Source organism: Sebastes fasciatus, chromosome 6, assembly GCF_043250625.1.
Source record: "Sebastes fasciatus isolate fSebFas1 chromosome 6, fSebFas1.pri, whole genome shotgun sequence".
Lineage (NCBI taxonomy): Eukaryota > Metazoa > Chordata > Actinopteri > Perciformes > Sebastidae > Sebastes > Sebastes fasciatus.
In genome coordinates, this window is record NC_133800.1 from 9635006 (window position 1) to 9693343 (window position 58338).

At 41.2% G+C, this 58338-nt stretch overlaps 2 protein-coding genes across 3 annotated transcripts; one reads left to right on the forward strand and one right to left on the reverse strand.

The window, feature by feature from the left end:
• Positions 1-7495: 7495 nt before the first annotated feature.
• Positions 7496-38522, reverse strand: mamdc2a (MAM domain containing 2a). Of its 2 annotated transcripts, XM_074637530.1 has the most exons (14): positions 38263-38522; positions 37107-37241; positions 23831-24081; positions 20008-20092; positions 19762-19899; positions 16293-16549; positions 12771-12864; positions 12398-12544; positions 11538-11803; positions 11268-11364; positions 9872-10018; positions 9311-9573; positions 8334-8418; positions 7496-8126 (listed from the first exon to the last, which is right to left on the reverse strand). In XM_074637530.1, the coding sequence occupies exons 1-14, from the start codon at positions 38288-38290 to the stop codon at positions 8065-8067; spliced, it is 2055 nt and encodes a 684-aa protein (XP_074493631.1). In that variant the 5' UTR covers positions 38291-38522; the 3' UTR covers positions 7496-8064. The 2 variants fall into 2 exon arrangements, with proteins under 2 accessions (XP_074493631.1, XP_074493632.1); XM_074637531.1 differs by lacking the exons at positions 7496-8126; positions 8334-8418 and having other exon boundaries at positions 9401-9573; positions 9876-10018.
• Positions 38523-47452: 8930 nt separating this feature from the next.
• Positions 47453-57093, forward strand: ptar1 (protein prenyltransferase alpha subunit repeat containing 1). The gene is made up of 7 exons (XM_074637532.1): positions 47453-47577; positions 50474-50643; positions 50833-50899; positions 51175-51279; positions 52473-52716; positions 55006-55379; positions 55990-57093. The coding sequence occupies exons 1-7, from the start codon at positions 47492-47494 to the stop codon at positions 56375-56377; spliced, it is 1434 nt and encodes a 477-aa protein (XP_074493633.1). The 5' UTR covers positions 47453-47491; the 3' UTR covers positions 56378-57093.
• Positions 57094-58338: the final 1245 nt, after the last annotated feature.

Consider the following 58338-nt stretch of genomic DNA (forward strand, 5'->3'; position numbering starts at 1 on the left):
GAACAGAGGAGGCAAGTGCATCCTGACTCATGGCCTTGTCCCATTTTCTGGTGTAAATCAGTTCAACAAACACCTAATACTAACCGGCTCAACATAGATAATAAATGAAGGTACAGTAACGCTATATATTAAGGTCCTTGCACTAAGCCTTAGTTAATAGGTAATAAAGCCCATATAAGTCCTATTAAGATGCTTATTGACATTAACATGTGGTAATAAAACTATTTTAGTGGTAATAATAGCATTATAAACATGTTTATATTAGATTATATTATTTATTATATTATTATTATTATTTTAAGACATTTATAAGCACTAATAGGAAATTTGTTAATAGTTTTCCGACTGTTTAAGAACCTTAATAAAAGCCTTGGGTTTCTTATAATTGTTTATAACAGCATTGCAAACACATTTATTGAGTTTAAAGCTGCAGATGGTAACTTGGAGCAAATATGATAAAAAGTTATATTTTATAAAACGGTTACTATATCGTGACAGTATAGTGCATGAGACAGGTAATTTATTTAAAAAAAAAAAAATCTGGTTCCTCTTCCTCCTCCTAGTGCTCATAATGGCATTTGCAAGATTTCACCGCGCCCGAACAAAATCAACCAATCAGAGCCAAGCAGTCTTGGGGCAGCTGTCAATTCGCGAACTCCAATCAAACGGGTCAAACTAGGCAGCGCTGATCAAATCTGAATCAAGATTCTGTTACTGTAATGCCTCAAATGTTTTCAGAAACATATTTTAGTGAACTGTTTAGCTGATCAGCAAACTTTGCGTTGCTGCCCCGTTACATAGGCTAGACCCAGCGCACCGCCAGCACCGCTGTGACTCCTGGCGCTGGGGTTTGTTTCTGGCTAGATCTGAGTTGCTGCCGCCGCTGACTAGACATCCGTCTCCTGGAGCTGCAGAGTGCCGACCGCTCTCCACCCGGTGAGGTGGTTCTCCTGACCGCGGGGAGGACGAGATGAAGGTTGGAGTCATTTTCTCGTTTCTGCCACTTGGGATTTAATCCAATAAACAAAGTATCAAAGCGTACATAGACCGTACAGCCCCAGTTAGTGTCACAGTAAACACACAGATGTATAACGTAAACTTTTTTTTTTTTTTTTTTAATGACTGATGACTATGAATTTAGATTGAATGGACCCAGTAGTAGAGGTGAAATGTTGTCCCCATTTCTTTGGAGCAGGTGACTCGCTGTTACACGTTGCACCTTTAAGATGATGAAAGACACGCCTATTCAGGAAATTAACTTCATTACTTTTCACCACTGTTGTCATCCCTGAGTTTAGCCTCAACCTATTTCTTTGGAATCTGGCAGATTGAGATCATGAGCTCATGTTTCTAATTTGAATAATCTTGAGATATTAATAAACTATGTGAAGCTTTAAAATGCAACTTAATGTAATTTGTGTCTCACAGCTCCTTTGAAGTTTCTTTTAATCAGTGTAACAAGGTGTGTGTATGTATAGTTTATCTGCTCAGGGGACACGTTAAAAATGGTTCATTTTACTCCGTTATAACATCGACTACATAGAATAATGTCATATACTCTTTTATTGTCTCAATATAGTTTTCAGACAGCCTGTTGCTCACCAGAAACCGCTTCCTCCTCATCCTCCAAGGCCTTCCATGTTTCTAATCTCTTCATAAAGTTGGGAGCTATTGGTGATTTGAGGAGTGGCAGCTCTCGAGACAAATTCTCAGCGAGCTCCAGATGAAGGGTTATTGACCGAACCCCGTACGCCTTGAGCCATGGAGAGGTTGACCCCTCCATCCTGTCAATGATTAACCTCCAGGGATTGTCGGCCAAATCGCCGGGTGCAATCAATGGCTTCACAACTGTCACACACTGACCACTTCCACTAATGACGACGAGCTAATTAGTTGTCTTCTCACTGCAAGGGCATCAACTCTTCAATAATTTATTTAGCCTTTTTTATTCTGAGGAGTATAATGACTGTGTCCTGTGGTTCAGAGGGCATCGTCTGGGATCCTCTGTTCCTGTCTACCTGTCACCCTGCTATTGTTTCCGCTCCTCTCTCTGTGTTCCAGCAAACAGGACAGCGCAATAATAAATAAATAAATAAAACACTCATGAACATGATTGCTTCTGCATTTTAAAATGTTTCAGGCTTCAATAATGTTGATTCATTCAACCTTTTTGGTTGAGAAAAATGTCAAAGAAAGTATTAAGAGAGCAACATGCACTATACACCGCAGACACACTCACAGCATCATCATTCAGCAGCTACACATGTGATGTAATTCTTACAAGTAATGCTGGCAAGGAAACGGGCAGGAAAACCTTGGAAGGGATTCACCGAAGAGGTGGAACGTCCTGTGATAAGTCTCATCGTCCATCAAACTTTTATTTTTCTTTTCTTATATTTTCTTTTCTTTTCTTTTTTTATTATTATTATTATTATTATTATTATTATTATTATTATTATTATTATTATTATTATTTATTTATTTATTTATACTTTATTGCAATGTTTCTTTTATCATCTTCCAGGCAATTGTTTACTTCATTTGTATACAATTTAAGTTTAATTTAATTAATTTTTTATATATTTATATATATATACATATAAGATAAAAAAAAACTAAGAGAAACACAACTCAACTAAACCGCAAAACAAAATAAATAAATAGATAAATAAATAAATAAATGAAAAATGTATTCAATTTTTTTATGTGATCTCTGTTTGTAAAGGTTCATTTTCCATGTCAAAAATGTGTTCTATTGTTGGTAGCCATGAATTTAGTTTTGGTGTTAAGTAAAACAGAAATGTGAAATATAATTAGAAATCAACATATATCATTAGAAGATTGGAAAGACTCAAGTAGAAACTTTAAGACATCCCAAAATACTGGAGGAGATTTGCCTGGAAAGTGAGCATGAGATGTTTTATCATGCCTTATAAGTATGGCAAATGTTAGCCTTTAGCAAGGACTAGAGGATGTGGGGAACAAGTAGAAAACTATACACACATTCTTTACATGTCCAATATTTATACCCTTTTGGGAAGGGGTTGAGAAAACCCTAAAGTATATTTTTGACTTAAAAGAACCTCTGAAACTGGAAAATATTTAGGGTATTAACGCGGCTACATTTGAAATGCGCATTGTGGTACACTTAAAGCTCATCATTTTCAGTAATGAAGAAAATGAAGAAAATCTTGAATAATAATGATATAATCCGCCTCCGAGCACTCGCTCCAGCCTCGGTTTGGGTCTCATTCACATGAACGGAGGAAGGGAAATAACTCTGGATTCAGCTATTAGTGCATTTTACAACTTTTAGGAGCTAATGATAAGGGCTATTAGAGTGTTCATACTGGGAAGTTGATTCACCACAAAACAATTATCCACTGCGTTACAGACGTCTCTTTCCAAATGTAAGTCTTTGGGAAAAAGTCTATTTGGGCCCAATGGCTAGTACTGCCGTTTGGCCACTACGAAAATTGGCATCAACGACCGGCGTTCTTCCTGTGGGCTTGGCTAAGGAAGGGGTTATGCCAAGGATGCCTCCAGTTTGTCGTCAAGCCATGATTTCAGGCCCGGAAGAGGCTACATTTAGAAATATGCAACATGTACCCACAACACTGGGGAAACAATGGCCTTAAAACTAGATTTTGACACAGTGACCCTCTTCAAGACAGGGCCCCAAGGTCACATAATAAAGCAGGACCCACTTTAAGGCCCTCATCATGTCCGTTTAGTGGTGCATATTCTCAGATGTATTTTCGATTAAATCAGCACAGTAAACGTGGAACTTTTGGGGCCTCCATGGTCTGGGGGCCCTGGGTCAGTTGCCCTCTTTTCTCTGGTTGGTGATCCAGCCATGATTAGCATCTGTAGCTGTACACTCTTCCACCTTAAATTCTGATCAGGACAAAAACAGGATAATAACTATAATACTATGGCACAATACAGACTGAGGGCTGTGAGTCCACTGAGGTTAATTGTGTGGCTCTCAGATCAGAGGAATATATATTCAACCAACAGAGGGTGCTCTTACCTAACAGACAGAAGATGGGGATTCAGTTCCATTACACCTTTAAATGTGGGCGAATCAGTGATCTAGTTAAACAGAGAGAATAGTAGACGGACCTCTGGGTTGTCTGTTTCAAGGTCAGTGTTTGGAACTGTCCTTCATGTGCAGCTCCTGTATATTCTATATTATATTTTGCTCCTTGCATATGTACTGTATGTGTGGCTATTAATCAAACACCTTGCATGTGAAAAAAAAACTTTTTGCTGATGAAATCTTCACTTCACAGCTGAGTTGTGGTTGAACCTATAGTGTCACAGTCCGTCTCTCTGTTCCTCCCTACCGTATTCCTTAATGACATTTCACCTTGACATGACTTACAATTTTTATCTTGAATGTATAGGCAGCACCCAATTCAACTGCTATAATCGTGACATGTTTACAAGTGCTAACAGCTGTTAAAGTCAAATTATTATATCAATAAGAACAATCTCTTGCATTCAGCACCATTTTGTTGTATTTCATGTTGTTATGTTATGTTGTCATAGTCAGGACTGTGTGATGTATGTATGTATAAATACTGACATGGCACATCAGTCCCAGTTAACAATTTAGAATTATTTGCTGATATTTTCTTTTTTCCTTTTTAAATATAGATTTTTGTGATAAAATACGACAGACATGTATGACAAATGTATTCCCACAACTTTATTGAATATCAAACAGTACAAAATCGCTGCAGTACCGCCATGGAAAATTATTCTGTTTATGCTGTTTGCCTTTTCCTTACATGAGGTATACTGTATATCCTGCAAGTAACCTACAGACCTGATGAAAAAGAAGACATGAATGGCAGATAGCAGAAAATAAAAGGCTTAAAGATATGATCTTGTCTGACTGCAGTAACAAGTTCATCATGTATTACATGATAGCGTGATCCATAAGATGCTACTTGGGGAAGGAAGATGGATTTAATCCAAATATAGAAAAAAAGCACACACAAGCAAAACCTGGTTTATTGGTTTGGAAAAAAACTCATTTGGAAGAGGAACTGGAGGTGAACATCAAAAGTATTTATAGCAATGGCGTTCCAAGATCCAAGCAGTTACCTTGGTGAGTAATACATTGTTAAATAATGACTCAAACTATGAGACAACAAATGTTGTATAGTAAACCGAAATGATTCTGTAAGGGAAACAGGTGTGATCTGTTTACTGGTGCCTAACATGGTGGTTCCAGTATCTCAGAAACAATCATGAAGGACTATAATGCACTATTGTGTTTAGGGTGAATAGAATGGTGAGAGAAGCAAGTAGAAAAGCTGACAGGAAAAAAACCTAGTTCCAGACTTCTGAGTCACTGCCCACGTCTCCCCATACAGCCTGGTTAACAGCCTAAACAGGAAGACCAAGGTACATTAACAGCTCAACAGTGGCGTAGCCTACAGAAGGCCTGGACATCCGAATGCACAGCAGAACACTGAAAAGTCTGCAGGTCAGCATGTATCAAACCTCTAAGGTTCCCAGCACCTTATAGAATCCATGCCTTGAAAAGATACTGATAAACAGATGACGGAGGATTTACCAAAAAATATCCGTGAACACCTAAATTGTGACTTAAGACTGAAGCTGGACACAAATCCTTTGTCACAGTGGAACTAACATAAAAAAAATCTTGCATGAAATCTGATGAAAAAATAACCTACACAACCTTATTAGTTATATTCTGAGATGAGATATGTGAGAAATATCAGCACAGTACTGGCTTTCAAACTTGAAGCTTGTCCATGGCGAAGCGCTAAGTGTCCCTAACAAAAGTCCCTTTCCCTGACATCCCATCTCCCTCAATCCATGTGTGAATTCAAACATCGGATACTATAAACAAATATGTACAGAACAGAAGTATACAAACAATAGTGCAATAGTGGAAGCCCAAATAAAAGGATCATTATTGCCTATTCTTAATGTTTTCATGGTGGTGGTGTTGTGTGGATGTGTGCTTTGTTTCCTCCCAGATGGAACAGCAGACAAGGCCCAGCGTCACTATGCACCAAAGTGGCCAAATATTTGTTTCGCCCGTTCTTTTCTTCCATACAGATTTCCATTTCTGAGCCTTAAAGCCCAGTTAGGCTGAGCTGGACCTCCCTGAGCAGAAAAAGTCATCTGATTGTTAAGTCAGTTTCATCTCCCCCTCTTTGGGATGGAATCAACTATTTAGCGTCCAGTTTTTTAAATAACGAGCGCTGTACCATACAGGATGAGGTTGGCAATGTTCTATTTGTGAATAAGAGCCGGATATCTCTTCTTCCTCTGTGCCATAGAGCTCCATTGTTGTCTAAACTATTAAAAACACATCAATGAGTCGCACTCCGTCACTGGGTGACGTGTTCCTTTATTACCATGAACACACACTGTATTTTATTCTTTGTTCTCAGTCCCACATACACTGTCCTGCTGTCCCAAATACTTATAGAGCACTAAATGTGTATTAATCCGCCGTTGAAAATAGTCCCCAACAAATTCGCTATTTCCTCCTGTTTTAGTTTAGTTAAAAACTACAGTGACCAACTGCTTTAGGAAATTACTGAACCTTTTTAAAAAAAATGAAATTATATATCTGTGAGGTTTATTTTACAGGGTAGGGTAGCAGCAAATTATTGAAAGACGGACCAACACATTGTTGGTTTTGGTCTATTCATGGGACTGTTTGACAACAAGAAGAATATAGCACATTACAGTTATATCCTTTAATACAAATTAAATTGAAGTGGGATTGTAACAAAACCCCTTGTAGCTATAGTATGTTATACAACGCTCACAATTAAGCAACTGTAGTATTTGTTCACTGTACGCCGTTTTCAGGTGTAGTTTTGTGCCTCAAACTGTCATGTATAAAATCACTTGAGTGACATCACTTAAAGGTACCCAGTGGAGTCTGCTATGGAGAAATTTCTTTTTCTACGTTTTGTTTGATTTGCATCATTTGCAGATGCCTTCCTGCCAATGGATCCACATTATCCCACTGATCAACAGGTGGCAGTAACACACCAATAAGCACAGCAGTGTGCCAACAAAAGATGAGTAGCTCAGCTTGGGCTTGGAGACGAAGCATTTATAATCAAAGCCTGCATTACAAACTGGGGGGCCTGGAGTTTAAAAGATGTCGCTGTTTACCAGACAGGAAGGGTTTAATGAAAATATACCACTGAGCTGAATTATGGGCACTGTGGGAGTTTGACTCATACTGGACTATGACCATTCTTTTTTTTTAGTCACTTGCAAGCCTTTCAACTTTATGGAATCGCAATATGAAATCACTGGATTACTTTACTTGACTTTAAGTTGTGTCTTATATAGGGCTCTATGTTCACACTGTCAGAATCTGTGTCTTGAGCCCATCTGTATCAAAAATGCCCTTTATTATCCAGGTATCTTGCTAATGGTGTCAAATGTAATGTAGTATGTCACCCCAACGAAAGGACCAAAGAAAGCTACATGTCAGGTTAGTTTTTTAAGCGAGTGTCCTGGCTCATTAGTTTCAACTCAAAAGCAGCTGGGAAAAGACTTCATGGATGTGTTGGTTTATTATATAACAAAAAATGAAAATGGCAGAGCAGTAGTGCTTTGTAACTGAAATAGCTATTTTCATTGACCTACGGCAAATATTTGTGCGACTTTTCGTGCATAGTGTCAACAGGCCTTTACACTGGATTGTGGTTATGTATTTGAGTGTCATGAGATGAGGTGCGATGTTGTGAGATGTAATGTTGTCACAAGGAGAAATCACCAGCACTCGTCAGTGTGTAATCCAATTCCATTATCTTGAACTGTGATCAGAGAAACACTAAGAACTAAAGCACAAACATTGAAATTTGCTGGACTGGGACGTGAAGAAAGACAGCAGAACAGTGTGGTGGAGGTCCTTGCTGCAACATAAGCATTACTCTACAACTTTGTAAATTGTCTTAGTGGATTGTTCACATTCACACTTCTGAAAGCCACCCAGCCCAACTCTGAAAAGACTACCAAGCATTTATACAGAAAGACGTCCCGCCAGCCTCAGTTCTCAATCTCATTGAAATACTCTGAGAAGCCTGAGTATGGAGTGATGTCACCGGGATCTGAAGGAGGACAAGACAACACAGAGATTATAGTTCCTCTCATAAAACAATGCATATATCATTGCTTAAACACTGACATTGTATCAATATCTGTTTCTTGTGTAGTAATATGTCTGCATTAATTTGACTTAGAGGTGACAGTGAGACACAAGTAGAGACACAACACCAGCTGTTTAGAGTGAAATAGGTCTGTTGTATTATACTAACCTTCACATGGTCCCCTTTTAAAATGGATGTCATCAATAGCGATATCACTTCGTAGTGTTGGGCCTCGGATGGCTTCAAATATAATCTGAAGGAAACACAAACACATGTGAAACTGAGTGTGATGTCCACTAACAACCCAGTCGCCAGAAAAAAATGTTGGCATGGTATGTTTCGGCAAACCAAGGATACGTTGAATGTTGACATTGACACATATATATATATATATATATATATTTATATATATTTATATATCTGTAGTAACTTCATCATGCAGGTCACATGTGAAAACATTTTAGAAGGGCTTGGGAAAATAGCATTTTGATACTAAAAAATACGTGCTTCAACCAAAATTTGGGAAGCTACAGAATGATATAAAAACATTAAAATTAATAATAATAATGGACCCGCCCTTTAACTGAGAGTTTTTTTTCTTAATCACAATTAATAATCAGTACAAAGAATTATAAAGGGGTCAAGTGTGAAGACAGATAATCTGCTGCACGAGTGAATCTAACAAAAGATTAGATAGATTCATATATCATTACAGAGGTTAATTTAACGATAAATCTTGATATAGCATATCATCAATAGAGCTGACGTTTTTGAGAAACTATATTGCCCAGCTGTTGCCTTGAGAGCAGACACATACATTTTGATCCGCCATAAAGGTACAAATTAGTTTCTGATAGCTCAAAGTGCTAAATTTGTACCATTATACCAGCCTTGTTTAAACATGTATTATCATTATTTGGGGTACTTAATAACTTCGAAGATACAAACAGAAGGGATATAAAAATAATTTTGAAAGAAATGAGACCATAATGTGCTCTGTACTCTGCCACCTTGTTGTACTATGCAGTCTGAATTAGATTCATTTGATGATGAGTAGAGACAAGGGAAACATTTGTTGGTGTTTTCTCACTATCTGTCTTAAGAGCCAGCAGTTTGTGACTCCTATAATCTACACACTGACGTACCTGGTGCCGCACATCACAGTGGTAGTCCACCATCGCCCTCATCCAGCTGACGCTCTGCTCACCGCGGCGTCTCCACAGCAACGTGTCCTGCTCTCTGCTGCCGCCTTGGCGCAGGAGCACGCTCAGTATGCCGGTGCCGGATCCGTACATGTGGTAGTAGAAGATCAGACACTGAGGGGACGAGGAGCCCCGCAGGTCAGAGGTCAGCAGTCGAGCTTTGTGACCCGGACGCATCAGCGACGCCTCGATGTACATGAAGTAACCTGGAGGAAGCACATGAACAACTCAGTCTCATCTCAGTGGAGACTTGTTAGTACAGCTGTCAAAATACAACACACAAAGAAGAGCAGAATACTGTGTAGAACAAAGCATGCAACAACAACTCCAATATTCAGAATTTAAGCAGAATTATATGAATAGATGATTGTCAAATTCTGCATTCCAACAGTGGGATGATGCATTAATCCTTTCACATCACACACAGGGATCCATGCAGACACCATGTGGGGGGGTATGACCTCTGAATGAATGAATAAAGCAATGAATGAGGAAATGACTCACCCACCCCAGTAGTGTGGTCTCCCCTGGGTCCTGTATAGGAGGTTGGGGTGTGTCCTCGGACTCGCAGCCAGTCGGCTTTGTCTTCTTTCTTATCCTGGATGTAGCCACAGACTCCACTTTCAAAGTTACACTGGCCTGGGAGGGAGCCTGTGGAGCAAACACACACACACACACAGTCAGCACATAAGGCGAGCAAAGACCCTCGAGGCTCGATTTACTGACAGCTCAGCGCAATGTGTGCTGCGGTTTTCATTCATGGAAACACCAGGAACATCCTGCGAGTTAAGGAGTGTTCGTGTGTGGGTTCAGCCCATAGACTATACAGATGGATGACGCGTCTCCCACTGTACAAAAGTGAAGCCAGATTATCCCGGATAGAGAGCTGCCATCTTGAGATTTTGACGCCATTTGGAGCCAGAGTCTGTATAGTAGTGATCGGGGTCAGTGTATCTTTTGGTCATTCGATTTTCCTTTCACAAACGGATATTAAAAAACAAAAAATAAGTGGTTATTTGATTTTTGTTTTAAAATACAAAAATGAATATTGAAATACGAGGTGTTTTTCTTTATCGGGGTCAAAAAGGGGATGAACTAAACGTAAAAAACGGGTTGATTTTCATTTTCTATTTCTAAAAACAAAAAATAAAATCACTAAAAGACAGAAACGAAAAAAACGCCAGTTTTTTCATATTCTACGACCGGAAGTTACCATCTACAAAGTAAGAGCGCGTATGAGGATGGTGATGTGTATGAGAGGGGGAAAAGACATGACTGCAGAAAAACTGAAGTCATGTCTCCTTCCCTGAGACACACTCTTTTATTGTTTCAAAAAACAAAGTTAAACCCAAAGTATCACCGTACTTTTTTTTCTCATACACAGTAGCGTCCTCATACGCGCTCTTATTTTGTAAATGGCAACTTCAGGTTGCAGAATATGAAAAAACAGGCTTTTTTTTTCGTTTCTGTCTTCTAGTGATTTTATTTTTTGTTTTTAGAAATAGAAAATGAAAATCAACCCATTTTTTAAGTTTAGTTCATCCCTTTTTGACCCTGATAAAGAAAAACACCTTGTATTTCGATCAAAAAAATCAAATAACCACTAATTTTTTGTTTTTCAATATCCGTTTGTGAAAGGAAAACCTAATGACCAAAAGATACACTGACCGATCGGGGGCTGGTGACACATGTTCTATTACACAGACTCGTGTCGGTTATGGAATGTTAAAGTTACATCTCTCTCGTACCTATTCCTGAGCCTCCGGCTGTGGGACTACTTCACTCAGAGCAGCTGTCAATCACAACTGTCAGTTTAACGTTTTTGGAACTTTAAAGAGGCTCCTGGCTTATGTCTGACATCATCAATAGTTGTCAGTGTATGTCTCAGTGAGTCTTTTACCTGCTGTGACTTGACAGTCCCCGAGGCTGACAGTGATGTCGTCGATGGCTGCCAGGCCACATTCCCAGAAGTTCTTACATATGCTGACAAACACTACCTGGGAAACAGAGAAAAAGACTGAATACTGCTACCAACCATTTATCCAGTTATCATTCTCATCCATCCATCCATCCATCCATCCATCTGTCTTTCCATTCTTCCATTCAGGCCTTCTATCGGTCATTCAAAAGCATCACTTTCCACATGCGTCACCCATCTACTGCTTCATACCTTGGACAGCATGGGCTTCATGTAGGTGATCTCCACCTGGGTCCATACAGCCCTGGTGGTGTCATGCAGGCTCCACACCTTCTCCTGGGCCACGTTGTTCTCGTCATAAATGTAAAGAACCAGAGCATTGTCTGCTTTCCTAAATCCATGAAGCAGGTAGTAGAACCTCAGGCAGTATTTGTGGTTCCCTGGTAAAAAGGGACCATGAAGCCGACCCACATAGCCGGGCCTCGAAGAGAAATGAGTGTTTGCCAGAAGGAAACAGCCTGAGAAAGAGAAGACAAAGAGCATTATTAAGAACAAAGCTGGTAGTGTTCAACGACAATGTGTTTAACTACAATGGTACACGGTGCAAAGTAAAGCTGTACTAAGAGTGGAACAATTTCACAAAATTCACATTTCAGTACAACACTGTGATGTTACATATGATGTAATGTATGCTGTCCCCGATTTGGGGGCGAGTTCCTGGAGTTGAATTAGGACACTGCTCAGGAGATGATACCAAATCCAAGTTCCAGCTACTTTCGACGACAGTGCTGAGCAGATGTGTCGTCACATCCTGACATCCCGCACATTCTCACCGCACAGCCTTCCTTTATAAATACCAGTATATGTGTGAGGAAAAGATGTACGCATGTATTTTGTGTGTGAAAACTCTACAAAGTGGTTTGTTGTGCTGGATGTTGCTTTGGGCCACCCGGCGTGGGCCATCAAAGCAAATATATCAACTCCACTTCTTCCATGATTGTGTGTCCCACAACTGCTCAACCCACTCTCCAACCAAATAGACCATAAAAATGACATATTGGTGTATCATCATGTAATAGGTGTTGGAGTCTGTGGTGCAGTGTGTGACTTACCTGATCCCGTGGTATGGTCTCCTATCCTGTAGGCATTAGGCTTCACTGAAACTCTGCTCCACTCTTTAGTCTCCGTTCTCTCATGATAGTACAGACACAGCCCATTCTCAAAGTCACAGTTGGCTATGGAGGGGTCAACGGTTGGCTCTGGAACACAAAATGCAGCATCTCCAATGTGAACGGAGCCTTGACAACAGAGGTCAGTGATGTGAATAGTGTGTATCCTTCAAGTAACATAGAAACCAGGGGTTCGGCTTAGGATGTTATTGCAGAGAATAAGAGTGTTTTCTGATCATCGCTGCATCACTGCTGTATTTGAAAAATGATTTTGCAGTTAAATGACCATTGATCATTTAAAGATCCCTAAAGTTACCTGTGTCAGTGTGGCAGAACTCAGGAGAAAAGGAGATGTCATCTATGGCCACGTACCCACCTCTGGCACTGTTAAAAGCCACCTCAAACACCACCTGGTAATACACACAGACATAAGCAGCAACCATTAACAGATGGGAAACCAGCAATGTATGACTTAGACTCTAAGTCATACATTGCTCATTACCCATCATACATTGCTCATTACTCATCTACCCATATAAGTCTTAAACCTGAGAACATGCTCTGTGAATTGTCATAAAGAAATGTTGTGAACGCATGACATATACTGATAGAGAAGACAGCTATAGAAGCCAGACAGTGACATCAGTGTAGGGTAAATTGAGGAACATGTGTTAGTCAACAGAGTGCTGCTTGATGGAAAAGCTCTGTACGACTCTTGGCTCGACTGGACAGATGAACTGACCCAGTTAGTAATGTTACGCAAGCTTCTTTCCACAGCGACAGCAGCAGGCTGTGGGAGTCTTTCTGGCTGAAAGCACAAGGAAAGGAAACCGTGGAGTCATAGAGAAGAATATACATTTGACAGTGCAGTGGAAAGTCACAGAGGAGCGAGTGTATGTGAGTGTGTCTGTCCACTCAGCTGCACACAACATAATGAGACCGTAAAGTACTGTATTCTTTTTTCTTTCATGATATTTGGAAAAATAGGATCTTTCTGTAGCATGAAATTAAAAAAAAACAAATTGGACTATTAACATAAACATTTGAAATAAGTTCATTACAAAGAAAGAGAGTAAAAACCAGCTCATTCACAGTTACAGCTTAAAGCTGCTGAAATGAGAGAGGGCTTCCAGCAAAGGGGTTACCCTACAACTAGGGTTGAATAATTAATCTTTTTTTGTTATATCAAAATTGTGATTTGACAAAGTGCAAATCATTTTTAAAAGGGTCTAAACTGTCGGAGGTGAAAGATTTAGCCGCAATCATGGCGTTCTCATCTCTAATGACAACTGTCATCAGCAACTTTACTCATCTATAGTTAATGTTAGTCCTAACCATAACCATAACCGCTAACTTCATCCAGGATTAACAAATCAATCCTCAAACTGCTTTCAAACCAAACTAGCTGGATGAGAATAAACAGGATTATTTTAGCCTGATAACGGCATTTTAGCCTGAAGTAGTTAATAGTAGATAATAGTTCCTCCTGCCAGATAATAGTTCCTCCTGCCAAGATTAAGGGAGAATTAGTTGAGCGGGTCTCAAGTTATAAATACCTTGGAGTTGAAATCAATGACCACTTAAAATTCAGTGTATGTCCACAAAGTAAGTCTAATAAACTACAACAGAGGCCGTTCTTTCTTAGGTAATTGTATTCTTCAAATGTTTTACAATACTGTTCTGCAGAGCGTTCTGTCTTTCGGTCTGATTTGCACCTTTGGTAATATGCTTGCTCAAGATCATGTCAAACTGCAGCGCCTGATCAAGACAGCAAGCAGGATCATTGGGATCGATCAGGTGTCTGCAGCACAGCTGTATAGGGACCTTATTCTAAAAAAAGCAGATTAGATCCTCAACGATCCTACTCATCCTCTCCATCAGAAACTCAAAAGGAGTAGCAAATCAAATAGCAGATTCCTGCAGAAAAAAATTAGAACAACGAGGTATAGCAAATCTTTTGTGCCGACGGCAATTAGACTCCTAAACGAGAGGTAAATAGGCTGTAGCCCATCCTATACTGTATACTGTTTTGGACGGTGTTTCTCTGTATACTAAGACTTTCGGATTGCACTTTGTATAGAGTTTATATTTTATATTGTGGAGGGTGTATTTTTTTGTACTGGCGGTATTGTATCGGATGTTCTGCTAGTGTGTGTGTGTGTGTGTGTGTGTGTGTGTGTGTGTGTGTGTGTGTGTGTGCTGGAGGGGGGGAGTGTGCATGGGACTGCGCTGTGCGCAGGATCCTGGGAAGTGTGTGAGGTTTTTATATGTTGTTTTTATGAGACGTGTATATGACCACATAAATTTCCCCTCGTGGGATAATAAAGTTGACCTTTGACCTTTGAGTTGGGCCACATTTGAAGGACTCTAGTCCACCGGGTTCAATTCCAGCCTTTGGATATTTGATGCATGTCATACCACTCACTCTCCCCTCACTCCACTCTGCCTCTATTCTGTCAAATAAAGGTGTAAAAAACAAATCTTAAAAAAAAAGAAGAGCAATAGGGCTGCCACCCTGTGGGATAGGCATTAACCCTAACCCGGGTGCATTTGCTGGGCGGAAGGCAAAGGCGGGGACCTGGGCCTGCTGACCCCAAGCATCGCTGACAGGAACTTCATCTCTGGCGGAGAAAGAACCAGAGCTAGTGTGGGAGGTCGAGCGAGACTAGTCTCTCCTTTTCTGGACTTACCCAGGGTGAGAGGCACCGGGTGGGTGTGGGGATACTCATGAAGTATCGGTATTGGTTGTGCCCTGGCGGAGGAGGCTGCCTGACAGATCTGGTAAACCCAAACGTGTAGTGAGGTGTGAACTGGGAACATCTGGCTGAGGCCCCTGTTCACGAGGTCTTTAACTCTCACTTCCGGAAGATTTCTCATGCACTCCGGGGGAAGGTGGGGACGTGGAATCCAAGTGGGCCATGTTGGAGTGCCTCCATTGTGGAGGCGGCTGCTAGGAGTTGTGGCAACACCAGCGGTGAAGGAGGCCGTCAAGCTGAAGAAGTAGGCATTTTGGGCTTGGTTGGCCCAGCAGCAGACAAGAACTGGGAGGCCAGAAGGGCTGTGGCTTCTGTGGTCACTAAAGCAAAATCTTGGGTGTGGGAGGGGTCTAGTGAAGTAATGGAGAAGGATTTTCAGTGGGCCTCAAGGAAGGAAACACAGTTTTTCATGGTGGAAAAACATGGAACCTGGTCTCTAAACCCTGTTAGGGTCATCAGTTGGTCTCAGTCTGCACTTGCATAATACATCGGCATCTACACCAGACTGTGCAGGACCAGGGAAAGGAGACTCATTAGTGACTCGCAATAGTGGAGTTTTTCAGCTGCTGCAATCAGACAAATTCCTCCACAATCAAAACAGTTCGATTAGCAACTTGAGATGTGAGACTGGAGTTAGAGTTGAGAGACGACGTGTACGACCGGATTGTTGCACAAGTAGCCAGTTTAAAAGCTCATTCTAAACCAATAAAAAGCAAAATCATCGTCAAACGATAGCCAATGGGTTCCCAGATTGCATTTCGGTCCATGTGTTCTCTCCACACGGATTGTTTACCTGCATTCAACCAAAGTCTGCTTGAATGTGATCGGTCAATACTACTCGGACTACAAACGGAAAACCGGAATGCTTCCGATGCCAAAGTCTTGTCCCTTTGCCTTCAAATGATGCATATAACTGACAGAACTAATCTAAAAAGCTTCAAAAATAAAACTCAATTTGCAGTAAGATGGAATTAACCTTTAAAAAAACCCATACAGCCATTTTCCACAGCAGACCACAGTTGCTGTTTTTTATAATTATAGGTCTAGTCGCTAGCGTCGTGAATAGTAGCTCCAGTACTGACCTCCAGGGGGTGTGGGGCCTTGATATCAACGTAGACCAGACTCCAGCCAGCGGTAGCATACACCCCTGGCCTCCAGATCTCCTCATAGTGGCCCAGTTGGTCTCTGGTGAAAAGTGAAAAGATGTTTCCCCTCTCCTGGTCTCGGTGGTAGTAGAAGGACAGGCAGCCGGCCATGGGCACCGTGGTCATGGGTGAGGTCAGCTTGGCTACTTCCTGGAAGTGCTTGGCGTACACAGAGTCCACATACATGTAGTGGCCTGGAGCAGTGGAAGATATAGATGAGTTGAAGGTACACAGTTATGGGCTCATTTATTGGTTTTACGAGTAACCATAAGACATTTACTAGTGGATTTTTACGCAGAATCACGTATAATGATTTATTCATACCCACCTCCATCAGTGCTTGGAAATGAAACAGATGTTTTTTCTTGACAGACTACAATGAGCATTGACTATGTCATTGCTTTTAAACATATAAAGCAGAGATGGATAACCACGAGGTCCAAACAATAGTATATAATAGTTCATTTCATTGGCCAGCACACCGTCCTGATTACAGATTCTGTCTCCAGAACCATTAATCCATGTAAACTGGCTGTCAAACTACAGAGCCTTTATATGCAGCTGGATCCAGGATGTTTTAAACTGATAGACCATGAACTGTTATCTACACAGATTGTGTCATGATTTAGAATTGTAATGGGATTTTGCCTGGTTCAAGTTCAAGTTGATTTACACCACAACACTATAAAATTCATTGAAGACAACACTTCGTTTTCTAAGAAATTAAAATTAAGCATCTTACAGAGAAGTCCTAAATGTCGACACAAACCACATACTACAGAAAAAAACTTTAAAACCCACAATTCCAGGATCACAACAATGCTGCAGTGCTGGAAAATGTGGATAAACTTAAGATATGACATTGTATGCAAAACTTTTTGTTCTTTTATCTTAATTTTGTCCATGATGCAAACCTGTTTCACTGCACAAACTTGTCGAATGTTGATAAGCGCCACCTTTTCATGTTTGTGACATTTGATTGTTAGCACAACTGATGAACCCAAATTGCTGGATAAGGCTACAGTGCCTGTTCTGCTCCATTTGTGGGCAGTGGCAACCACTTTATATAGAAAACATAAGGACAGCAAACAGCAAAACTGGCACCATTTTTTAAGTATTTGTTGCATTAGTGATATTTAAATATTGCCGTTACAATCTGAACTGGAACCAGACAATGCTGCATGTGACAACGCTGCACGTGCGTTGCTTCTCAAGCTCCTGCCGAAATAAAGACATGCAGGTGCGCTGTTATGATGTAACCATGAGTCTAAAGTATGGCGTCAAAATTGTTCCTATGCTTCCTCATATCATGAGCAAAATGAACACTGTGACTGCCGGTCTGTCAGATGCAGCGGTCAGACCACAGTACTGCACAATAATAACCGGTTGGGAGCTGCAGACGTAAACAGCTAACCACACTAGTGACAAATGTGAGCTGTATATTTAGCCATATTTTGGCAGAAATATGTGTTTGGAGAGTTCGGAACATACTAATCATAGAAACAGACAGAGGAGAAGTGATTTGTGCTGCAGTAATGTTTTAAAATGTTTCTATGGACAACTTGATACTTCTTTTTTGCAGTAAAACTGGGCTGCTCTTGGAATCCATTGGAAGTTATGGATGCAGGTTATGAATGTTACTATATACTGTATATATATACACACACACCAACTGCGCTGGTGCAATAAACCTGCACATGCACAGTTCTGGACGTGCATTTGCACTCATGAATTCAGACCATAGACTGTATGTAAAGATGGACGACATGACAGTTCCCTTAAAGCAGTGGTCTCAAACTCAATTTACCTGGGGGCCGCTGGAGGCAGAGTCTGGGTGAGGCTGGGCCGCATCAGGTATTCCACAAAAAAAGCTTTGTTAAAAAAAAAACAATCTTCTCAAACGTCATTATTAACAGTTCTTTAACTTGAATGGGTTCTTCTGAACATGGCCTATTGCGTCTCCCACTTTTCCTGAAATTGTCTGTGCTCGTCACCAACCTTTCTCTTCACTGCAGGCTTTGAAAAAGACATGATTGGGGCTGTGTGACAAGATATATATTCATTCCACTTGGTGTCACTCCGCAATAAAGTTGTGCCTGCTGTGTTTGTGTTGCTCTGCAATTACACCACCAAACCGCTAGTTGGCGGCGGCGTCTCTATGAGTTTCCTCTTCTTCTTGTACTACAAACAGAAACTGAGGGAGTTGGAGCTCATAACTGTTGAACCACAGAACTTTTACTGATATTACTGCAACGCCGAAAAGAGAACATATATCTGAGTGGATTTGTGTGAACAAACATTGAAAAGATGGAGGCAGCGAGAAGTAGAACTTGGTCCTGGCCGCTCAGCATCGCTGAGAGACTGGACCAATCACAGCTGTTGCGGTCTGCGTCGCCGCGACGTGTAGTTACATTTCTGGAGAGGTGCACGTCAGGCTACGGCGTCGATTACACGCAGAAGTATAAATCAAGCTTTAATCAAGCTTATGCGATGTTACACGGGCGCTGCCATAGTTGTTGTGAAATGTTTCTCTGCTTGCATCAAGCCCGGCCGATTGCCCGTCCCCGGGAGCCATATACCCCGCTGTGATTGGTAGGTTCGTTCAGCTCGGGCTCGCGCGCTTCCACGGCAAACTGCCATTCACATAAATCTCGCGGGCCGAGGGCGCCTGGGTTAGCTCAGTTGGTAGCGCGGGCGCCCATGTAACAAGACTTGGTCCTGACCGCGGCGGCCCGGGTTCGAATCCGGCCTGTGGCCCTTTCCGCATCCACTCTCTCTCTGCCCCCTTTCCAAGACTCTATCCACTGTCCTGTCAATAAAAATTAAAAAATGCCCCCCAAAAAAAAAACTTTATAAAAACAAAAAAAAAAAAAAATTTGCGGCCGCACTAACATTAAACTTTCATATCAAGGTGGGGGCCACAAAATATCGTCTTGCGGGCCGCAATTGGCCCGCGGGCCGCGAGTTTGAGACCCCTGCCTTAAAGTGAAGCCAAAACATCTGGATTGCCCCCCTGGTGGCTGGCTGCAGTATAGGTCATAAAGCCCGCCCCCTCCCTGTTGGCCGGATGGGACATGGGCCAAATTAAAATGTCAAAGTACACATACACATACACTCGCAATTGGTTTGGGCAGGTGGCCTCAATACCGCGGCTCCACCCCCCCGATCACTACTGCGTTAAAATCTTAAGATGCCAGCTCACATATCTGAGGTATTTTGGTTTCACTTCTGTTCAATGGGAGGAAGTGGAGATGCGTCGTCCATCTATACAGTCTATGGTTCAGACAGGCTGTATGGATGCACTATGTATGTATTTATAGGCGTGTGTGTGTGTGTGTGTGTGTGTGTGTGTGTGTGTGTGTGTGTGTGTGTGTGTGTGTGTGTGTGTGTGTGTGTGTGCATATACCTCTCTGGTTATCGCTGGGGTGGTGTACAAGCAGGTTAGACTCAGTCTCTCTAGCCACACTCCCCCCAACGTACCAGTTGACATTTGGGTTCCAGCTGTTGCTGTAGCCGCACAGGTGATGCTCCTCAAAATTACACTCTGGTAACAGAAACAGCAAAGACAACCATTATTCTTTACTCAATCTTGCATATTTTGTATGAATAAATACAGTTTCACATCAGGTATCACTTGATATGAAACACTGACCTATACAGTAACCAGGAACTATGTGAATTTCAAAGATGGCCACGCTGTTCCCCGAGCCACGTTCAGGTCGACCCTCCAGCAAAAGCTGTAGGGGGAAAAAATAACTTTTTGTTGTTGTTTGAGGTGGGGCTGATTTGAACTACTTTATGTACTGTTGGGCAGTTAAACTATAACTGCATCAAATATTTTTTTAAACTCATATCTTTTGTATATAAAATCTTAGTAACCACATATAGCTAAACGTATCCTCTGAATTGCTGAAATGCATTAAAGGACCTCATCTCCGGCAATGAGCTTTCCATGTTGGCCCCCCATGGGCCATCTTTCCATTTATGGACGGTCTGGTGGCGGAGAGGGCCGAGATAGGACATCACAGCTTTCTAGCTGCTGCATCGCAGCTTGTGGCTCATCCTCTCCCACAGTTTTACGAGTGACGACACAATTGCATATTAACAGAACGGATGGACTGGACGCTGAGACTGGGATGTTCTCGCCAGTTTTGCAGCGTTCCTTCCTCCTCCGCTCATGGGGGTCAAGGAGATAGATTACCTCTAAGCAGAGATCCAGACCCTGTTACAGAAACAGACTGTGTCTGTCATCCCCATTCACAACAGACAGAGGGGGTTTTTACTCAGCATACTTCCTAGTTCCCAAGAAGATGGGAGATTTCAGACCCATTTTTTCGCATCCTAAACCGATGCATTGCCAGCAAGACGTTCCGTATGCTGACCATCAAACGGATACTGGAACCGGTTCAGCCGGGAGACTGATTCACCACCATCGACTCAAAGGACGCATACTTTCATGTCGAGTTGGCACCGAAACACAGGAAATACTTGCATTTCGCCTTCCAGGAGATAGCCTACGAGTAAAACAGACTATTCGCTGGCCCCCGCACCTTCAGCAAATGTGAGGACACGGCATTGCAGCCGCTATGCGACTGTGGCATGAGGGTCTTCTTTTATCCTGACGACCTCATTGTCATGGCCAAGCCCAGGGAATGGGCGAATGGCCGGTGGTGCCGCTGGGGCTGCTGCATATGCAACGGCATAGGTGGTTGGCCAGCCTACGCTTGGATGCCAAGAAGCACAAGCAGCGCTCGGTTACCATTCCCCTCCTTGGTAGAAAATGTTCTACACTACTGGAGGTCCCACCGACACCTGTTTCAGGGAACACCACTCGAACGAGTGACCTCCTACGTCACACTGTTCACGGACGCATCCCTGACAAGGTGGGGTGGTGGTGGGGGGACTTGCCTGGGGAGAGTGGTTAGTGTAGTTTGGCCTCTGGCGGAGGACCAACACATCAACCTCCTCGAGCTCCAGGCAGTGTTCTTGGTCCTCCAGCACTTCAGGCCCCTGATACGGGGAAAGCACATGCTGGTGAGGACCAACAACCGCACCATGGTGGCTCACATCAACAGGCAGTCGCTTCGATTCTCTCCTTTCGACAGTGTGTGATGGATAGAGGGCTGTTTCATGCACTATTAAAGTGAATGCAGCAGTCATTTCTTCTTGTCGTGCATGTGTTTGGAGAAGAGTATTATCCATAGAGTCCAGTAGAGAGCTCTGCTTGATCTCATAGAACTAGGGTTACAATATTGTAACCTTTGTTTTTTGCTAGCCAAAATTAGCATCCCAATTAATATCACAGTTAACGTCAATTACGGATGCACCTTGATAACCAAGCTAGCTGCTAATGGTACCTGGCCCCGGCGGGCCTCGCTCTTCCTCAGCTCCACACTCCCATCCAAATATGGTCACTTCTGGCTCCAAAAAAACAAGATTGTAACGGCCACTTTACGGCCAGTGGATTACTTCCACTTCTAGTCTTTGGCATGGCCATGGCCTAAATCATCCCCCATACATCAAATCTCATCACCCAGTATGTCATCACATAACGCATCACATGTCGTAACACATCACTGTCATGTCTTTATAATGAAATGCCCACTGAGTCAGAAATATTGGTTGTCATTGCAAGTCTAGGGGATGAACTCTGACTAACTTACAAGCTAAATGAGTTCATATCTACCCACAGACAGACGACCCTTCCAGTCAGTGCATTGGAGCACACTGGCCAGTAATGCAAGCACTGATCCTAGAGCTATAAACACTGATCTGCAGACTGCAGCCATACTTTAGCAATTTAAGATAAGTCTTTAAATGTTTGCCACGCCATTACTTTAAGTACCGACATGATGTAGTTCTGTTTTCCCCTCATAACTCACAACCTCTGCCAGAGATTTAATTTGCCATTTATTCTTTCTCAGGTTCTGTGTGTTCCCTTTAAGAATTGTTCTCAAAGAACAGAAGATGCAGGAGGTTAGTGCTCTGGTGACAATAAGGAAGCAAGTTAAATTTAGAAAGAGGCTCCGATGACATCATCGTTTCTTTTATAGTACTTGTGGGCCTTGGCCTCAAACTCACTCTGTATTTAAGGAGGGTTAGCTTTCGTTAAATTTAGATTAGCAAAGCAAAACGCACCAGAGACCCTCCTTTACAAGTGGTCTCGGTTCGGTTGTTTGGTTCGCACCATTATTATAGGTGGGTGACGACATTTTGGCCAGGGTGGAGACACCGGGTAAAAGACTGACAGGAGCGGACGGCCCTGAGGGAGTTATAAGTGGAGCAAGATGTTTTAAGTGATTCACAATTTTCCGCCTACATGCCTGTTGATGTGCAGAACGAACTGTGTGGAATAATGAATCAAAACGACACCTTTGACATAAGCATGAGGGGTTCTGTGGTTATTTTACAACAGTCTGATGGTTGCATCAAATGTAACCAGCGGATCTGCCGTGGCCGTGCTTAATTATGTCTTGACAGCCTGCAATATGCTCTAGTTAGAGACTACAGCAGGGTGCGCTGTGCTGGCTCTCTGTATAACTTGTGCGCAAATTAGTAAATTATGGCCTCAGTATATAGGCTATATTCTCTCTATGGCCACTCCCGGGCTCCGTAACAATGACAAAACATGATAAACGTCTATATAAGTATAATATTGTTTTCATTATTTTAATTATGGTGATATATGGGACAATTCGGTAACAGGGACATTTGAGTGTTTTACAGATATTTTTCGGGACTTTGACACCCAGCTTGAAACCGGGACAATCCCGGACAAACCGGGACGTCTGGTCACCGTACGCTGTAAGCCACACACAAAGCACGAAGCAGTACTAACAAGTGCAAACTGTAGTACCATGTTTTATACACACAAACTCATTGCAGAATAATAATGGTGTCGCCTACAATTGAAGCTCCATTACCAGCCTGCTACAAACCGTACCACGGTAACAGTAACAAAAGCGTCGGCACTGTCCTTGGTGCGTAACCATATTCCTCTGTTTAATATTCCCTCCCATTTTCGGGAGGGGGGCTTAAAGAGACAGGCGCTAAAACAGAGCGTTTCAGACAGAGGGTGAATGCAGGTATTTTCAGACAGACAGGATGAGAAAAATAATGTATTTTTTGAACATTAAAGCAGGTAAACGTTACATGTAGTATAGAAACTCAAAATACAAGTATGAACCTAAAATGAGCATGATATCTCTTCTTTAATATCTGCATGTGTGAAATAATATAATGTTGTTTGTGAGCATGTTTTATCACGCTCGCAACATATGACATAAATCTCACGCCACAGCAGGTGGAGCAGTTTTGACTTTCCAAGATCTTCAGCACTAGCGGTAGACATATTGACATGACGACAGGTGCACTGATTAGGAGGGATGAAGGAAAACCACATCTGTTATGGTATAGGATGGCAAATTCAACCTAACAGGGATCACTTTGTTTATGGTCTTTATAGCCATTCCTACCTGGTAGGGGATTGTGGTGTTTGCTAGGTCCACACTAGCAATGAGCCAGCTGTCAGAGGCTTTGTTGGCAGTCCACAATCGGTAGTCAAAGTTATCCCCATCTGGTCTGAGGTGGAGCTGCAGGGAACCCAGTCCAGTGATCTGGTACACCAGCCTCACACAGCTCCAGTCGTGCTGCTCCAGAACTGGACTGACAAGAACCGCCTGCTCCTGGTCCTTTAAGAGGGCTGAGTCCACTGTTATCAAATGCCCTATGACAACAACATGAAAATAAGTCATATTAATCTACAGTACATATGATTGTTATAATATTTTACTGTGGTTGAGGATATATTTTTAGACTTGTTATCTTCTGCTGGCTGCTTTTTACATTAAGTAGAGTGATAACTAAAGGTTTGCCATATGTAGAGAACTTTGCAATTGTTTTGTTGGTGATCAGGAATGTGTCATTATCATGGGCGTCTGTACCTTGTGGCCTATCAACATCAGTTTCCTCAGAAAGAATCAACCTTGACAGAGACAGGTGTCCCAGAAGACAACACAGTAAACTGTTATGATATAGAAAGTAATAACACATATAAAATTGGTTCATGGAAGGTCAGTGGCTGGACCACAATGCCGTCTATAGAGCTATATAAGACAAGTTTTAACTGTGTCACTGTGACCAATTCACCTATCCTGCATGTCTTTAGACTGTGGGAGGAAACCCATACAGACCCAAGGAGAACAGCTAGCAGAGGATTCAAACCCAGGACCTTCAGATAAGCTATAATAGCATAGTAATAATAATAATAAAGTTTATTTGTATAGCACCTTTCATACAAGAAATGCAGCTCAAAGACATTACATGCACTGAGTGCTTCACATGAAAATGAATATAAAAACATATTAAAATGATTAAGATGGAAAATAAAACTAAAAAGACGACGATGAAATTATGACCCAGCAGTTGCTAAACAGCAAACTGTGGGTTCGTCACTCTCATTAAATAAAAGCAAGCTGAGATAGAATAAACAGGTATAAAATACAATAATAAAAGTTACAGTGCAGTGTAAGAAATTAATAATTTCAGGCCTGAGCTAGTTAAAGGCTAAAATGAAGACATAAGTTTTCAGCTTTCTTTTAAAACTATTTATCGAGCTGGCTTCCCTGATATCTATATGCAGTGTATTCAATAGTTACGGGGCTTAATTGACAAAGGCAACCGCGATTTTCTTACCGAAAATGGATTTTCTGCTTCCTGACTCTGCACTCAGGCTTGATTGTCTAAAAATGATACACCAGTATTTACTGCAACAGCAACATGCATTTGAGCGCCACAACAAATCTGCTTAACCAGTTTGTCTTTTAGTTAAAAAAATCCCCCCGCAGAGTGAGTGACACACAAGTATGAAATAAACATGTACTGAATCATACTGAATGGACATGTCACTTCACAATGATCTAAATGCTAATAGTTTCCTGAAATGTTATGTTTAAATATGCAAATGAGGCATTATCTTATTAAAGGGGCTGTTTGTAAGAATCAGAAATTGGTTGTAACAGCGACACCTGTGGCCGTTAAGTCAACGGAAGTCAGCGTCCTGTTGCTCGCCTTGGCTCAGATCATACAGTTTTGGATATGTGTATTATTTACTGCCGTATTATGAACTAGAGAGAGACAATGATGTATTTTCTGAAAAACATTAGTAATGACTGTAACCGTGAAATAGAGTTTCCATCTCCCCCCTTTATGTCACAACTGAGAGTCTTTTCACCCATTCACCCAGGTCTGAGAGAGCAGAGAGGCAATTTCATGGATATAAACAGTGTTTATGGAGAGCTGGTTGAAGTGCCATCAGTTCTACATCTGGTTGGGGAAGGGAGGCGGGGGGGATTTACAGTTGTGATCCCTTATTTGGTCAAATGAAGTTCAACGAGAATCTTCCCTAGCAGGAGAAGTCTTTGAGCAGTGATTTGCTCAAACAGTGAGCCACGGAGGAGCAGACAGGACAGGGCAGACATCGTCCAACACGTACTAATGTAAACAGAAATCTTAAAGAGACATATCACTGGTTTTGTATGTTCAAAGATAACCATTCTGCAAACCTTGCAGCTGCTTTTTAAAAGTTGTGCAGCCTTTTGAAAGTTGCACGAGTTATGTAATCCATCACGGTACTCATTAAAGTGATAGTCTGGGTGTTTTTAAGTGGGGTCGTATGAGGTACTTATGCATAGTCAGTGTATTACCTACAGTAGAAGACGGCCAGCACGCCCCACTTTGGAGAAGCAGACAGGAGTTACTGCACGGGAACAAAACAACGTACTGTTTCTCCAAACTGGGGGCGTGCCGGCCGTCTTCTACAGTAGGTTATACACCGACTATGGATAAGTACCTCATACGACCCCACTTAAAAACAACCGAACTATCCCTTTAAACTTTATTTTTTTGCCAGTGTTAAATCAATGTTATGAGCTAATGCTGTGCAGACCTTTAAAATCAATATGCACTTAAACTTCACGAGTATGCAATGGTCAAAAATGTTGCAAAAATGTAAAAACAATAGTCGACTAATTGATATTCATGCTGCACAGATATGAATGTAATAACCAGTACAAAGTACATTTTGGAGGAAACGTAATGTCGACCGGATTATGTTTCTATTAACATGATGGTGAAATGTTGAAAATTAACGTATCTGACAAGTCGTAAACTTGTTAGTACAGAACGTGAAAGTACAATTTTCACTGAAAAATGATTTTATATGCTTTCTACCAAAATAGACGATCTTGCAATACAATATCTGCTTGCAGTTACCACAGCTTTATTTCACCTTTTTATGGTTATGTGATTTGATCGTCATCAACACTGTGCAAAGTGTGCGTCCAAAAATCATAGTTCAGTAATAAAATCCTAGAACACGATGGAGTGCCTCTCCTGTGTGGCTGCGTGACAGCGCTGCAGTAGAGGAGGCAGTGTGCCAGAGTCTGCTTAGATGAGCTGTTTAAACATCTTCACTAACATTCATCAGCAAACTGATAATATCAGCAACATCAACATATCCTTCACTGCTAACTGGGCATTGTGTACCTCAGTTCCAGAGTCATCATCATTTACCAGGGCTGTCAATTGATGTCCATAGTTGATCGCGATTGATCGCAAATTAATCACACATTTTGTATCTGTTCAAAATGTAAAAAAGGGAGATTTGTCAAGTATTTAATACTCTTATCAACACGGGAGTGGACAAATATGCTTGATTTATGCAAATGCATATATATATATATTTATTTTGTCTGTGGCTCAGAGGTAGAGCGGGTCGCCCACCAATCGGAAGGTTGGTTTGGGGTTCGATCCCCGGCTCCTCCAGTCATATGTCAAAGTGTTCTTGAGCAAGATAATTAACCCTAGATTGCTCCTGAAGGCTGTGCCATCGGTGTGTGAATGAGTGTGTGAATGGATGAATGCTGACATGTAGTGTAAACCGCTTTGAGTGGTCTGAAGACTAGAAAGGCGCTATATAAATGCAAGTCAATTTTACAGTTATTGGAAATCAATTAACAACACAAAACAATGACGAATAATGTCCAGAAACCCTCACAGGTACTGCATTTAGCATAAAAAAATATGTTCAAATCATAACATGGCAAACTGCAGCCCAACAGGCAACAACAGCTGTCAGTGTGTCAGTGTGCTGACTTGACTATGACTTGCCCCAAACTGCATGTGATTATCATAAAGTGGGCATGTCTGTAAAGGGGAGACAGGTCAAGGGACCCCCTTTGAATATGGCCATGCCAGTGTTTCCTCGCTAAAATTTAGTGTAAGTTTGGAGGGTTATTTATTTGTTATTTATGGATCCTTTAGGTTACCATATGATGCCAGTATCTTCACTCAATCTTTAAAACTGAGCCCGCTACAACCTAAAAAATCACAAGTTGCGTTAATGCATTAAAGAGATTAGTGCTGTTAAAACTAATTTGAGTTAACGTGTTATTATCACGTTGACTTGACAGCCTGTCTGACAGCCCTATCATTTACTGCATGAACACAATGTGACTCATTGTTCTCGAAAATTCTAAAAATAATCTAAACTTTGGTTCAGTTGCAACTGAGATGAGGAGAAGATGAGAGGAGAGGAGAGGAGGTTAGATGGAGGGGGAGGTGGAACTCTAAACAGTCCAGAGAGAGAGATGAAGAGTATGGGTGGTGGTCTGAGGCCCTGACAGCTCTCCACCTCACTCCATCCGTCCCTGTCTGTCTGTTTATCCTGTTCCAGTACAACCTCAAGTCTTTGTCTCTGATGTCTCTGTTTAGTGAATATAATCACCTAGGATATCCATCCTGGTTTGAACCACAAACTCTGCCTTGGGTTCTTTTTTTGGGTGCAGCCTCCTCAGTTCAAGCCCACATTGCCATGGCAACCAAACAGAAAACACTACCGTGGTCCCGTCTTCTTTTTATGAGCCTATTTATTGCCACAACGGGTGTAGTCTGTCACCATCTCCAAGGCCGGGTTGGTTGCTGGAGCTCATTCCATCTCCAGTCTGGTTGGTGGTTAAGTGCAGACCACGCTGGGTCTCTGCTGCAGCTTCTGTTTCGGGGGTAGAGCTCTGTCTTTCAGTGAATATGCAGCGTATACTAGTACACAAGCTACAGAGAGAACACGATGAGCGCTAAAGGCTTGGCTGGAAGAGAGATGGCACTCACAAATTACAGTTCTGCCACTTATCTTAACAGTGGGAACATAAACTGTGCTGACAGATTATCATAAACAGAGGGAGCTGCTTCAGGACGCTCTGTGGCTCGACACATACAATGAAGCAGCCGGTGGAAAACAAGACAAAAGGGGGGAGTCGATCGGAATGTCTGGCTTGGCACGTGGAATGTGGTGACACACTTCTATAATGCAGGAGTCCGAAATACAGCACATCTCACAGTGTAACATTTCAAAAATTGCTATTTATTCAACTCGTCTTTTACCAATAAATCAGTGTGATTGCATATGCGTTAGAAGCAGGGAAAGAATTTCAGTGGCGGCCACGGCGGGCCCCTCTGACTGGCCTTGATGCCCTTCTGAAAAATGCATGCCCATCGGCCACAGTGGCCTTGATGCCACTCCCACACTGCCCCAGCTGATTTCGCCGTTTTCTCCTCTTACTGTCAACACTGTTTTCAGACACCAGTGACTTTTGTTGAGATTCTGAATTCCTATTCGGCAACGCTGCGCACATAAGTGGGTTCGATTTTGAGCCTGTTATGAACCGCTGGAAACCCGGGCTATTTATCACCATAGTTTGACATAGCTGTGCAGCGTGCCGCCAGAGCTGATTGCGGTCACTCTAGATAACCTGAAGTCTTTCAAGTAGGAGAAGAAATGCGAGCGCTCTCCTCCTGCAAAACAGGCACTGCATGTGAAATATAGATACAACATAATTATGAGGATGAATGTATTTTTAACAACTAAAAAACACAGCCACAAATCTTTGATCCATGTTGTTCATAACTGGACGTTTTACTGTTAACTTTCCGTAGGCTACAACAGCACAACAAAGTAGGAATCAACAAAGAACTTACAAATATTGGTAATTTGCAAGCATTTAGGTAACGTAAAAATGTGAAAGTTTCTCTCTAGAGCCAGTGTTTGGTTTGTCCGTTTTGGGCTACTGTAGAAACATGGCGTTGCAACATGGCGGACTCCGTGAAGAGGACCCGCTCCCTATGTAGATATGAAGGACTTATTCTAAGGTAAAAAATTATGCAATTATACACGAATGAAAACATAGTTATGAATATTATATTACATTTCTGCTAATAGATCCCCCAAAATGTTACACACTGGTCCTTTAATTTACAATAGGTTGAGAACCCTTGGTTTAGGCAGCAAAACTACTTGGTTAGGTTTAGGAAAAGATCGTGGTTTGATCAAAATAACTACGGAAGTGGCGTTACTTAAAGCTAGGGTTGGTAATGTTGAGAAACTAGCAAGAGAGCACTAGATTTTTAAAATGAGCCAACCGAAAAACCCAACCCAGTGTTGTTAACTCTCCAATGAAAGCAGCTAGCAGCTATCGCTCCAAAGGTCACTAAATCTTACAATAAAATCTTCCACACTGACAGTCCGTCCGATAAGGCCTCCCTCCGAAGCCACTCCCCCAAAATAAAATAATATAAATTGAACGTAAACCTATTGAAATGAACATAAAAAACAAACATGGCCATTGCTAGTACCAACAGCTATTTTGCTAGCAGCTTGTGGAAGAACGTGCAATGAGTGCACGGGCAGAGTGCGCACAGGCAGGCGGGCAGGCAGGCCGTTCAATCATTTCCTTCAGGCCGAACGGGATTATTACAGTCCTGCGACAGCAACAGATACAGATTCTTTTCTTTTTTTTTGTCAGAGCATTTGATTTATTGATTGCTGTCGGGATGAAATGAGAGTTAAACAAATACAACAAAAAACGTAATTGAACAACTTTACCCACCATAGTACAGAAGTTATTTAACAAATAAACCAACGTTTGGGTTAAAAACACTACGGAAGTTACGTTACAAATAAGTCAAAAATGACTTTTGGATTCACACAGGACACGCACAGTGGTCTCCTGAGTGAAAGTTCTATGTTGTTTTAGACCCACCCGTCCACCACAACCTCCTCCCAACGAGGTCTTTCTCGTTCTTTATTACACGGCTGTGTTGAATACTTGATTCTGATTGGTCAATCACGGCGTTCTGCGGTCTGTAATTTCTGCATAACAGACCAGATTACATATGAATTGATTATGTGGGATATATACGAATTATAGTGCATTATTTTTCGTAGTAATAAGTACGAACATTGTATGAGAACAGCCTGAACAGTACCGTAAAGCTGTATTGATATTGATTAGTGGTATATATACACTTTCCTCTAATGCATCCAATATGGAATGAGCTGTAGTTGTGGTGTCAGTGCCGTTGTGTGAATGAGCACATTTCAAGCAGCCTTGAACACAGACTGAATTCTTTCCAGCACTAAATGCATCAACTTTGCTTTCACAAATTTGCTCTTCTCAGATTTCACCTTGTGTAATCCCGTCACTTTTGTCTCTCAACCCCCAAAAAATTTTCAAACTAGGGCAGAGCCCACCTGATTCCTCCCTGGCAGCTCTTCCCTGTGGGAGCACAGCTACCCTGCAATATTCTGGTTTGGCATTCCAGTGTCTTTGACCCATTTAAAGAGTCTCTGTGCCACCACACTGCAACTCACTAATAACAGACTCTTATCGAAGGCTACACTTGTAGTATTAAATATAACTGCACTACTATTATTCAAAAGAAGAGGTTTAAATGCTTGCGTTTGCAAAAAGCAAAAAGCTGGTATTCATACTGTAATGGATAAGTGTTCAATAATTGAGACAAATGAAGGCTGATCGTAAATAAAGGCCTACAAAAATGAATAAAAAACACTGAGAGGGGATGGAATTACTGTACTACTATAATGGCTAACATGGTAAACATGTCTATTTCCACAGCACTAATTTACAACAACACAGTCATGTCATGCTCACTACTCTGCACACACAAACACATTGACTTGCATTCCTTTCCTGGAGACTAACTCTAACTACCTACTGCTACTAGCCTAATACTAACACTTTCCCTAACCTTAAACCAAGTCTTCAACCTAACATGTAATGATTTAACGTTATGGGGATGTGCATTTTGTTCCCAACAGGAAAGCGAGTCCCCACAATGTGCCTGTGTAAACAGATTTATGTCCCCACAACATGAGTAATACACGCCCACACGCACACAAATCCAATGACATCATGAGTGTGACAACCACAGCAGCTACAGCATCTTTCTGTTTCTATTGAACTCAGAAAAGTTGGGATAAACATCCAATTAGAGCTGACATTTCCTTAAAAGCACTAAGGTCCAGATTCAGAGCTTATCTATGATTGAGGGATAGCCTCCACACGGCTCTCAACATGGTGACGGCTGAGCCAGTAGCTAGCAGCTAACGGTGCTAACAGCACGAAAAGTGCAAACAACGGCAACAGTGCTGACAGAGCTCGCAGTGTTTTGCCAGACCGGCTATGTTAAAAAAAAGCACAGAGAAAGCTTGAATTACAACATACAGGGGGAAAGTGACTACCTTCTCTGCTCAGGTAGACGTTACTCCACTATATCTTTACATAGACAATAGTTGTTTGCTCTGAATTTCAAATGTAGCACCTTTAATATCATTACAAACATTGCTCAAATGCAAATCTGACAACTGCACTGAGGAGAAGCTTATAAACAGTATTTCAGTCGCTCGTAAACACATAATATTCTAATAGGGAGGAATGCATTTGACTCCAAAAATAAGCAGCAGGTTGTAAAGCACATGATGAGACGAGCGAGACAGCAGAGGAACTGAGCCGTCTGGTCCGAGGTTGTGGTCAACGTCCTTCTCTAGTCCAGCTTTTGTGAGATTCTACTCATCGTTTATAATTAGTGGTTTTGCAGATGTCTTTTTGAGGTGAGGTGACAGCCAAGCACCCTATAAAAATGCAGCTGGCAAGTGGGAAGACGGTGAGGGATCATTTCACGGTCACAAGTGACTTCAACTGAAAAAGAAGTAGCTGGTGGAGACACGTGTCTGTCTACACCATCATCACGACAAAAGTGCAGTTAAAGGTGAAAAGGACCACACTGTGAGGGCAACTACTAAACCCAAAGTAAAAGAAGAAAAACACACAGGAAATAAAATATGATTCAACTTCATGAAAGTTGGAAATGCAAACCTGCAGCCATCTGTTCTATTATGTTATTATTAAAGAGTCTGTTTGAGCCCTTCCTCTTTAATATCACAGCAAGGATGACACGAGGAGCGATCATATGATTTCACTATATAGTATATAGGCTGATCTTCAAGAAACAGAATATTCCCAAAGTACAGGTGCAAACTCAACAACAGGATGTAAAAAAATGAACACCAATATGCTGTAGAGCGTCGCAACCTTTGACATATGTCAGTTGACGCCTGTAGAGTACACCAAACACGTCATACAGACAGCGGAAGTAGTCAAGGTACCAGAGGTGTGGACTCGAGTCACATGACTTGGACTCGAGTCAGACTCGAGTCACAAATTTGATGACTTTAGACTTGACTTGACAAAATCAAAAAAGACGCCAGTGACTTGTGACTTCACTTGGACTTGAGCCTTTTGACTTGAAAATACTTGATGCCATCCCCCCCAAGCCCAAAGATTAAAAAGTATGTTATTCAAAAAGTGTGCCATGTATCAAGTCATTTCCTGAATCAACAAACGTTAACTCTGTTCATTCCCCGCAAGTCGACACTAAATTCCCAAGATCCACTTTGTTTGAATCAATCTGACAGCCTCCAATCAAGATGCAGGAGAGAACCATGAAGAACTAACGTTACGTTACGGTGTGCCAGTTGGGAAAACATGATACCAAAGATAATTTTGTTTGCATACAAAGATTAAACGGTGGTTAACAAAAAAAATGTGTATGCAAAACATGAGGGGTCGAAAATTACACACGGAGAAGCAAATGGCTTAACATTTGGTGACAAGCACATTATGACTAGTTTTGGACTAACAACTCAAAGTTTAGGACTTGGCACTTGACTCGGGACTTGTGTGCAAAGACCTGAGACTTACTTGTGACTTGCAAAAGAATGACTTAGTCCCACCTCTGCAAGGTAGAGTAGCTGGGATGTGCAGATGTGATAAAAGAAGACATATTATGGAAGCAAAATAGCCCAAAATCTAAAAACTGACCAGAGCATAACAAAACAATGTTTTTTAGCCTGTAGTATCTTGCTATAACTAATGGTGCACTTACTACCTTTGTTTAACTTTCAACAGCACTTTGTGATCTCCATGAGCGGTTAGAGTTTGCTCAGTTGTGATGACAACTGAACCATCCCCGTGACAAATGAGCAAACTCTGTCTGCTTCATTAAGATTGCAAGATGTGGTTGAAAGATCCAGGAAAAGCGAGTGAGGGGATCTTGAGTTAAGTCATTTTGTAATGCGTGCATATTGTACATTTTACTGATGAAAGAGGAGAAACAAGAAATGAAGGCCTGTCTCTAATACTCTACATCCATGGGTAAATTGTTTAGGCTAAAAAAACAGGGCTCCAAAGAGAATAGTTGCACCTGGAGCTGCACATTTGATGAGCTTTTACTGGGTCTTTCTCTCCTGTCGTCATATCGGTTCCCAAACAGTCCTATACTACGTTGCTGTTAGTATGTTTCCATCTATCAGATTAGCAAACAAGCAACATTTTTGACTTCCTCCATTTTCACACAAAAGTCACATTGTACACCGAGGAAACAAAGAATAAAAAAGAAGGATACATCTCAAGGACGTCTGGATTTAAATCACAGGAGTACCAGCCAGTTCACAGAATAGCAGGAGGTCATTGTGGCCGTAATTCTCAGTCCGCACATGATTAAAATCACTGACCAGCAAAGCTAATGTTAAAATCACACCACACACAAGTGTAATGTGGGAATTTGAAAGCACCTCCAGTGCAGTATACAGTATAGAGTACAGTATACTGTATTGTACACTGTCCAGTGCCCTTAAAGTAAACATTTCAGTGAAGTAGGAGACATCTTGTGTCTAGCAGATCAACTATTAAAATGAAACATATTTGTATACTCATACATTGTGGAGTTTCCACTGAAGGACGGGGGCGTAGATGTGGTTTGAAGAAGTTTAACTTCTAATTGAACTTTTTTCTTGGAAAAACTACATCATGTCTGGAAAATATGCCTGGAGGGCATCTTTAAGGCCTCTCTCACTTGAGGTAAATAAATGTCCTGGCCACCATTTGGCACTGTTTACTACAAGTTTAACATAATTACACTGCTTCTGTAGTCAGCGATAAAAGAACATAGGTCGGGCGGTTGTGAAACATGATAATGAGGAAAAGAGCTGATGTCACCCAGTAGAATTAAGCTTTTTAACTACAAGAGGGTCCAGTGGGAGACGTGACATGACGGCACCGAGTCTACTCACAGGAAATCCTCAAAGAGCTGTTTTATGACAGCGAAAACCCTGATCATGTTTTATTACCCATCTCGGTGATTCTTAACTGACTCAAACACACACACACACACACACACACACACACACACACACAAATACTCACACTCAGCATGATATTTTGGGGAATAAAACACACATGTGGTTCTTAAACTCGGGGGTTTCCAACCCAGGGGTCAGAGACCAAACAAGTGGTTGCCAGATGATGACTGAGTTAGAGAATAATAATCTTTTAAAAGAAAATCTGCTATAAAAAAAATTTGCTATTTTTTAAAGACTTTATTCTAATCTTTGCTTTTTTCTTGTGATGTGCTGCATATCTTTGTGCCTTTAAAGGTGCCATGTGGAGTTTTAAACCACTAGTAGTGCTACGGAGCAATGTTCCCCCGTTTTGTATCATGTTTGTAGAAAGTATAAAGTCCTCTCCTCAGTCAAATAAATACCTGTAGTCATCATGCTGCTAAAGGTATATGTGTATTGCCAACACACTCTCACTGCCAACTCGTCAAATACGGCAGCTTGGTCAGTGGCTTCAAACTATGATGCTCTTTGTACTCCTCAGTTTTGCACGTGTCAATTTCCGCTCATTACATGCATACACTGTCTTTCCAAAATAAACTTCTGTCTTCACAGGAAACAGCTCGGTTAGGTTTATTAAAAGGGCCGTGGTTTGGGTTAAAATAAGTATGTTTGTTATGTAGTTAAGTTGGCTACATTACGTAAGCAACGCAATAATGTTATGTAACGTTACATAACTTTAAATAAGTCAACGTTGACTTTTGGTTTCACACAAGACACAAGCAAGTCCAGTGTTTTTGGACCCGTCCATCCACCCCGACCTGGCTTCCTCCTTTACTCCCGCCATGACTACGACCACGTAGAGCGTTTGACACATAAGGCCACTGACCAAGCGGCCATGTTTGACGCGTTGGGAGTGAGAACGGGCTGGTGTCGCATCCTGTAGTCTCTAATTTTGCAGATGACCTCCTCCAACTGTATGTGCGTTCATCTCCAACAGAGTCGGTACCTTCATTCATTATTTCAATCTTCTGACATCGTACCAGAATATAACTGCAATTAGCCTTCTGTGGGTTATGTACACACTTCTGAGATTTTCTACATTGTGATTATTTGGAGTGTAGCTGACATTTTCATTCAATCAACTAAAAAAAAAACACCATACTAGACAGTTATAACCAAAACATATCTTTTAAAGTGTAGTCCCAATTGTTTCCTAAACTAACTTTATGTGCAGTATACACACAGTGACAGTCTCTCTTGACATATTCATGCAACATCATCTGCCATTGAAAGTATATTTGTGGCTTTGATAATAAATGTACAGTGGTGTATATAAATATATGACGTAATGTATATTTTTCCCCAGAAAGACAGCGTGAACTCTCCTCTCAGCTGCACCAATACCGATACCGGATTGGACATCGGGCCGATAATGACTCAAATAGCTGGATCGGGTATCGGTGACAACGGGGCCGATCTATTCAAAATAATTCTATGTTTATATACTACATACATTATATAGTGGAATTTTAATTCCTGTTTGACCAATTTGTTGCTGCACTAAAAAAGTTTACACTTGAATTGTAATTATTGTTAATTTTGAAGATTTGTTACCAAGTTACTGGTGTACGATTTATTATTTTAATAATAAATAACAATTCAGTAAATTTAAATCTATGTATTTATTGTGTTAACTTGGTACATTTTGTTTTACAGAGTTAGGAAAGCAATGTTTAAGTCAAGCCTGATGTTAACTTACACATAAAATAATGATCCAGTCACTTCCACACAGTGAGGCATACAGCTTATTAATTAAACTGGTATCGGATCGGTACTCGGTATCGTCTGATACCCAAAGCCCAGGTATCAGTATGGTATCGGGACGGACGAAGTCGGATGGGTGCATCCCTACTCCTGATTTGAAATGGTTAAAGAGGATGAGGGGGAGCAGATTGGGTGATTGGGTGAAACTAACTCCACCAACTACTGTGAACAATATTTGTATATGTATACACAAAAGTCAGAGCACACTGAACATTTCTACATGGTTACAGGATATCTGTCGCCTATGGATCCACACCAGAATCACTTACAGATCATCATACTTTTTCCACTTTCCCCCCTGGTAAGCCTATATTTAAATAGTAGTATGAGTGACAGAGAAGTATTCCAAGCATGTTTATTTCTGTCAATAAGCAGAGCTCATGATGACACTGTACCTTCTTCATTCATGCTCCAGCTGCCATACGCTGGTTCTGATGTGTAGCCACAGGTGCCCAGCTCAAAGTTGCAGGACCCGGGCAGCAGCAGCTGCTGCTGTTGCTGCGCCCTGAGGAACCCGCACAGTAGCAGCACTGCAAGAAGAGAGAACAGACAAGCATCCATGCGGCTGAGTTCACCTCTGCTTTATCAATGCAATTTGTCTTTGTAGTTGCTTGAGACACTATGGTGAAGAGGGTCAACATTTTAACTAATAGATACCACCATGCAACTTCCCCAGTTGATTACTTACATTAAAGGTCCCATATTATAAAAAAGTGAGATTTTCATGTTTGTTTTTTTTATATAAAGCAGGCTTAAATCCTATATAAATACTGTGAAAGTATCGAAACACTCAATCCACAGGGAAATACACACAGCCCGTATTCAGAAACTCTGCATTTGAAACATGCTGTCAGGATTTCTGTCCATTTGTGATGTCACGAAATATACAATATTTAGACCCTTTACACAGATTTAACTGTAAACATTCTAATCCCAGTTTATTCCGAGTTGCAGTGTATGTGAATGACATCAGCTGACAGGAAGTAAACATTGACCCAGGCTGTTGCCTATGTAGCAATGCAATTCTGTTGCAATGCACTAACAAGAAGCGTTTCAGACAGAGGGTAAATACAGGCATATTCAGGCCGACAGTATGAGGAAAATAAAGGTGTTTTTTTTTTTAACATTACAGCATGTAAACATGTTCTAGTAGAAACACAAAACAAAAGTATGATCCTGAAAATGAGCATAAAAGGGGACCTTTAAAACTAGTATTTTTTTGTATTACAAATTATCTGAAATGTTATGTTTAAATATACTAATGGGGCATTATACTAATGTTAACTTTTGGTGAACTTAGGAGAAATCAACAGACACAAATATACAAAGTAGTAAAATAAACATCTAAATGTGCATTTTGGAAGTTTTCTTTCCACTAATCTAAGAATTGTAGAAGCAAAATAGCCCAAACTCTCAAAATTGACCAAGGCATGAAAAAGAAACGATGTTTCTGCATGTAAGTGTCTCGTCTTAAACTAACTAACAAGACCAAAGTTAGAAGAATCCTAGTGCAACTTTGTGCACGTTTCCCTCAGAGTGAGATGGGTTTACCGTGCAGGGAGAGGAGGACGCTGCTCATCTTATCCGCGGTGCAGGGACTTTATGGAGCTCCTTCTGTAGAGTTTCAGTCTCCTCCGGTTATAATCCCACAAAGAACTACTGCAGCGCCAACAACACCTCGTCGAGACTCTCACGAGTTGTGTTTCACATGTTGCAGCAATGTCAGCAGGAGAGATGGAGGGATTATCGTGGTGGATGAATGAATGAATGTAGGCTACCGGGGGCGGGGAAGGAGAAGCAACGGTCCTCCAGAGTCCTGCAGGCGCCTCTCCGCCTACCTCTACTGTTCTGCTCTGCTCTGTCCCACTGATGAGCCAGGGCCGGTACCACACTGGTTCAGGGCCTTTGTGGAGTTCCCCCTCAACCACCCTGCAACCATGAACATATATGTTTCGGGCTCAAATAAGAGTGATACAAGTCTTACCAGTTCTGAGTAAATCAGCATTGTAGCTTTATTTGTCAGTAGGGATTCAGTTTTTTTTTTAAATAAAGAAAGTTGCTGGGTACGACGGAGTATTAGGGCCACATTGAGGAAAAAACTTTCTGAGAAAAAACAGTTGTAAAATTACGAGAATAAAGTCATAAATTTACGAGAAAAAAAGTCGTAATATTACCAGAATAAAGTCGTAATTTTACATGATAAAGTCGTAATTTTACGAGAAAAAAAGTCTTAATATTACGAGAATAAAGTCGTAATTTTACGAGGAAAAAAGTCGTAACATTACGAGAATACAGTCTTAATTTTACGAGAAAAAAGTCGTAATATTACGACAATAAAGTCGTAATATTTCGAGAATAAAGTCGAAATTTTACGAGAAAAAAAGTCATAATATAGCGAGAATAAAGTCAGAAGTTTTACATGTTATTTTAGAGGTGAAATAGAGCATTGTGCCGCCTTTGTGAAAATGAGGAACGTGGAGCATCTTGTGAAGTTAAACTTTTGTAAAGGTTTCGCAAATAAGGAAATACTTAATGTTTTGGTACATCAGCACCACACTATCATCAGTATCAGGACCTTGAAAAGATTGTGCAAGAAACTGCATTCATTCTGAAGAAATAAACCGAGACAAACAGCTGCTACCCGTCCAGAAGCAGGCTCAGGCTGCTATGTCCTCTCGCCTGTTTTGTTGGTTGCTGGTAATATGTTTTCCTAATATTACGTCAGTATATTAAATCAGCATCTTTAAAAGTATAAAAGGAGGGTAAGCCATATCATTTCATGTATATATTTTGCTAAGACATTAAATCAAATCAATTATGTAAATCTCATCTGCCGAAAAACTGGGATTGTTAAGAGTGAGTAATATCTCAGTCTTTGTTAGTATGATATCTTTTTTTCAAAATGTTTTGAGAAGCTCTTCTGTAAATTAAACCAAAAAGAAGTAGCATGAAAACAATCCACAAACACATGTTCAGATTACCCTTCACAATTGCAAAAAAGTGCATCAATTATGCATAACTTTAAACCTTAAAGTGTAACTTCACCCCCAGGTCTGAGCCACCCACTGCATGAATTAGAAAAAAGTGATCAAGGGGCTGAGAGATGAAACCGCACCTATTTCCCGTACGATGAAAGCCTCGACGCAGCGTCAACAAATATGTCACATCTACACTAAAAACAGGAAAATAGCTATATGGGGCGCTGAATTTGATGAATTTACTATTGACCCTCTGCCTCCCCGCCGCTGGGAGACCTCTTTGCCGGTACGAGAGCGCTCAGAGGCGAGGGGTGTCTGATTAGAGGGCGTAAACATTCTTTTTTTTATATATTGAAATTCACCCGTAGAGTTGTCTTGTACCAGGCTGTGAACATGTTTATTTCTGCTGTAAAGTTGAGCATTTTAACATGGGGGTCTGTGGGGATCGACTCGCTTTTGGAGCCAGCCTCAAGTGGCCATTTGAGGAACTGCAGGTTTTGGCGCTTCTCCGTTGGCTTCATTTTTTTGGACCGGAGGTTGCCACTTGGCTAAAAAGCACCTTTGCACAGAGATCAAGCCAGGCAATATAACTAACAGGAAGTGTATTAATATTAGCCTAGATAGAGAGTAATTATGAGGATGAATGTATTTTTAAACAACTAAAACACAGCCACAAATCTTCTTTCATAACTGGACTTCTGCCGCACAACAAAGTAGAAAATAACAACAATAAACATGTAGTTGTCCATTGTGAATTTTGATGTAATATACTGTTTCAGTGTACATAATAATTTGCATGAAACATGCTATTCCAATCTATAAAAATCAATCTACATTTATCTTCATGCAGAGTTTTTCACAGGTTTATGAATTACAGACTTTGGAAGTATTTCTGAACATGGTGTTACAAGCTCAAAATCTTATTGACTCTTATTTGAGCCCATACATGTCTTATGACCTGTGCTTTCCGCGTTCCCACAGCCCAACCTGTGACATGCAACAGAGCGAGTGTCATCAGGAATAAAGCTCCAAATAACTTTCATAACATGAAGATTTACTCAGACATTGGTTCGAATGAGGTGATTTCAGGGCAGATGGGAGTGGAGTGAAGGGAGAAAAGTCTGAGAGCATCTGGTGGACGGATAGAGAATAACGCTGAAGGTTCCTGGGAAATGTGGAAATGGTTGAAAAGGGGGAATACACACAATAGAGGTGGACATTGTAACACACGGTGCTATAGTGCAAAATAAAAAGGAAGGTTAAATATGATACCACAACCACCAAAACATGAGCAGTCTCAAAGCACTGGGTTCATCCTCGGCATCCCTACATATTCCTCTGTAGTTCATGTTTCAAACTGAGAGTGTTTTTTTTTCCAGGGGATGAAACACCTAATGTGAAATATATGTGGGCTCTGCAGGATATACCCAGAGCTCAGAAGCTGCCTGTGGAAACATACTACACATCTGGATATTGTTACATTAAAAAACATCACATCCAAATACATAATACTACAAGTCTGCTTCTGCTTACTGAGCAAAATATGAGTCGCTTTTTTTCTCTGTAATTATAATAACATAACTGAGAACGTGAAACGTTTTAATCACTGCTCCTACATTCTTAACTGTTAAACTCCCTAATTTACAACATAAAGACCTTGAACTGAAATGAACTATCAGTCGATTGAATGAGCATTATCAGCATCATAGATATGGGTTAGAATGGGCCTGCTATTGGGTTCATGAGGTCGTTATCATCTATTCACATGGTTTATCATCGATACGAATACAAGAAGACAACGCCGACCTCTAGTGGCCGTAGTAATTTTGACGGGAGCAAAGGAATAAGTCAGGTGATGTAGTGTAAAGAGCGACACACAGGAAGGTGGTCGGGTTGGAGGGATCGTGTCTAGATGGTAACCCTCAATTTGCAAAACTTCTGCGAGATGGTTAAGGTTAGGCATTGACCTTGAATGGTTAAGGTCAGGATAGGTGGTCGGGCAGCAAGGCTCACAAGAGTTTTTGCAGGTTTTCATAAATCTAGGGTTACCATCTAGACAAACTGAAACCAGAAGTCAACGTTGACATACACCGTACTTTTGTTACGTAACTTACCTAGGCTTATAACTTAAACCACGTAGGTAAGTTACGCAACAAACACAGTTATTTTAACTGTTTCTGTCCCACAAAACACGATGAATTAAACAGGAAAGCAATAAAATACAAGTATTTGGTTTTGAGCCGGGGACACATCTGTGAGTAGATGCTGATTAATTGTCCTCCTACAACAACCCGGGAGCTGCACCTGAGCTATGCGGACAAACTCCCACTGTTTCTGCATAGCACAGTCTAAAAATAGACTAAAAACTTCTTCAACCTCACAGACGCTTTGATAGCTGCATTATTTCATGTTGTGCAAACATGCAACCCACAGAACTAGTCAATATCCAGAGATATTAAACATGTTACGTTGGCTTACAGAGAGATTTGTATAAATGATGCCCAAATGATGTAATGATGCAGACTTCCCACCCCAGTGTAAGGTCAGGTGAATGGAATCTTTATTGTGGTACTCACTGCATTGAAAATTTTAACGTGTCTTTCTAGAAACAGTGCTATAGATACTCTGGATAATACACACTGTCAACAGTTTAATTGGAACTACGTCATACTGGAGAAATAGACCCAATGCCAGTAATTCCTAACCTTTTTTTGTGATCCTTTATAACTCATAACTTATTGTCAAAGGTTACATATTTTTATGACATATGAGCTCTTGAAACAAGAATGTTTCAACCCTCTCAGATCCTTGTTTTGAAGGACTTTTATAGGCCTAAAGAGAAAACGATCCAGTATTTCACAAGAAAATAGCAAAGATACGGGCGAGTGACGGGAATATTTAAGTTTTTTTTAATTTTTCTTCTGCCCTATAACTTGTTTGTCATTTTGCAAACCACTGCCCTATGAAAGACGCTGACAGTGAGGTCTGTGGTTTATTTGTGGAGTAACAAGGGGACACTGCTTCAGGGAAGACATGTTGCTGTTTTTCAAACACCATTTTTCAATGCTGTGACGACCACAAACTAATTTCCATTGTATTGGGGTGGAGACAGAAATCCCCAAACCTGGACAAATAAAACCAAAACTATCTGCATGACTAGCCGTGGTGCAATGTAACTGAGTACATTTACTCAAGTACTGTAGCCTACTTAAGTATACATTTGAGGTATTTGTACTTGACTTGAGTATCACTCCAACTCCAGGTCCACAGATGGTAACGGAAGATACACTGAGCTTTATAGTGAAGGCGATGGGGAAGAAATCCCAGAGCCTGTCCTTCGTGACCTGTCAAACCTGGAGCCTGTCTACGCTTTCAGATCCCGCTTGAGCTACCAGCGAGGAAGAAGCCAGGTCTCCCTAACCCGCTAAACTCCTTGAGAGGTTCTGTTGCCACCTATGCCAGCTCTCAAGAGCAGCTCTAAACAACCCCTCAAAGCTTCATCCGAAGGTAGCCTTTGATACATCTTCAGATTTAGCCTGGCTTGAGTTGTGCTTTTGATCTGATTTTCAACGTGGTCTCTTTCCCCATGTTACCATTGAAGCTTCTATGGCTTGGATAGTAGCCAACGGTCTGGTCAAATGGAGAATTCATTTGCACAAAGCTTAAAGGCTTGCAATTTTTCAAGATTGTCCTTAAGTCAGATACCCATATGTACATTAAAAAAATCCTAAATTTTGTAGTCAAGCATTCAAATTTGGAACAACTTGGGATCTCTTAACATTTCTTACTTCATGTCAAGTCAGCAGAAACCCTGTGCCTTGAAGAAGCGGTAAGGTAATTAATAACAAATGTTTTAGCTTTGAGGCACAACGGCATATCGGTTACACTGAAAGGAACTTAACTCTTCAACCACTGTGTAATAAAGGTGGCACTGGAAACAGTGCTAAACATGTCTATGGAATCGCTAAGCATCTTATATCCAGGCAATTTGGAAGAGGCTTAAAACTGAATTGAAGGTTGGGACAAGTGATCATGATTTTTTTTGTAAAAGTATAAAATGTTAGCTCCAGCAGCTTCCAACCTTTACCACATTGATTTCAGGTCTCATTGTTTTTCAACAGTAATAAATATTTCTGCCATCCCAAATCAGATCTGTATTTTTGGTCTCAATTTTTTTGCGTCAACATTCTTATGATGCATCTTAGCGCTATTTGATACCTGGCATCCAAGGTGCCAATAAAAAAATTTACCCAAAAATTAACAGATAGAGAAATTTGAATGGAGAAAGGTTCATTTGTCATTCTACAACATAGGGTTGCACAACGAAATGTATTTGTAGTCCCCCAAGAAGGAAAAACTACTATTTTCAGTTCATTGCCCTTCACAATAAAACTTTTCAGATGGGAAAACTCCCATCAGTGGGACTTTTTTGTTGCTGTTGTTATTGTTATTACCGCTATGGCCATTAGAAAAAATATTTATGACTGATCTGCTTTAGGATTATAGGCACAAAACAAGTGGTCATGGTTAAAACTACAAATGGCGCATGCTGTTCATAGGAAATTGGAAACGGTCGCACACTTGGCCAAGCCATCCACCCAGACGTCCACCCAAAAAGGATTTGCAAAACTAAATATTGTATGACGACATCCCACGACTTAGGACTTTGCTCCTGACATAAGAGTTTATAATTCACATGGCTGCTAGAGGTCTTGGTTAAAAGGATGGTTACAGTCTAGTGGCTTTGTGAATTAAAAATGTTACTGTTTGGTGGACAAGACCTCAGGAATTGGGTGTTGGGAGTTGAACCCAGACTTAAATCCCTTCAGCTATATTACCATGCATTGACAAAATGAATCCTAGAGATCTGATTGCCTATCAAGCCAGCCTCAAGTCACTGCAGGATGATTGTCAGTGCATACTAAAATATATGGAAGTCAATTACTGCTTATGAGGTAGGAAACGTGTTAAAATCTAAAACTGTGGTGTGCTTTGACAAACAGTCAATGTTAAAGTATTTATGAATGCAAAGTCTGTGATATGACATGATGCATTGGTATATGTCTAGCTTTGTTAGAGCTCTTAGTGTGTGGTCACTACCTTTCCATTATTGGCTTTTGTACAGTTTACACTTTTGTATTCTGCTCTGGTAACTTGTAAATTATCATCACTCGGTTTTCTACTTGGCATAAAAGTAATCCAATCGCTCATTCTGTGACCTGTTTATCAGGATTGTCTTCTCACTGTAGTGAAATCCTAATGAGTAATTCAAGCCATTTGTGTTGTGTTGGATCACTTTCTTAGATGAAACACAGACCCGAACAAAACACAGCTGTAGTTCCAGTGAAAGGGAAAAATCCCCCCAGAATCTGGCAGTTGGACGGGAAAGCAAATAATCGTATTTCCCAAATGATTAACTATTGCTGTAAATTTCAATGGCAGTAGACCTAGATTTTTTTTGTTGAAAAGTATAAAAAATCAATTCTATTTGTATACCCTATGTCCTTAGACCATTGAATCCGATTAGGAAAAACATCACAGAAAACTATTTTAAGTGGAGGAAACAGAGCAGACCAATATTGTGAAATTACACAATGGTTGAAATTAGGAAGACATTATTATATCTGGGAGGGCATCCCAGCCAAATGACCTCCTCTCCACCATAGAGACCTGGGAAGAGGAAAGACTAGCACATCATTCACACAGAGAGAGAGGGAGAGACAAGGACACCATTCATAAGGGAAGAGGGAGTCTGAGTCTCCTGGAAGATAAACATCCAGATCCAGTAAATTGAATATGGTTTTGGATAAATAAGAATTTTCAAGGACATGCATGTGTTCTGTTTCCAATTATTAAGCATCAGTAATTTGTTTTACTGCTTTTCATTGCTTACGACATTAGAAAGAAGCAGGTTGAATCAATAACTTTGACGGTTTTTGGCCAGTAAACAGTTGACTCCCCCACATCAGGATAACACAGTTTTTCCACAGATGTTCTCCATCTCTTATGTAAGATTGTTTGAAAGTGAAGTTGCAGGCATTACTGAGTTTTCAGGTAGGGGCGACAATGAGAGACTGTCAAGCTGTTCAATTTCCTAAACACGTTTCAAGAGTTGTTAGTATTTCTAAGTGTTGCATACACTGATTTAACTCAATCTTATCTTAAGTAAATTGTTTCAATTAGGGATTTTTTGGATTATAAAACAGCAGGATTTAAAGTAAACTGCAGGAGGAAAATTTCAGGAAGTAGATTGTAGATTAGCTTCATTTTGCAAGATTCTCTGACTGCAAAGGAACCCTATATGGTTTAGGTACACAGTCACACATCCCCCCCTTCTGGCAGGTCTGTTGTGTGCATGTTTTCTAGTTGAAAGGGAACACAGACAAAAGGCAGACAAATGAATGTCAACACTTTAATTTAAAATAACATAGACACTTATTACAAATTATTGTAACACTTTACAATAAGGTACACAAAAATGTGAGTAGTTACTGTGGAACGAATGAGGAACTAACTGCTAGTGAACCATTCGTAAGGGACCCATCATTATCGCTGTCATATCTCTTTTTAGTTTATATGTGACACCTGACTCGGCAAGCCTTTGACAAACTACTATGTGTCCCTCTGTCTGCAGGATGTATGTTTTTGGTGATTCCTGTACCAGAGTCAGACGAACACAATGCTTCAGGAACTGAATGGATCTGCGGGGACTCCTTAAATGTTCTCAACTTAGGTCAGTACATTTCTCTAAAAATAGCCCACATTTATTAACTTATCAAGTTTCAAGTTATTTAATAAATAACTTGTATAAGTATTCATTAACTAATCATTACCTCATTACCTACCCTCAGGGGCCACAAAGGCCCTTGGGACACTGTGTGGTAAGTTTCAGGTACTTTTATTAATTTAACAGGTGTTTATGGAAAATTGCACCATTAAAGCACACTATTGAGTGATTTATGGCACATCCTGCACCTAATCTTGTAGAAGAGCCCTGTGTGTTGTTCTGTGTATGTCAGTTGATATCATTTACCTGGTGCATAATCCTCAATAACTAATTAACAAGAAGCAAATCTGGTTGTTCTGGGTAAATCTTGGTAGTATAGAGACAAGGAGTGGGCAACACGAGGATCCCAACCGGGCTCCAAGGAGCTGCCATCATAGTAGCCTGCGTTCCCATTGCAGGATCATTGGTAAATAAAAATGAAGGGAACACAGGAAGGGGCAGTCTGGAACAAGCATCATACAACATATACAACAAACACCACTGAAGTGACAGACAAGAACAGCCGTCACAGACAACCCAAACGGGCATATGCAATATTTTTTATGATATAATAATATGTCACGTCATGTAAAAGAGTTTAGTTGATGCCTATACTGAACAAAGGAGCAAACAAATGCCAAAAGGAGTCAAGGATATATATATATATATATTTCTTATTATTATTTTTAATTAATGAATGAATGAATGAATGAATTAATAATATTAGCTATATTCTAAACATAATTATTACATCATTACATTATTATATATATATATATCTATATATAAATATATAGATATATCTATATATCTATATATTTCTTATTATGATTTTGTATTTATTTATATTATAAGCTATATTCTAAACATAATTATTAAATCGCAAGACAACCCCACATAGAAATATTGCAGCTATTTCCAATGAGTGATTCGTATTATAGCTTTGCCTTTCGGTCTTTCCGGGCTTCCGTAGTATTGGTTTTTTTTTACCCGGAAAAACTTTTCGGTCCACGTGACGTCATCAGGTGCCCTAAAGATGGCGGAGTCGGAGGAGGAGGTGGACGTCCTGGTCCAGAGAGTTGTCAAAGACATCACGAACGCCTTCAAGAGAAACCCCAACATGTGAGTAGAGTTGACCGTGAACATACCAGACAGACCGGAGCGGCGTTAGCCAGACCCGAAACCAAAACAACAGCATGAAGCAGCCTTTACACTGAGAGGGGCTCGGACTATCACCTGGAGTCAGAGCCTCTCAGCTGAGAGGGGCTCGGACTATCACCTGGAGTCAGAGCCTTTCAGCTGAGAGGGGCTCGGACTATCACCTGGAGTCAGAGCCTTTCAGCTGAGAGGGGCTCGGACTATCACCTGGAGTCAGAGCCTTTCAGCTGAGAGGGGCTCGGACTATCACCTGGAGTCAGAGCGGTGCAGGGAAAGTTGACAGTTTCGCCAGCTAGCTTAGCTCATAGCTGTCTGTTGTCTCTAGGAGCCAGATGACAGGGTTACAGGAGCAGCCCCGCGGGTAACTACGGGTTACTCTCCGTTGTGTTGGATACCAACATACAGTAAAGTGTTATTTGGTGTAACTAGTTAGCTCGTCCTTTGACGTGGGGAGGCGGCTGTCAGGGCCAGTAACGTTTAGCTCATTAATGGATCAATTAATTAATTTAGTAGTTGAAAGGTGTTTAATTATTACTGTTGTTGTTTCCCTCTGCTTCCGTTGTTATGGGGCTGCTTCAGTCTCTAGTAGAGGTACACAGGTACCTCTTTTAGTTATTCCTCTGTATATTTACATATTCATTTTCTTATTCTTTTTTCTTTATTATTGCACTCTTATGACTCCACAGGCAGTGCCACTAGTCCCAATATGATATCATATCAAGTTTGAATGTATGGGACATTTGGAAACATTGTGATTTCCTCTGTAGTTGTTTTAAATATGGTTTGGCAAATGCTAACGTTACTAGCCTCTCATCTATTTATAATGCAAATAACAAATGAAGCAGTACTTTAACCCTTTAATCCTACCAACACATACAATAGTACTGACTGACTGGGATCCCTGGAGAATACACTAGAATAAACCACTGTAAGAAGTAACCATCAAAGCAAAAAATCAACTTATTTCTTATCAACACATTATTAGTTATGTAATTAATGTCATCTGAAGGAAAAACAGATTCTTATTAATTCAGGAAAGTTACAGTTAATTTGTGTAATATTGTGTAAAACGAGCAAAGGAAATCTGTGTGCACTGCATCTGTGTTTGTCTCCTTCAAAATGACAGAGTGCCCCTACCCCCCCCTGATAGTGTGTGATAATTTAAATTAAGACCCATGGCAAACATTTTATCTATTTATTATATTTGATCTATTAAAACTGCATGGACTGCAATGGAGTGCTTTTGACTGGGGTAGGAATGGTATGAAAATTTCCTATTATGATTATCGTGACCAAAATGATCACGGATACCAGTTTTATTGCGGTGTTGTTAAAATGTTGTGCGATGAAACCTACCTTGGCGGAGGTCTGTGCTCTCCGAGTGCACTTGTAGTTATTATTCTGTCGCTCACAGACACACACAGTCCATCTTCTGTGTTGCATTTGAATAACTGCATTGAGCCCAACAATTGACATAAATACAGAGGAGTCCTGATAGGAGTCAACCCACGTTGCAGAATAGCTGGTCCACCTGAACAGCCATACTTAAGTGAGTCTGATGCGTTGTTATTGCTAACTTGGGGGCTAACCCCCTTCACTTTAATCAGAAGGTAACAAGCAAGACACAGGAACTTGGTTTGGGTCTTGAGGAGTTGCAACATTTATTCTCCAACAGCCTGAACTGAACACATACTGCTACTGCTACGTTCACAGCTATAACATTACTGATAACTACATACTCACCATAGGTCCGTGACACACATGCTCGCTCTCTCTCTCAACTGCACACTTGCTAACATTACAGGCCGCCAGGCTTGCAATACACTAGTGTTGCACGGTATACCGATACTAGAAAGGTATTGCAATACCTGTCCCTCCACGCAGGAAGAGAGGGCAAAACGAGCACCAGTCCATGGCCCCGTGATTCACTTTCACCCTAGGCCTTTCCGAGCCGAACTAGAGCCGGTCGCTGCACAGTGTGTGTGCGCACCGTCGTGGAGGAAATGCACCCGGTGAGGGCAAGCCCACCCATTGAGTTAATTATGAAACTGTTAAGGCCCACATGTAGAGGCGCAACGAGTGGCTTTCACAGACGCAGACTGCCATTTGCAGTGGCATTTATATACCCACCGTTCCCGATTCACGGTGCTGATAAAAACACAGCGCCACAACATCGGTGTAATGCCGCAATTGCAGTTATAAATGACAGAAATACACCAAGTGCAACACTTGGTAGAAAAATGTTGTTCAGTGTCAGAGTTTTGTCGAAAGCTGAGGGAGGTACGAAATTTGACGGACGCGGCTGCCTCATAATTCTCTATGCAAGAAGACTCTGCTGGTAAAAGGCCCCGCCCCGGGTTAGACCCAGAACATGCTGGAGAGATTATATATATCTATTATATTATATATCTGGTCTGGCCTGGGAACGCATCGGGGTCCCCCAGGAAAACTGTTTGGGAGATGGATGTCTGGAATTCCCTGCTAAGCCTGCTGCAACTGCCGCCCGGCCCCAGATAAGAGGAAGCAAATGGATGGATGGATGGGAAGGGGCCTTAAGAACCAGACGAGACTTAGTAAAAAAAAAAAAGTATTGTAAAAAGACCAAGCTGGGCTGTGACTGATGGATGTTACCATGTAGATATAGCCTGGAGTACAGAGCCAGTTGAAATGGCTAAGAAAAGAAATGGCCCTGTGTCTTGGTTTCTGAGCAAAAGCTCTTTCATAAGTTGACAGGATATTCCTGAGAATGTGACACAAGCAACATGTTGTGGTGTCATAACGATTCTTCCATGTCCATATACATTAAGTAAAAACCTCCCTCAGCCCTCATTCTTAGTATCTGCTGATTCTGCTCCCTCAGTGATGAGATTGGCGTGATTCCGTGTCCAGAGGCCCGCTACAACCGCAGTCCCATTGTGTTGGTGGAGAACAAGCTGGGTGTTGAGAGCTGGTGTGTCAAGTTCCTGCTGCCATATGTCCACAACAAGCTGCTGCTCTACCGCCAGCGCAAGCACTGGCTGGACAGGGAAGGTAACTGAACTCACTCAACATATACCACAACAAAATCATTCCTGAAGGTTACAGGCAGATCAGTAAATATTTATTGTATTATGAAAAAGTTAGTTTATTGTGACGTGTGAGTCTTTGAAACTGATTTGAGCAATGTTTACAATGTTAATAATCAGATAACCTAACAGTTCATGTTTGTGTGTCCCTTAGCTTTAGCAGATATCACCTGCACTTTGTTGCTGCTTAACCCGGACTTCACCACCGCATGGAATGTCAGGTACAGATACAGTATAGTCACAGCAGCCTATACAACACAACTACAGATATATTTGTTCTTATGAATGTCAGCTGTTCATTGTTTATGCCCCTTGAAATCGTCAACCATCCCTACACAATACTCAACGCTGAACATAGAGAGACTGGTTGCATTGGCTGACTGATCACAGCTCAACACGCCACAGTGTGGCTAAAGCATGCTATACTGACCCTGTGGAAGAAGGTCATAGTCTGCTGTGTAGGTCTATTGTAATAAATGGTTGATTGTTGTTGCAGGAAGGAGTTACTGCAGTGTGGAGTTCTTAACCCAGAGAAGGACCTCTACCTGGGAAAGCTGGCCCTCACCAAATTCCCCAAGAGCCCGGAGACGTGGATACACCGGTAAGACTTCGCTGCAGGGCACCCCGTTCTCCTCAAAACACTGTGATATTCACTTCCACATATTTCGAGCAGGCTACATTTAATACATAATGTATGTGGACCGCTCAGCGGCCGCTGCAACACTACGCTTCGACTATTAACAATGAAACTGGCTGCACGCGTAAGTGCTTTAGGTGCTTAATATGCACCACAGAGATCTGCTCAACAAATGTAAAAATAGGCCAGTCTTCTGTTTATGAGGTGTGTGCAGGACTCTTACACAGAAATGGGTCATAAAGTGTCTATATTATTTTTAAATTAAACTACGATATACAGGAAATGACTTAATGACGGTCAACGAGCGTATTGGCAGTTTGGTTTTGTGATTTTCTAATTTATTGTTTCTTGTCACCTAAGTCCTTTGATAATAGCTTACAAGAGAGATTGAAATAGCACATTGAAGGACGGAAATGATAAAAGTAGATAAAAAAGAAGAAAAGATGAGCAATCAGAACTTATTATTTTACCGTCTTGTTGGTGGCAGCATTGCTCTCATCTTTAAGAACCTGGTCTGTTGTGAATTATCCGCGTTGCCATGTTCCATTTTCGTCACAAAAAAAAAATCCTTTGTTTTATATAGTACTTGTGTCCTCTCCACACAACAAAAACCCATCCATACATACGAGTGTCTAAGGACGTTAACTACATGATACATAAACTAATCGGAACCCAAAATTGATGCTAAGGCTAGCTGTTCTGGCTAGCACCGTTCCGTGACCAACATGTAACGTTAGCAAGTGCATATCAGCTACATAACCATCTTTATCATATCCCAGCTGCTAGTCGATCTCAAGCCATATATTGTCCCTTATTTGGTTATTGAGGTAGTCTTCGCAGTGTTTCTCGTACAATATTGGATGTTGAGAAACCAAATTGATAAGATGTTCACCCATGTTGGCAGCGAGCTACCTGGAGCTATGACATCACTTGGAACAAAGGATTTTATGCAAGCATTCATAAGAACCCACAAAATCAGTTTTTATTAAATTATTTACGAATTTTTCGGACAAAAATCCGTGCTTGTTGTGAAACTGCATTTGACTTCCCACCTCCAGTGGCAGGAGTGACAGATGGAGAGACACTGTGTGGTTTAGCAGTAACTGTACACCAGGTTGTTGGAGTTACCTCACCCAGCAGTTGTTGTTTCTCTGCAGACGCTGGGTGCTGCAGCAGATCCTGCGTCAGTTCTCTGCTGTGGGCCGCAGCAGGAAGCATCAGCAGGGTGAAGCAGAGCAGCCTGATGCAGAGAGGAACCAGCAGCTCAGCGACCATCTGGCCAGGACGCTCCATCAAGAGATGAAGGTGTGCTCTGACGCTGCATGCCGCTATCCCAGCAACTACAACGCCTGGTCCCACCGCATCTGGGTGCTGCAGCACATGGCCAAGAGCAACGTCAAGGTAGGATGAGGAAGAGATGCTTTTATTTATTCTATATTTTTTTTAAAGATTCAAGGAGTTTATTGTCATAATTGTTAAAATGCCACCACTGCATTTTCATACAATGAACAATGTGTGCCACACAGTACACAGACAAGCAAGTGTTCTGATGGGGGTGAAGTGAGATTTTAACATTGCACATTAGGGCTGCAGCTAATGATTATTTTCATTGTTGATTAATCTGTTGATAATTTTCTCGATTAATCGATTAGTTGTTTGGTCTATAAATTGTCAGAAAATGGTGGAAAATGTCGATCAGTGTTTCCCAAAGCCCAAGATGACATCTTATTCAGTTTCATATTCGGAAGCTGGAATCAGAGAATTTTTCTTTTTTTTGTCTTAAAAAAAAGATGAATCGATTATCCAAATAGTTGCAGATTAATTTAATAGTTGACAACTAATAAATTAATCGTTGCAGCTCTATTGCTCATGCTATATTTGAGTGCAGGTGTGTAATTTCTCCTCCATCCTACAGGTATTAATGTTTGCCCCAAATGCCTGTTTTGGTTGCTACACCAATAATTTAAAAAATAATTTAGGTATTTTTCAACCTGGACCCTATTTCCCCAGGTTTTTGTTTCTAAGTGACTAATGGGGACAATACTTTTTGAAATTGGTCGAATATTGAGCGAGAGTGCAGCAGCCTGTAAACAAACTGCAATGTAATCTTGGGGGCAATTGCTTGGGGCAATTTTTGTCATCATCAATGTATGCCCACTAAGAGTGTTTGTTTTTGCCACTGACAGGCTGAAATTGTTGTTATAAGTGTCGGACAATATTATAGAAAGGACCCTACAGAGAAATAATATGTTTTTCTTACCTTTCACTTGATCCGGTCTGTTTGTTATGATGCGTCTCGCTCAAGGAGATGTGTTGCTCTGAAATCTTGCGTCTCATCCACATTGTTGAAATCATCTAAATATTCAGCCATGACATTGAAAACCTTGCTTTCTGTTCTCCAACACAACAATCAACACCGTCACCGGCACTCCTCTCTCCAACTCTCACTCATGTTTCCACTGTTGTCTTCCGGCAACAAGTCACAAGTCACATGACACAATAACAAACAGACTGGATCAAGTGATATTTGAAAGTGGGTCTCGGAGTATTTACTCATTGCGGTTACTGAATTTCATCAGCCCTGCACACTTTCTGTAGGTGCTCTGGCAGAACTGAGTAATGTTTTCTAAACTGATGGGTAAGAACCATTTCACACTGGCACACAGTCCTAACTGCTGTAGAAGTCTGTTTGTTAAAAACAAAAGCAAAAAGAGGAAAAAAAGGTCAAGAGAGTCAGACCCTGCAAGCTAAATAGACTGATGTAAGAGACAGCTCCGATTTCTATCATGGTTAGAGGGTAGATTACTTTCTTATAACTGGTTTGGTGACCTGGAGAGTCTGTTTATTACAAACAACCTGCTATAATTTTACGCTTTTAGGCTGTCAATCCATCTGGAGGGTAAAGCTGACGAGTAGGATTCAATTTATATTTTAGCTTAGACATTTTGACTGTGTGCCAATATCAAAAATGGGAGCTTCAGTTGTTGAGTGGTAATTATGAAAGTCATAATGCAGTCCTAGATCTGCCAGCATATGTTGTGCAACAATTAATTAATGCAGTAGGGATGTCATGACACCAGAAATGTAGTAATCCATACCAATACCAGTGAAATTCCACAATTCTTGATGCCAATTCGATACCAGGGTAAACATTCAAACTATAAATCCCATGTACTCCAACATAAACTCCTTTATTACCACTTACATAGTGGTTTTTGCTAATTTATTATTAATCCATGATGATCTGCCTCAAGATCCTTGCCAAATTTACAAGGTCACATCATGACAATGTTATAATTTACCTTCGTCCAACCCTCATTTTTACTGAATAGAGCTAGAATGCATCATTAGCTCCGTTATTTAGCCGAGCAGGACTGTGCTGCCCAACGGTTGCCAACAGCTAGCGTTAGTAGCTCTGCTCCCGCCGACACAGATTTGTTGTTCACAATGAAGCATTATCAGGGAAATTTTCTATCATCCTCGGGACGACGCGACACCGTTGAGCACAGTCACATTATCAGAATTTTTGGACTTGGTACCGAAGTATCGGTTCTCGTGACATCTCTACAATGCAGTGTACTATATGGGACATCTTGATTAAGATTAAGATTTCCCAAATATGTTTTGGATTTCCTAAATATTACTCTGTTCTTCACAAACACCTGTACTCACTGCCATGTTTCCTCCCAGGTTTTCCATGATGAGCTGTCCTCTATGCGCCTATGGGTGTCCATGCATGTGTCTGACCACAGTGGCTTCCACTACCGCCAGTTCCTGCTCAAGGAGCTGATCACCGAGCTCTCCCAGACTCCAGCTACCACCACCACCACAACCACCACCACCACCAATTCACCCCAGCACCGGTGCAGCACAGTCCCCAGCAGCAGTCCCCAGCATCACAGCCACGGCCAGGCTAACGGGGAGCTGTCGGGAGCAGAGTCAGCGGGTGAGGAGGAGAGGCAGCTCGGCTCCACCGCAGTCCTTCAACTCTTCCACCAGGAGATGGAGCTGTGCTCAGACCTGATCCAGTCCTTCCCTGGTCACGAAACACTTTGGAGTCACAGGTGAGGCCACAGAGGTTAACATAACACAAGACGCTTGTCATTTTGCGGGACTCTGAATGTGGGACTTTTACTTGTAATGGAATATTTTTACATCGCTGTATTGCAAATTTTACTTTTTAAGTAGAAAATCTGAATATTTCTTCCACCAAAGAAGGTACCCTGAAGCTTGCTGTGTGTTCTGCCTGAATGAAAAAGTTGTACGTTTTAACTTCCTGTCAAAAAATGCGACCTATTTTCTTACCATTAGTATTTAAAAGTATTAAATTCCAAATTCGGAGCATATCTATAATTGAGGGATTGCCTCCGCACGGCTCCCAACATGACAACGGAGACCAGAAAAGACATGGATATCTCACTTTCTACAATATGGGACCTTTAATGCTCTGAATTTGGAATTTAGCACCTTTTAAGATGCATATTGCAGAGTAATAAAAAAACGCACACCTATTCTAGAGAGGTGCTGGCTCACAGCTTTTGTCATTCCAAGACCGTGAAACCAGGGAGTTTAGCTCAATCCATGAAAAACAGCACACTACAGTACTTTTGGCTGTGTATTTGTACAGTACATTTCAATAATAAGGTGTTGTATGTGTGTTTCCACCCCTTCCAGGCGGCACGTCTTCTACTTGTGGCAACACTGGAGGAGGGAACACCAGCACCACTGCAGCAGCAGCAATGGAGGCAGCAAGTCGGACCTCCTTAACAACAGTGACCCGGGTCTGCCGAAGGTCAGCGCTCCAAGCTGTGCAGGCAGGGGGGACAGTGTGAACGGACAGAAGCATGCTAGTGAAGCTATGGAGGTAGACGGGGCTTCCTTGCCGGACCCGCGTGACAGCAAGCGACTGAAGAGAGGCGTCCTGCTGCCCAGCACCCCCGCCCTGCCCTCTGAGCACAGCTTTGTGAGCGGTATCCTGGACAGCTGCTGTAACCCCGAGCAGAGACGCTTCGCCCTGGCGTACAAGAAGTGGTTAGACACTGTTATTGGTCAGCAGCCTTGAGAGAGGGAGAGAGCAAGGGAGAGAGAAAACAGTTAGCCTCATCAATCTTTCTCAACATTGAAGTTGCCTTTAGACACAGATTTAGGATCAGCTTACCTACCTGTAGTGCTGACTTTAACTAATAGTGCTTCAGATGCAGTGATGACTTTAGAAATCAGTCATGGGGCAGCACGGTTACTGTCCTATTCTATTCTCCTGACAGTGAGTAGAGAGGACGGGGTCCTAGAGTAAGGAAGATTTGACGTCTGTTATTCCTCGGATACATCTGGATTCTCTTGAGCTTCATCTGAGCCAGTACCCCTTCAGAATGGAAATCTGCACACACAGAGCCGGTTGGCTCGCTATGTGTCTGTTGGTAGATTCTGTTCTTATTCCAGGTGTCTCAATGCCTCAGGTCAAATTGCCACTGCTTGTTTTAGTGCCAGTTTGACATTCATTTTGCACATTTTACTTCATTTCTGTTCAAATATTTCAGCAAAGAAAGTAAATGAAGCTGCTACAGGAGGAGAGGAACAATGTATTTGCAGATGTGAGAGCAGAGCAGAATTTACACTCACTAAAAATCCCACTTGCTCGTATGGAATGCCTAAATAACCAGTATTATATAAATAAGTAAGACATTAAATAATAATAATATAAAATAATCTTATGAATAAATAGAGCAGAATATATAAATGACCCAATAAATTGTGACATTATTTAATAAATTGTTAAAACTCAGTTATTATAAAGTGTTATTTGTTATAAGTTTTATTGGAGCTATAAAAAAAAAGTATTTTTCTTAAGCGATTGGCTGAAAGCTGAGGAGGCAGGGAGTGGTGACAACAAGTCTGGAGCATTTTTAGCTATAAATGTAGGGAAAATGAATTTAAATTGCTACTATGCAAGTGATGAAATGTAATTTCACAATAACAAGTTGAGTTTTAACAATGTACATTTTATTTATTTTTTTCAGCTGCTCACGAGCTGCAGTGTAATCCTATTGGGGCAAGCTGGCACCGTCATTTACATCCACTAAAAGTGCTTGTTTTTGCCATGGCAGGCTTTGATTGTTGTTATAAGTGTCTGACATTATGGGAAGAGTCTCGCTCAAGGAGAAGTCTTGTTCTGAAATCTGGCGAGGGGACGTCTTGCTGGAAGACAACGGTAGAATAGTGGGCAGAGTTTGTTGTGTTGGAGTACAGAAAGCATAGCTTAGTGTCATCTAAAAAAATCTCAATGTCATGGCTGAATATTTAGATGATTTCCACAATGTGGATGAGGTCTTTGAATTAGATGGCCGCCTGTATTTATTTGAGCCACAGTATTGGGATATTCAGATTTCACAACGAGACTTCTCCTTGAGTGGAAATTGAACACAATAACAAACAGACCAGATCAAACGAACGGGAAAGAAAACATGTTTTATTTCTCTGTAGGGTCCTTTCCATAATGTTGTCAGACACTTATAATAAAAATCTGTTTGTGTTGAAATTCACTCAGCCCCTCCCGTGTTGCAGTGGCAGGTTTTAAGCACAGCCAGACTCCTGTTTTTTCTTTGAAACTCCTTAGATTTCCATTCTGAAGGCGGTAACATTTATTAACCATGTCATGTTCTCTTTGTCTTTTCTTCTGTTTGGTCCTCGGTTTGCTGCTCCTGGTCGATTTTTACTGGTCATGATAGTCAGTAAATCCTAACTATGTAGCTAAGTGCTAAGTTACAGTAGCTTGCAACAGAAAGCCAAAAAGCTAGTCGTTAGCTAAATAAACAGGTTACGTTTGCTCTGTGAGAAGTCATGGCTAACTTGCAAGTCTTACATTCTGCCAACCTGAAGCACTAAATATATAGGCAGAGAAAAATGTTAGCTTTACCAGTTTAGCGGTACTGAAGGATAGGGAAGCGAGTCTCCCCGACATTCACTGGTGCTACATGCTGCCGTTTCTACAACTACATCTGTTACAGGTGTGTGGTGTGCAACAGG

What these genes read in the sequence shown, in the direction of transcription:
- ptar1 (XM_074637532.1), top strand. Translation starts at nt 47,492, where the DNA reads ATGGCGGAGTCGGAGGAGGAGGTGGACGTCCTGGTCCAGAGAGTTGTC. An exon ending in GCACTGGCTGGACAGGGAAG is followed by an intron (nt 50,644 to 50,832) that starts GTAACTGAACTC and finishes TGTGTCCCTTAG; the next exon opens with CTTTAGCAGATATCACCTGC. An exon ending in GAAACACTTTGGAGTCACAG is followed by an intron (nt 55,380 to 55,989) that starts GTGAGGCCACAG and finishes CACCCCTTCCAG; the next exon opens with GCGGCACGTCTTCTACTTGT.
- mamdc2a (XM_074637530.1), bottom strand. Translation starts at nt 38,290, where the DNA reads ATGAGCAGCGTCCTCCTCTCCCTGCACG. An exon ending in ACACCACAATCCCCTACCAG is followed by an intron (nt 20,093 to 23,830) that starts GTAGGAATGGCT and finishes TTCCCCCTACAG; the next exon opens with CTTTTGCTGGAGGGTCGACC. An exon ending in AGTTCCTGGTTACTGTATAG is followed by an intron (nt 19,900 to 20,007) that starts GTCAGTGTTTCA and finishes TTCTGTTACCAG; the next exon opens with AGTGTAATTTTGAGGAGCAT.